The following is a 72,089-nucleotide window of genomic DNA, read 5'->3' on the forward strand; positions in this document are numbered from 1 at the left end:
TCAAGAAGGCAAGCAAGTGTTGTTTACATTTCTGTTCTTGTTTTCTTGTTCCTATTTGTACTTCTATTGCTGTTGCAAAGATTGTGGTGAGGTTTCTCCACCCACAAGGAGTATCTATTAGCCGGGTTTCCGGGGATTCATCCACCGACGGATTGATAGGCTTCGTCCACCTTACGGACACGCCGAGGAGTAGGAGTTCATCTCCGAACCTCGTTATATGGTTTGTCTTTCTTCTCCTGTATTCTTTCTGCATCTATTTTTCCGCTGCGCTAACCCTAGTTTATAGAAAGAATCGAGAACGAATTGGGGTCGGCTATTCACACCCCCCTCTCTAGCCGTACAAAGGATCCTAACAAGTGGTATCAGAGCAAGGTTGCTCTTCGTCGGATCAACACCCGTGGGAGCAAAGCTAGAGATGGATCAATTCGGAGAAGACATCACGATTCCACCCTTCTACAACGACAACTTCACATATTGGAAGGTAAGGATGATGTATTTTCTTAGGACTAATATGTTGAACTGGTTTTGTGTACAAGAAGGGTTTACTCCTCCAATGGATAAAGAAGGAGAGCCTCTAGAGAAGAACAAGTGGACAAAGGAACAAGTCCATCAATCAACGATCAACAATGAGGTAACTAAAACAATTGAATTTTCATTACCTACTAATATTTTGCGTAAGATAGGTGAATACAACAATGCCAAGGAGTTGTGGGATAACTTGGCCAAGTACCATGAGGAGAGTTCCACTTCAAGCCATGAAGAGGAGCCTAGTGAGCCAAGTAGCTCACATCATGGAGGGAGCGAGTTGGGAGTTGAGGGCTACTCAACATCCAAGGAAGAAGAGGAAGTGAGTTCTTCTTCAAGATCGGAGCACGAAGAAGAAGCTTCTACCTCCGGGAGGGATGAAGAAGAGAACATCCATTCATCCTCAATCCTAGGTAACTCAAACACTGTGATTTCAAGCAAATTACACATAATGTGTTTTGAGTGTAGGAAACATGGACATTACAAGAGTAAGTGTCCAAAGAGGGTAAGAAAGACTCCACCGGCGCCAAAGGTCAAGGAAGCCGGAGTCCCGAAACGCAAGGGCAAGGAGCACATCGTGTGCTTCCAATGCAAGCAAAGGGGACACTATAGGAGCCATTGTCCGAGGGGGAGGCAACCTCACAAGGGCAAGAGACCGGGCACATCGATAGGGGGAGCTAAGGCAAACCCTAAGGTAACCTCTAAGGTTCATTTTTGCAACTCTAATAAAATGCATGCTAGGAATTTTATTGCATTTGTCGATAATAACAAGCATGATAACCTTAGGAATCAATACATGTGCTTAGGTGCAAAACATGTGAGCCTAGATAAGGATAACACTAGGAAAGCCAACCCTAGAATTACCTCATCTAAGGTTAAGGAGAACCTAGGTAGGAATCCCAAATCAACTAGACACATGCCTAGGAATGCCTCAAAGAAAAATGACAAATCAAAAATTGAGGTATTAGAGAAGGAGAATCAAGTCTTGAGGTCAAGACTTGATACTTTGGAAAAGGCTCTTAAAAACATGGAGAAGTCATCTCTAGGGTTTAAGAGTCAAAAACCCAAGTCCAAGGACAAGAAAGGTTTGAGTCACAAACCTAAGTCCCAAATGGTCAAGCCCACTTACCACAATGTTCCATTTGATTATGGAACAAAACCTAGGGCTAGGAAGACCATTACCAAGGTCACAAGGAGTCACCCTATAGTTGACCTTGATGAGACCCAAATGACCAAGGCTTTAAAGCCTAAGAGGGTCATTAGGAGGGTTGCTAGGGAAGTTATCCCTAGTGAATATTTAGTGAACCCAATGAGCTCAAATAGGTATTGGGTTCCTAGGAGCATCTTCTCTACCCCATAAATGGGTTAGAGAGTGTCAACTCCAATAAGAAGGGTAGTTAGCCCAACTTTGAGGAAATTGACACTCAAGGAGCATTTTCAAGGTTTTGAGAACTTTTGAAAATGAAATGGAATTATCATTTACTCCCTTGAAGAGCTAAATGTGCCTAATGGTGGAAATATCATTTTTAATCTTAAGTGGCACAATTTGAGGAAAACCTAGAGAAATACCATAATTGGGATTTTGGTTTTCTCTTAGGGATATATGGGCAATCTAGGGTTAGATTTTAAGTTAGCTAAGGCTAAGGATACTTAGATAGGGAATTTAGGTATTTTATTTGTGCTAACTTGCCATGATTGGTTACCATATGCCATGCCATGACATCATATTTATTTTATTATCATTTGAAATGTCATGATAATGCTTAGGCTAGTTGTTATGTCATGTTTATTTAAGTTTCAAACTTTATGCCATGACATCATGACATTGGCACATGTTTTCATTTATGATACCATTTTATGCCATGTCATCATCTCTTGCATTAATAATCAATTGAATTGATTTAAGGATGAAAAATACATTTTGATATTGAGATCAAATTTGTGTTTAGAAAATGCATGAGAACTTAGCCTAAGTTGACCTTAACCCATATCTCACATCAAATTGACTTGAATGTGGTTTGATACACCTTAGATGTGTGTGAGATATTAGGATCATGAATTAGGATCAAGGTGCATAGTTCTTGTACCTAGATGAGCCTAATTCAAGAAATTGAGGATCATAGGGAAAGCTTGTGTACAAGTCATGTACATCTAGCCCTAAGATTATGGTCCTAAATTCAAATGGTTTTAAAAGCATTTTAAAATTGATTTGAAAAACCTTGATGAAGCTTTCCTAGTGATAGCATTCATCATTGAACTTTGTGATACAAAGTTGAGTTAAAACTTGAACTATTTCAAAGTTTTTGAACTTTGTATCAAGATTTGAAAATGGAAACTATTTTCATAGAAAATTATTTTTCCATGATAGTGTATGATATGAGGAATGTATCCTCAAAATTTCACAATTTTTCGAATTTTCTGGAATTTATTAGGGGTTTCTGAATTTCGGGAGAGGAAAAATCAGAAATCCCTGTGATCAGTGTCTGGATCGGTCGCTGGACCGATCCAGGGAGGGCTGGATCGGTCACTGGACCGATCCAGAGTGCTGTGGATCGGTCTGGTGACCGATCCAGTGAGGTCTGATAGCGTGCCAATGTGCTGAAATTCGACTGCATGTCTGAAATTTCGGCTGAAAGTTGGTTTTTAGATTTCTAAAGGCTTGAAACTCTCCAAGACATTGTTGGTGCAATGGTCAAGGGGGAGTTGGCCTTTAGGGGAAGTTTTAACTATTAGTCAAGGGGAGTTGACTTTTAGGGGGAGTTTTTACTCCTTGAGGATTAGTGATATGGGATTATCACTAAGTGGACTGTTGAGCTTAGTATCAAGGGGAAAATAAGAGTTTCAATGAAAGGTATGGGACTTTCATTAGGAAGAAACTCTTGACCTTGATACCCTCCTTATTCTTTTTGATGTGTGTCAAAAAGGGGAGAGTGTTCATTGGAGAATTATTGGAGAACCCAAGTTAGGTTATCGGTTTAACCTAAGCTAGGGGAAGATTGTCAAGGAATGTTCGAGGAAGAACATTGGAATACTTTTTGATGTGTGTCAAAAAGGGGGAGAATTATTAGAGAACCCAAGTTAGGTTATCAGGTTAACCTAAGGGGAGAATGTCTAGAGAATGTTCAAGGAAAGAACATTGGACATTGGAAGATGGTTGGAAAACCTAAGTTAGGTTATCGGGTTAACCTAACTTGATTATGGTTTTGTCAAACATCAAAAAGGGGGAGATTGTTGGTGCAACCTTAGGTCAAGGTTGACCTGGTTGACCCGACTCGAGTTGACGTAACTCGAGTTGTATTTTGATGTTTGACTTGGGAAGATTGTCGGTGCAACCTTAGGTCAAGGTTGACCTAGTTGTGTTGCATGTTGATGTTTGACACTCGTGAGAGAGTTCTATTCTTGATGTGTGACAAGAATAGATGTTTGGGAGATTATTGGTGCAACCGTAGGTCAAGGTTGACCTGGTTGACCTGATTCGGGAAAAGTCCAAGTATGGAGACTTGGCACGGAAAAGTCCAAGCAGGGAGCTTGGCACTGGAAAAGTCCAAGTATGGAGACTTGGCACTGGAAAAGTCCAAGCAGGGAGCTTGGCACGCGAAAAGTCCAAGTATGGAGACTTGGCACTGGAAAAGTCCAAGCAGGGAGCTTGGCACGGGAAAAGTCCAAGTATGGAGACTTGGCACTGGAAAAGTCCAAGCAGGGAGCTTGGCACGGGAAAAGTCCAAGTATGGAGACTTGGCACGGGAAAAGTCCAAGTATGAAGACTTGGCACGGAGAAGTCCTGGTGAGTGAAGCCAGGCAGTGGAAAGTCCTAACTGGGATGTTAGGCAGTTGGAAAGTCCTGGTGAGTGAAGCCAGGCAGTGGAAAGTCCTAACTGGGATGTTAGGCAGTTGGGAAGTCCTGGTGAGTGAAGCCAGGCAAGGGAAAGTCCTGGTGAGTGAAGCCAGGCAGACGGAAAAGTCCTGGTGAGTGAAGCCAGGCAGATTGGAAATCCTGGTGAGTGAAGCCAGGTGAAAATCCTAGTGAGTGAAGCTAGGTGAATGAGAAAGTCCTAACTGGGATGTTAGGCAGTGTGAAATCCTGGTGAGTGAAGCCAGGTGGAAAGTCCTGGTGAGTGAAGCCGGGCAAGGGAAAATCCAGATGGATCAAGGGTGATCGGACATCTGGTGTTGAGAAGTCCAAGTGAGTGAAGCTTGGCATATGGAGTCGGAGAGGGCTCGGTAGCTCGTTCTCCGAACTAGGTTAGAGAGGGCACTCTAAACCGAGGAGTTGGATCGGTCTGGTGACCGATCCAGTGATACTGCGTTTGCCCTGATCGGTCTGGTGACCGATCAGAATTAGATCAGTGGCTCACTGATTGCAATCTGATCGGTCTGGAGACCGATCAGGAGGCAACGCAACCTTGCGAGAAGAAAACCGTGGATCGGTCTGCTGACCGATCCACCCATGGCCTGATCGGTCGGCAGACCGATCAGGAAGAGATCAGTGGCGAGAGGAGCCGAAGACTGATCGGTCTATGGACCGATCAGGAGGTTCCCTGATCGGTCCACAGACCGATCAGGGCTTCGATCGCGACACCTGATCGGTCTGGGGACCGATCAGGTGACAAACAGAAGCTTCACGCGCCTAGGCTGATCGGTCTGCAGACCGATCAGTGTTCTAGCCGTTGCGATGCAACGGCTAGTTTCTTCGCTGTTTCTTCTTCGCAGGTATAAAGGGGCTGAGGGCTTCTACAGGGCTACTTCTTCTTCTTTCTGGAAGTACTCTTCTGCCTGAAGCTTTTGCTTCTTCTTCCTGCTGAGCTTTGTTGAGCTCGTTGGGTGCTAAAGCTTTGCGTGAGCTTCTTCCCGTTGCTGGTTTTCTAGCTAGGCTTGGATCCGAGAAGCTGCTGCTTCACCAGGGTTCCTGCTGACTTCAAGAAGGCAAGCAAGTGTTGTTTACATTTCTGTTCTTGTTTTCTTGTTCCTATTTGTACTTCTATTGCTGTTGCAAAGATTGTGGTGAGGTTTCTCCACCCACAAGGAGTATCTATTAGCCGGGTTTCCGGGGATTCATCCACCGACGGATTGATAGGTTTCGTCCACCTTACGGACACGCCGAGGAGTAGGAGTTCATCTCCGAACCTCGTTATATGGTTTGTCTTTCTTCTCCTGTATTCTTTCTGCATCTATTTTTCCGCTGCGCTAACCCTAGTTTATAGAAAGAATCGAGAACGAATTGGGGTCGGCTATTCACACCCCCCTCTCTAGCCGTACAAAGGATCCTAACACCCAGTACTGACGTGGCGAGGCACATGGCCTTCTTGGATATGGGAGCAACCACCACCGACTAGACAAAACCTTTAATAGAAAGATAATATTTAATTTCCTAAAATAACTTTAGGTTAACCAAAGAGAACAATCAAATCACAAGGAAAAGAAAGAAACAAAAGAACACAACATCGAAAAACATATTCGAAATACTAGAACGTAAGCCTCTTGTATTTGATATTATTTCCATAAATAACTAGCATGATGCGGAAAAGGAAAAACTACTAGTTATACCTTCTAGAAAGACCTCTTGATCTTCTACCGTATTCCTCTTCTAACCTCGGACGTTGTGTGGGCAACGATCTACCAAGATGAGAAACCACCAACCACCTTCTTCTCCTCCAAGCAAGGTTCGGCCACAAAGGAAAAACTTCACCAAGGAGGAAAACCAAAATACTAACCAAACTCCAAGAGATGCTAGCTTTCTCTCCTTCTTCTTCTTCTTCTCCGAGTAGTATCCGGCCACCACAAGAGCTCCAAGGGAGAGGGAGAAGTTCGGCCACCACAAGAGGAAGAGAAGGAGATGATGGCCGACCACACCAAGGAACAAAAGTGGGAGAGAAATAATAGATGTTGTGTCTCTTGAAGGCACCCTCACCCCTTCTTTTATATTCCTTGGCCTAGGCAAATTAGGAAATTTAATTACAATAAAATTTCCTCAATTTCCTTGACATGATTTAATTTAGAAAAATAAAATAAATTTTCCAAATCAAACTTCAATGGCCGACCACATCATTGGAGAACAAATTGGACAAGTTTTAATCAACAATTAAAACTTCCTAATTTGTTTCCGGAAATTTTAAAAAATAAAATTTCTCTTTAAAATCTCTTCATGGTTGATAAAAGGAAATTTCTATAATTTTAATTTTATCAACATGTGAATAATTTTTGAAGAGAAAATAAAACATCTCTCCAATCTACAAATAAGGAAAGAGATCTAATCTCTTTCTTTAATCTTTTGTAGATCTTTTACAAGAGAGATATTTTAATTTTAATTCTCTTTAAATTATATCTTTCACATAATAATAAAAATTAAAATTAAATTTATTTTTTAATTTATTTTGGCCGGCCCTACTAGCTTGGGTTCAAGCTAGGGCCGGCCACCCAATCTCATACCTAGGCCGGCCCTAGCTTGATCCCAAGCTAACTTGGCCAGCCCCTATTGGGTGGGTATAGAAGGTGGGTATAGGTGGGTATAGAACTCTATAAATAAGATGCTACGATAGGGACCGAGAGGAGGAATTGATTTTGGTCTCCCGATAAAATTAAGCATCCCGTGTTCGCCCCGAACACACAACTTAATTTTATCAATGATAATTCATTCCACTAGAGAACTATCATTGAACTACCGCACCAATCCCAAATTACATTTTTGGGCTCCTTCTTATTATGAGTGTGTTAGTCTCCCTGTGTTTAAGATATCGAATGTCCACTAATTAAGTGAGTTACTGACAACTCATTTAATTAATATCTAAGTCCAAGAGTAGTACCACTCAACCTTATTATCATGTCGGACTAAGTCCACCTGCAGGGTTTAACATGACAATCTTTATGAGCTCCTCTTGAGGACATTATCAACCTAGTATCTCTAGGACACGGTTTCCTTCTATAATCAACAACACACACTATAAGTGATACCATTTCCCAACTTATCGAGTTTATTGATTCATCGAACTAAATCTCACCCATTGATAAATTAAAGAAATAAATATCAAACATATGTGCTTGTTATTATATTAGGATTAAGAGCACACACTTCCATAATAACTGAGGTCTTTGTTCCTTTATAAAGTCAGTATAAAAGAAACGACCTCTAATGGTCCTACTCAATACACTCTGAGTGTACTAGTGTAATTGTATAGTCAAGATAAACTAATACCTAATTACACTACGACCTTCTAATGGTTTGTTCCTTTTCATTTTAGTCGTGAGCTACTGTTTATAATTTATAAGGTACTGATAACATCATCTTCTGTATGTGACACCACATACTATGTTATCTACAATATAAATTAAATGAACAACTACAAACAAATGTAGACAATTAGACCAAATGTGATTCTTTATTCATAATGAATGTTTACAAAGCTTAGGCTTTCAGTATACACTCCAACAAAAAGTCCTAGTGAGTGAAGCTAGACATTGAAAAATCTAGGTGGGTCAAAGGTTGACTGGACACCTGGTGTTTAGAAGTCCAAGTGGATTATGGAGGTTCAAACACTTGGCAAGAGAAGAAAATTCCAAGTAGGTCATAAGTTGACCGAACACCTGGCGTTTGGAAGTCCAAGTGAGTTATGGAGGATCAGACACTTAGTATGAGGAGAAAAGTCCAAATGAATCAAAGGATTGACCGAACACTTGGTGAAGAAGTCTCAACAGGTCACGAATGATCTAATGTTGGACAAAGGAACCCTAGACTTGGATTAAGTAAGTTAGGGTTGGACAATCGATTGGGGCAATCTATTGTCCCTAAGTTAATCGATTAAGTAATTTATTAGGAGGTTCTTGCGAGAACACAAAAAGGGTCTGAATTGATTGGTTAATCGATTTAGCCAAGCCTAATCGATTGGAACAATCAATTAGGGCCAGGAGATTCATGAAGAAGAATTCATGAAAACAAGGCTGAATCGATTGGGTGAGATTCATGAAGAAGAATTCATGAAAACAAGGCTGAATCGATTGACCCAATCGATTCAGCCACTTCTAATCGATTGGATCAATCGATTAGGCAGTGTTTTATCGTAAGAAGAGGTAGGGAATCGATTGAGGCAATCAATTACGAAGGCTTAATTAATTGTGCTAATCAATTAAGGTCTTTTTGCGAGTGAACAAAGAGTTGCAGAATCAATTGGGTAATTCATTAAGGCTCTCTAAATCGATTGGGATGACTCACCAATCGATTAGGTTCAAAAAAAGAGCTGTTCTGTAGATGTTGGATGATCGGATGACATGACAATCGATTGGGGAAAAGATGAATATATTGGGAGGCGTCTGAGAATCCTAGAATAGGGTTTTTCGTGGACTTCTTTGGAAGAGCTCTAAACATCAGTTCTTGAGATTTGGGGGAGACAAGTGCTACTGCATTTCCCACCTTTAAGAGGAATTCCAAGGTAAGAAAAGCTCAAGCAAATTAAGGTTCAAAGTGATAAGTCATGTTTCGATTTCTATTTGCATTTGTTTCCTTGTTTTGAGTTGTATTCTTGTTCTTGAGCTTGTACGGGGCTTCTCCGCCTTCATATTGTTTCCGAGATGAGTGTTTTCATAGTGTAGATGTGTGCACTGTGTAAATCCTTGGATTAGTCACCTCAAGGAGGTAGATATCAAGTAAATTCTTATGTTAACATTGGGGGGGGGGGGGTCTTTGCTTCAAGTATTTCGCTATAAATTATCTTCGTCGAAGCGAGAGAATCTATCCGCCCCTAGCTCCCCTTGGACCCAACAGGCTTGATATGGAAATATATCAGACCCACGTTAGGTTTGATATGTATTCATATCAGGCCCAACATAGGCCCATGTTGGGTTTAGAACCGATTTTTCTAATTACATTTAACACCCCTAGAGAAGCCAAAATTAGTAATGGACGACATCGTTGGACTCCTTACAGTCTTAGAAATACACAGGACTTGAAATAGATCCAATTGGACATGTTAAGACCCATCAGTAGATTTTGATCAAAATCCACTGATGGATCTAGATATGTTCAATTGGACCCATTTTAGGCCCTGTGGATTTCTAAGATTGCAAGGATTCCAACGGTGTCATCCATTACTTATTTTGGCTTCTCTAGGGATATTAAAATGTAATTAGAAGAATCGACTCTAAACCCTAATGTGGGCTTGATATAAATCTTATCAGGCCTATGTTGGACCTGATATGAATTATATCAGACTCACTGGGTTTAGTATTGATTCTTTCTTATTATATTTTAACACCTCCGGAGAAGCATAAATAAGCAGTGGATGACGACATTGAACTCCTTGCAGTCTTGAAAATCATTAGGTTTAGTATTGATTCTTTCTTATTACATTTTAATACCTCCGGAGAAGCAGAAATAAATAGTGGATGACGACATTGAACTACTTGCAGTCTTAAAAATCCACAGGACCTTAAATGAGTCCAATTGAATATGTTTAGGTTCATAAGTGGATTTTGATCAAAATCCACGGATGGACCTAGACATATCCGATTGGACTCATTTTAGGTCCTGTGGATTTCTAATATTGCAAGGAGTCTAATGGTGTTGTCCATTACTAATTTCAACTTCTCTGGAGATGTTAAAATATAAAAAGAAAGAATCAGTTCTAAACCCTAGCGTGGACTCATGTATGAAGCCTAACGTGAGCATGATATAATTCATATCAGACCCAATGTGGGCCTGATATCAAACCCACGTTGGGCCTAATATGGATATATATCAAGCCCACGTTGGGTCTGATATAGAATTATATCAAACCCAACGTGAGTCTGATATTTATGCATGCATGCAAAATGAGAGAGAGAGGAGAGGTAAAAGAAGAGATATTGCATGGATAGGAGAGAGGAAAAAGGAAAGAGAAGAGAAAATTAGATTTGGCAAGAAGGGTAAAATAGGAAGAATATAAAATTAAATGCACCCTTTAGTAAATATTAAAGTAGCATACGTCTTTTGATTAATTAAAAATATAGATGTGTCTTTTGGTAAATTACCAAATTAGATATCCAATTAGACATTTGAATAGAAAACTCTTCGATGTTCTATAGAGTTTTTGCCATGATCTCAATTTTAGTTAATTATTTAGATTTTTAGAATTTGATAATTATGAATAACTGAAAAAGAAATGGTCGATGAAAAATTCTATTTGATGATAGGTGTTTATCATTAGTTTTTAACTCAGTTAATAAAACTCTCTTCATTCTTCACTCTATCTCCCTTATACATTGGCAATAAAAAGGGTAAAATCATCACTTTAACGACCCCTCTAGGGTGGCCCCTACTATTTGGAAGAGAAGTAATTGATAGAACATGTATAATCCTAAGTTGCATGAATTCTAGAAACCAAATAAGAACTCTACTAACAGGAACTACAAGAACATGATCTAGTTTCAATGATTAGCATAACATATCAAAATAAATAAAGACAATGAACTTGATTGTAGAGTTATTGTCTTTGTCCTTTAGCATCGTTTAATTGATCATATCCCTGTAGAAAAAGATACAACAAAAACAATAAGGATAAGTCTTCTGAGGGGTTTAGGGTGACAATGCTGTAAAACCTTCATCAATGGGGAACGAAGGAAGATGTTGAGATGCACTAAATCCTTGGGGACCAATCCTTTATATAGAGCATATGATCCATTGTCAGCCCATATATAATAATCGATCAGGCTAAAGGGTTCTACACATTAAACACACATCCAATAATCTAAAATCCAAGAAAGTTAAGTTAGATCACTTTGGATGAGTTCCATTCGTATCTATATGTATAACTTACAAATAATCCTACCTAAAATGGATAATATCTAACAATCTCCTACTTGGACTACGTGTGAGTTGTAAATGAAATACAAGAAGAACTTTAATTGATATCAAACTTTGTGGGTACAGAATACCCTTATAAATAATCTGGTCAATTAACTTTATTGATATAAAAGGTATAGAACTAAAAAGGCCATAACTACTATATATGTCTGTAACAAACATCAATAGTAATCACAATACCAATATCATTAATGAGATAAATCAAGATGTGGATGTGTAGAGTAAAAACTACATGAATGTGATCAGTATATGTCAATTTCTAACTAGTCTTAAAATGACCCAAAAGAGTTTGATCATATTTACAAAAATACTTTATATTAAACTGTATTAGTAAAGCATGATCTAAACCTTATGATTCCAAAAGGAATCTATATAATATATACAAATGCTAAACAACAATAGTAAATCATTATACTTTATTTCAGAGTGTCAAAACAAACAAATAAAATTTTCATTTATGTTTTGAATTTTAAGTACGTACAAAAATTAAAATAAAATATTTATCTTTATTAACATAGAGCAATAAAATAAATATAGACTTCCACTAGATGAATTCTTCTTCCATAAGAAGAACTCTTATATCCACAATATGTGCATGAAACATCTTAGGCACTAAGGCCTTAGTAAGTAGATTTGCCAATATAGAATCTGTGTTGATATGCTCTATCATCACCTGACAACTCTGAACTCTTTGCTTTAACTGTCAGAAATTTAATGTTGATGTGCTTGGACTTTGACGAATTACGGTTGTTCTTAGCATATAGGTTTACGACTTTATTATCACAATTTATCCTTAATGATATATCAATGCCATCAACTATTTGCAACACTGTGATGAAATTTTACAGCCAAATCCTGTGATTGGATGTTTCATAGCATGCTATCAACTCTGCCTCCACAATAGAAGTGACTACTAGCACTTGATGCTCTTCTAAGGTATAGCCCCTCTAACCAGTATGAAAATATAGTCTAAAGTGGACCTCCTGCTATCCAACTATCCAGTAAAATTGAAGTCTAAACATTTAATCACCACTAGGTGATCTGACCTCCGATATGTGAATATGTGTCCTTTAGTTCTTTGCAAATACCGTATCACTCTTTTGCAATGCGATAGTCCTGAGTTACTTGCATATTTGCCAACATCTCCACTATAAATCCTATATCTGGTCATGTATAAACCTGTGCATACATGAGACTTCCCACAACTGATGTATAAGGGAATTGTTTCATCTCCTTTATTTCAAGTTCAAGCTCTGCTACAAACTAAATTTGTCAATTTTGCATAGGTGTGTTACTAGGTGCATAATTTTGCATGTTATATCTTACAAGCACCTTTTAATATAGACATTTTGTGAAAGTCAAAGAATACCTCTTGAACGATCATGATAGATTTGTGCATAAAACAAAGGATGCTCCACTAAGATTTCTTATTTCAAAAATACTGGATAGAAATGATTTGGTTTCATGCAGTAGATCCTTATTATTGCTTATAAACAATATGTTATCCACATACAAGACAAATATGATAAACTTGCTCCCACTGAACTTCACATATATACACTAATCAATAGGATTTTCTTTAAATCCAAATGAGATGACCACTTGATCAAATTTTGGGTACCATTGATAGGACTCTTTTTTCAAACCATAAATGGGCTTATTTAATTTACATACTAAGTGCTTTGAATTCTTAGACTCAAAAGTTTTTTTGTTGTATCATATATATAGATTCCTCAATGTCACTACTGAGGAATACAATTTTTACGCCCATTTGATATAACTCTAAATAAAAATGAGCTACAAGTGTCATAGTTATCCAAAGGGAGTCTTTCGTCGACATCAGTGAGAAAATCTTCTTATAATCAATGTCTTCTTTCTAAGTGAATCCCTTGGCAACAAGATAAGACTTATACTTTTCAACATTGCCCTTTGAATCCCGCTTGGTTTTAAATTTTCATTTACAACCAATGGATTTCGTACCTTCAGGAAATTCAATAATAACTCAAACATCATTGTTAATGATAGATTTCAACTCTTCTTGCATGACATTTTTCCACCTTTCAGGGTTAGAACATTATTTGACCTCTTGGAAAGATGCAGGACCACTTTCCAGCCAAATGTCAAACTTTTTCTCTTGGAGATAAACATAATTGCGAGAAGTCATGGATCTCTGTTCCCTAGTGGATCGCCTTAAAGTCACTTGTGTTTAAGGTGGTTGAGGTATGCGCTCATCAATATAATATCTTATTTTGAATGGTAGGGTCCTCAAATTGCATCGAAGATGACATAGGAATATCTTGACTCACTATTCTCATTTGATGTGCAATATCCATAATGTGAAGTATGGAAATCATACTGTTACTAATTACACTAGTAGTAACTATAGGAGGATCGCTAACACATTCTTCAAAAGATACTTTCCTGACTTTAGTACTCCCACTATCCTCAATGAATTTGATGTTTCTCGTTTTGAAAAATGATCTATTAGAGGGATTATAAAATTTATACTCTTTGACTTCTTAGAGTAACCTACAAAATTACAGCTAACTGTTCTTGAGTCCAGTTTCTTTTTATTAGGTTTATAAGGCCTAGCCTCAACTAGACAACCCAAGAAGTGTAAATGTATAACACTAGGTTTTTTACCCATCCACATCTCGAATAGAGTTTTAGTTAGTATCTTACTAGGAACTCCATTAAGTACGTAAACTGTAGTCTTGAGTGCTTTACCTTATAAAAATTCAGGTAAAGAAGTGAAAGTCATTATACTTTTTACCATATCTTTTAGGGTATGATTACGTCACTCAACTACATCATTCTGACTGGGAGTACCAGATATGGTATACTGAGACACAATCCCACATTCAACTAGATAATTCACAAAAGGTCCTAGACGTTATTTACCTGATCCATCATATAAACCACAATATTTACTTCAATGATCGGATTAGACAACTTTAATTTTCTTATCTAGTTAATTTTCAATTTTAGCTTTGAAAATTTTAAACATATCCAAAGATTATGACTTCTTGTAAATAAGATACAAATAGTTGAATCAAGAGTAATTGTCTATGAAACTAATAAAATATATGTGTTTATTCCAACATGTTTTAGGGGATGGTCCACAAATGTCCATATATATTAACTTTAAGACATCACTACATTGACTTGCTCCATTATTTCTTTTGTTAGTTGTCTAACCTTTCTAGGTATTGTTTGAATATATGTCCTAAATGTCTATGTCACAATATGGATGAATTATCTTCAGTCAATTTGTGTTTCATACATATACTATGTATAATTACGTTATCAACCATGTGAGTTAAGGTGTTAAATTTATAAAGCTTATCAACCAAGGAATCATTGTCAACCAATACTAAATTTAAGAAAATACTAAATATTCTATTTCTAAATGAACAAGAATAACATGATTTATCCAAATAAGAAATTGAAATTAAATTTCATCAAAAAAATGATACAGTAAATATATTTTTTAAATTCAGAAAGACATCAATTTCTAAACAAACCTTAAAAACACTAATAGACTCTACTTTAGCCTTTTTTTTTCCATTTCCTGTATAGATGTATTTTTCACCATCAAGCAGAAGATGACTCCTGAGATAATCTTGCATATAGACATTTATGTGAGTAGTAGCACCGATATTTATCCACCAAGTGTCAGTGGGTATAATAGCCAAATTGACTAAAGGATCGAAAAGAATTTAGATATCTCCACAATAATATGATATTGTCCACTTTGGGTCTAAGGCCTCATGATTTTGGTCTTAGGCTCTACCCAAAAGGTCTCATACCAATGGAGATATCTTTTTTTTTATAAATCTATGATCTTTCCCATGTATTTTTAATGTAGGACTGTGTTTGCAACCTTGCAACCCCGACAATCCCCCTCCCCCTCAAACAAAGGACCACATGATTCCCCCTCAAGCATCGAGTCACTTTTGACCTGCTCAAGGCCTCCCCTCGAGCATCGGGTCACTGACCTGCTCAAGGCCTCCCCTACATCGTTCAAGGTTTTACCCAAATGGTTCGATCTTATATCATGACTCTGGCTCGTGCTTCTTCCAGTGGTTAGTTCGGTGAATAACGACCTCGCTCTGATACCATTTGTAGGACTGTGAATATGATAGAGGGGGTGAATAATGTTTTTAAAAAATCGAGAGCGAATTAAATCGAAGTACACAACGGAAGAATAAAAGAGAGAAGCTAGAAGAAGACAGACAATCACACGCTAACAAAAGTAGTTTTACTTGGTTTGGAGCCTTCAACGACTCCTACTCTACGGCCTGCACTTGTCGAGTGTTTTCGTTGGGTAATCCACTAATAACTCGAATAATTACAAAAGTTAAGTACAAGAACTAAAAACAATGTTACCTACAATAGAGAAAATAAGAAGATCTTGATCACTGATTGCCTGAGGAGCTTCACAACATCACAGGAGCTTTTTATGAGCACTGCGCAAGAGTGAAAGTCGTGGCAGTTGTTGTTCAGAAGCTGTTGGTACAAGGCTCTTATATAGGCCCATTTCGGGCGCCTGGAACCCCTCTGGGCACTTTGACCATGCTAACGTGGCTCAACCAGTCGACGAACTCCAGCTCAACTCTAGGATAAGTTTTCTGGTCCAGGCGTCTGGACCAACTCTGGGCGCCCGGACCACCCGAGTGCTTGCGGCACCCACCCGGGTGAACTAGTCTGGGCACCCGGACCAACCCCGAGCGCCCGGAGTCCGGGTGCCCGGACTCCTCTTTTCTTCAGCAGCTTTTTCCCTGCAGAAAAGGGTTAGTTCGGGCAACAAAAAATATATTTATCCTGCAAAATAGAGTTATCATAACACAATATAATAGTAGTAGTAATTAGATCCTATTTCCCTGAGACTAAGATCTAGTCAAGGTCTCAGCTTAGGTTTTCCAAATGGACATAAGCTGGATCGATGCCTACAGTTCTCTCAACGGAAAACGCGTCCTCACTGGATCTCTCCTCTAGTTTCTTACCTCCACTTACTAACTGTAGTCACTTGACTTGCCTTTGACCCACCAGGTTTTTCCGCCAGTTGTCAAGTCTCATAGACCCAATTGGACTTCGACTGATTGTCAGGTCCTGCAAACCCAACTAGGCTTTCCACTATATATCAGGTCCAACAGACCTATCTGGACTTCGCACCAACTATTGGGTCCCGCGAACCTAATTGGATTTTAACTTGATGTCAGGTCTTTCAGACAAGTCAACTCCTGCACACTTGGTAGAAATATTAAAAACACACCACATCTAACTTTAACATATTTGTCATACATCAAAACTAGATTATTAGTGCAACTTGCATCAACAAAGACTTTACAAACTAACAAAGTTGAAAAGCTTACCTTTCTTTACACACTAGTTGATGTATTTTGGGTAGTCTTTTTTCATATGATATTTCTTCTTACAGAAGATACAGGTAGACTCTTTATCCTATTTCTTGTGTTCCTATGGTCAACCCCAAAATTTGTAGTTTACTTTTCCTTTCCTTTATTATTGCTTCTTGCTCGAACCTTGGGAATCATATGCTAAGTGAGCACTTTTAGATGTCTCACGCCTCAATCTCTTCTCCTCTTGTATGCTCTGAGCTATAAGCTTATTTAATATCCACTTTTTCTTTTGAGTATTATAAGTGATCTTAAAAGTAGTGAATCGTGCAGCCAGATACATCAAGATGAAATATACTAATATAAACTCAGACATTTCAAGTTTAAGTGTTTTCACACTTGTGACAATATTGGACATCTCTATAATGTACTATCTTATATTTCCTTTGTCATTATATCTCATAGTTAGAAAGAAGTATAGTAGTCTCAACCTTTTTGTTCGCCATGAAATGGTCTGCTAATTGGATAAGGAAACTTTTAGCATCCTCTCCCTTAGTTATTGAGTCTTTAATTGGTGTCGGAATGGAAAGTCTCATGATACTTAGACACATGTGGTTCGATCGCTCTCACTTTTCAAATTCAGTCCTTTACTCTATAGTGCTAGCACTAGTCAAGGGTGTAGGGCGATCATGTCTCAATGTAGAGTCTAAGTGCATGCAACCTAAGACTACAATAACATACTCTTTCCATTCAGTAAAATTTGAACCAGTTAATGTGAGGATGTTATTAATACTAGTAGTTACAGATTGAACTAAATTAAAGAGAAAATAATGGAAGCTCACGATTTAATTTATGCTAAGAACAGAGGTATAAGTAAGACATAAGATTATACAAATAAAATAAAATTTAAATGCATATAAATAGGTTCCTTATGAAATACCAAGTACAACATTGTATTTTCACTCTATGGACTAAAATATAATTTGTTAGCGGTACTCTATAATATAGGTCAATCTTTAGTTGGTCACACAATCTGTCTTCCTTCCTTTGGGCTGGCCCATTGTGTGTATAATTCGACATTTTATATGAGTTATAAATTGGTTTATAGCTCACAACAACCTTAATCAGCTACGCAATATGTCTTCCTTTAGGTCAACATATTTTTGTGTATGATATGAACAAAATAAACTTTGTTCCATATTTATAGGCTACCCTTAAACATATATCTGACATAAAAGTAATTTTCTTTTAGGTAAATTACTTTTAGCATAGATATACATCTATCGACACAAAATATACTAAACTTACCTAATGTGTCTTCCTTTAGGCCGACATAGTAGTTTAATTTAGTAGCATGTATGTAGATAGACCCAAGACAATCCTAGGCACTTTAATCGAACAGATAAACACTTGCTCAGCTATAATGATTAAAAAATTAGGCTTATCAATCGATTAATACCATACGATAATCGATTGGTATCACCCAATCAATTACCTCAATCAATTTGAAAGCCTATTGTATGCGACTTCAGGATCATCAATCGATTGATGATGAGTGTCAATTGATTGGTGTAAACAATCGATCCTGCTAATCGATCACAAACCCTTCTGTGTTCGTCGACATATAATTCATCAATTGATTGAGACTTCATGGCAATCGATTGGTTGTTACCAATTGATTGGCTTAATCGATCCAAAAGCCTTTTGTGATCGATTTTTGTATTAACAATCGATTGGTGTAAATCACTAATTGATTGGTCACTTCAATCGATCAGGATGATCAATTAAGCTGATCCTGTTGAGATTTTAAGATTGTAATCGATTGATAGCACCAATCAATTGGGCTAATCGATTTGTCACGATTTAAAATTTTAATCAATTGAAAAAATTCCTAATCGATTGATAGCAAAAGTCTATCGTGACTTAAAGCTATTAATTGATTGACAAAATTGTTAATCGATTGGTAGCTTTAATTGATTGACCTAATCGGTTACAATTGCTTCTGTGTCTGACCCTTTAATTAGTAATCAACTTATCACCAATCGATTACTAGAAGTTGTCGAACCATGTAAAATTGATTGGTGTCAACTGAATTGATTGGGTCAATCGATTCCCATCAATTCTATTCGCCAACTTAGGCTTTGTAATCGATTGCCCGACCAAGACAATCTATTATACCACTATGATTTGACCTAAAATTAGATCGAACGCGATGGTTTTCGACAAAGAAAGTGGTAGTTCACCATTGTTCTTCGTGTTCTTAGGTTTTCAATGCAAGAGTTTCGATGATCACAAATTAGGAAAACCTAATCTAGCAAGAAAACAAAAGATTGACAAAGAACCTAAGCTGTATTGTCATTAAATCGAATAAACAGAACCTTTGGCTCTAATACCAATTGAGAAAACATGTATAATCTTAAGACACATGAATTCTAGGAAACAAATAAAAACTCTACTAATAGGAAATACAAGAACATGATCAATTTTCAATGATTATCATGACATAACAAAATAAATAAACATAAGGAACATGATTATAGAGTCATTGTCTTTATCCTTTAGCTCATCTGATTGATCCCTGTGGAATAAGGTGAAGCGGAAACAAGAAGGAGAAGTCTTCCGGGGGCTTAGGGTGATGGCGCTATAAAACCTTTGTCAATGGGGAATGAAGGAAGATGTCAAGATGCATTAAACCCTTGGGGACCAATCCTTTATATAGAGCATCTGATCCATTATCAGCCATAGATAATAACGGATTAGGATAAAAGGTTACACATTAAACCCACATCTAATAATTTAAAATCCGATAAAATTAAGTTAGATTTCTTTAGATGAGTTCAGTTTGTATTTATATGTACAACATACAAATAAGCCCACTTAAAAGGGATAATATCTCACAAGTAAATTACGAGGGCTTAGCCCAACAATAGTAGTTCATGCAAGGAGGGGTTGAGGCAATCATATGAACCACCTATCTCCCTTTTATATGTGGCAAAAAGTGATTCGCTCGCCTCTAGCACCCCCGCCAACCCGTTCTTAGGTCAACACGGAGGAGGTAAATCACGAGTGACTACTAGTCATTAGTGCATTGGTTACGGCATGGGGGAAAATATACTCAGATATGCCGAGTTTTGACCTCATAACCTAATATGACAACCTCCTATGCCTTAACCACCGCACTATCCTGAGGGGACCTATCTCCCTTGTACATGTAATTTGTTCAAGTAGTCCAATTGATTTGAATTGATAGGGCAAATTGGATAAGCCAAACCAGTGGAGTGAGCCAAGCAGGCCAGTTAGTACAATCAACTTAGGTGAGCCAGGTGGCTGGGCGGTGCGGTGGATCTAGTCATCTAGTGGGTTGGTCAGTTCCATGCGAGTCAAGCAGCTCAAGCAAGTCAAGAGGTCCAAATAGGTCTAGTGCACCATTTAATCTACGAGCACTAGGTGAGCAAGGGGATTCAAGAAATCATCAATTTGAATAAGTCAAGCAAGATGGTGAGTCAAGCAAGTTAATCGATCTACTAAAGTTAGATAGTCTAGATTTGACAAGTCAACATTTCAAAGTGAACATGTTGGTCCTTGGTCCCAGCAAACATGTTGGTCAGGGTGAATCTAGGCAAGATGGCTAGCTCAAGCTAACAAGTCGATCCGAGCAACTAACCAAGTTGAGTGGACATGTTGGATAGAAATCAATATATCTGATTAAGTCTAGATCCATCTAAATCGAAAGGTGGGCTAAGTAGGTCAACTGTCTAAATGGATCAATTGGTTAGATGGGCTAATCAAGCACGATCAGACCACACTAGTCATCTGTGCAACCTACTCATTTTGTTTGTCCAATAACAATACACAATACTACATTAACCATTTGTTGCGACTAAGAATAATATATTTTTGCATAATAAAATAATAAATTAAATATATCTAAATTATGTATCAGATTTATTTAATTGACAAATTAAAAAAATACCTATTTTCAGAATTAGTTGGACGAAAATACTTTGATTATAAAAAAATGATATTATAGAACGGTTCCACCTATTCTTCTTTAAAAAAAAAAATTCATTTCTGGTCCTTTATTATTGGAGGAGGGAGTAAATAAAAAAATAGTTAGTCATCACATCACATGTGATGCAATGATAAGGAAGACTCACTAAGTATGGGTTAAAAGATAGAAAAAAATAATCAATATAGAGGTCAAAATCAATATAGTCAACGCTCAGATGGTCAACGCTAGGATGTCAATGGGCTCACCTATGTTGGTTGAGCAGAGGTTGACTACAATGACTGATCAGTGTGGGCAGTGCCCGATCGACAAGAAACTTGTCTGAGCCAATCCCGTCTAGCTCAGCGTAATAAGACAAGATCGTCAGACACTTAGTGTGGATCGACAGAAAACTAAAGTCACCGAAACACTTGCTCGAGCGGAAGGAGACAAACTACCTACTATACCCAATCACCATAACGAAGAATAGCTGAGGCCGACCGAGTGGAAGAGTACCAGCCAAGCGACTTCCTCGCTTGGTCGATCAGGGGAATCATTGACGTGTCTTCGGATATCCTTTTGGGAGATAGTGTTGTTGACATAGGACATTGTCAACAGGCAGATTGTACGACGGAAGTTTCTACTGTCTTGTCAGGAATATGCATGTCCTGTTAAGGTATAGTGTCAAGAGCGTTTTCCTGATAAATTGGAGAACGTGCTCACGGCCAATTGGAGAACGTGTCCATATTTCAAGAGAAGTGTGCACGTCGCACATCAAGACACTATATAAAGGGGGTTCACGCGCTAGCGGAGAGAAGCATTATTCACTGTTTGCGCTTGTGCTACTGTTGTTACATCTTCTTCTTCTTGTCGGTGACTGATTTGAGCGTTGGAGGGCTAACGTCGAGGATCCCTTCTTCGGCTCGGCACTGACGTTTTTTATGTTGCAGAACGAAACAAGATCCACATCTAGTCAACGCAGAAACCATATCCTCAGTTTGTCATCTCCATAATTTTCGGATAAGATCAACATGGAAGAATAATTTTTCGATCTTTAGTGAGATTCAACTCTTATTTAACTCTGTAAATTTGTCACGTGATAATCAATTCGGTTATAACTTAGGGGCATGGTTCGACCTATTCTTACTCGTTGATCAAAATTCATGCAGAAAAATAAGTCATAGAAACTCAAACAAATGGTAAGGCACCATGACAAAGTCTACTCCATGACAAATGAAAATAAACAAAGTGTTGTTTCACAAGCTCGTTGGACACTAAGAACACCATGACAAGATGAACCTCCAGCTACTCGGATCTTGGGCATCTTGAATAGTTAAAATTTTATATGAGATTTGTTATAATATCTAATATGTCACCTCAATGCTATATAAAAATATAAAAAATTATTACTTTCTTTCCAATAAAAAATCTCCTAACTTTTAAGCAGATCTTATATTATTAACTTTTTTATATCATTAATTATTTACTCTACCAATATTATTAATTTTAAAATAAAAGAGAAAATTTAAAATTTCACTATCACTCTCAAACTACAAACCTCAAATCTTACCTCCATAATTAGTTAGAGCTTTTTTTTCCTTTGCTTTTTTATTTCATAAATCTCTTTTAAGATCTCCTATTTGAGATTGCCCTAAATCACATGAACATTGAAGGTACTATCATGATTTCAGCATTCCTAATACGGAAAACACATCCAACTCGCTGTTTCACAAAATGACTTGTGCCATGTGGTCGTAGCATGGGAGGAAGAAATGCACGAGCAAGTTCGATGGATGGCTTGAAGAGTTATATTAAAGAAATAAATGTATGCAAAGTGGAAGAATTTGATGATCGAGAATGTGATATTTACGAGGCAAAACCAAGCAGGCAGACGGGGCAAAGCTCAAGATGATTGCGAAAAATCCATAAAATGACTGCAGAGTTAGTCCATGTTTTTTCAGTAAAATACCTCTTTTTAAAAGGGATTATAAAAAAAACCATAATCTTTATACTTTGCTCGTTAAAATCATCATTCCACAGTCCTGAATGCATATGATACTGCATGTATGATGAACGTCCTACCTCAAATACTAAACAACTAACTTGCCGGATAGACAGACAAGTACATTAATCTATCAATCATCGCAGAAGACTCAAGCAAGCAATTGTGCTGTGACCAGGCAAATACGTCCTGTTGCTCAACAATCAACCACCTAAAGTCCTCAAAGTTTGCCCAACAATTCATTTCATGACTCAGGATGGTAAGTATTACACATCAGATGTAGTTCAAATAATAATGGTGACCGTACAATTACATATCTGAATGAGGCTAAGCTTTTAACCATCCCTTTCAAAATGCAAGAGCTGCTATGGCACTGTGGTTCTTCCCAGTTGAACAATTGGAAGAGAAGAAGACTTTTTAAGATTGTCATCGCCGACCCAATCCACATTATTATAGATGCTCCTTCCAGATGTCACTGCTGGATTTTTTTTTTTTTTTTTGAAAATGTAACCAATTGAAACGATAGGGATTGCCCTCTGAATCTGGCTACAAAAAAAATTGATGTTGAATGATAGCATAGCACCGGTTGAGGTTGAGATTTTCGAAATCCATCAAAGATGATATAAAGTTACCAAAATGACAACATTAAGTGAAAGAACAATGTATCAACAGCCCAATTAATGACAGTCAGAAACAACATAAGCAAAGCGACTGCAAGCAATATTTTGGTGCTACCAACTAATAAGTATCCCATTTGGAAGGCTTAAATATTTCCGTAGTCCTTTCTTGAATGAGCCATTGGTAGGGTTGTTGTCATTGGATGTCCACCCCTCCGCCCTACAATATCATTCAGCACTATCAGGTGTTTATCCTTCCCATCGTGCCCAATAAAGAAAATTTTGTCAACATGAGTTCAACCAAACTATAAGTATGCTATATGTGATGTGTCAGTCAAAAAATCACTACTTAAAGTGAAATAAAAGAAACTGCAAAAATGATGTTGATTTGATAAGGAAACAATAAAAGAAAGAAAGCTGTATAACTACCCCATGACATGCTATTGCTGAACGTAGCATTGGTGGAAGAATGAGAATCTGTTATGTTGTAAGTTAAATGAGCTGGCTGGCCATGTTGATGGTTTCTTTCACTATGCATAATGGTCGGGTTCATATAATTATACCGATGAATAGATTGCTGTCCAAATCGACTAGGAAGGTTCTGTGAAAATTGTGGACGTCCATTTCCACCACGTGTATCATGAGAGGTAGAAGGGCCCTCAGCCAATGAATATGCCTGACGAAGTCCATCTGTTCTGAAATCAAACAAATAGGAAAACAATGAGCTGTACGGTATAGAACTAAAATTTCCAAAGAGACATTGACAACTTGGATGAACAAGATTCTGAGAAGCACACAGGTATGTGTGACTGAATTGTAAAGCAGTGTTGTAACACTCAGCTTGGGTAGCAGAGTATAAAACAAAAATAAGCATCAACAAAATCCCAGTATAAACACATTTTCCTTCCTAAAGTGTACATTTTGATGGGACTTTTATTTTACAAGGTACATTAATAAAGCTATTGGTCTAGTGAATTAATCTGACTTTAGTCCAAGTTTAGGGTTTTAGTATGTCTATACATACCCCATCTACATTGGTGAGCTCAATATTATGATAAACAAAACAGTCTTCTCTTTCCAAATTCTACAGTTTGTAACATTTGACTTCACGTTATGGATATCATGGAATATTTTCCTAAATTACTTCAGGGCCTTTGAGAGTGCATGCTCAAATCTCTTTTTCCCAATACCCCACCTACATTGACGATCTCATTATTATGATAAACAATACAATATTTTCTCTTTCCAGATTCTACAGCGTATAACATTTAACTTCACTGAGGATATCATGGAATATTTTTCCAAATTAGTTCAGGGTCTTTGGAAACTGCATGCTCAAATCTCTTCTTCCCGTACATTATATTCAAAGTCATTTTCTGATTGCATGTGAGGAAATGTTGTAAAAACTATTTTCCCAAATTAAGTAAAAAAACTTAGCATGAATTATATAAAATAAACATAATAAAATATAAATATAATTTTGATCAAAATAAAAAATCACATTAAGTATTTGTTAAAATAATAAATATAAAATATGGCAATGCCATATTCTATTCAAATAATAATGTTACAATAAATTAATTAGTAGAACAAAATATTAGCAGTTAAATAAAAGTTTCAAACCAACATCTATGATATCAAATATAATTATATTTCCATTTTAAGAGAATGAAGGTTAAGTAATGCACTTAGGTGGTTTATAATTAATCCTGAATTTTAAGAAGTTAGAACTTCCAAAGAACAGGGTGCAGAAACAAAATTGAAAGGCCATGAATACAATAGTTTTTTGGACTTGGGGTTAGACCTGAGACCCTAAAATTACGTGCTAGATGCAACAAACAATATACAATGGACAAAAAATTACCTCCCTAATTGCTTACATCTGTACATTTCCTTTTCTCTTAAAACTTAAAACCCTCTATTCAAAACTAATCGATTTGAGTGAAGGTATCTTCAGCCTAATGTTAACATTAGGGCTAACAAGGCTCCAGTGCAGCGGAATGTAGCACAATTGTTGAAGTCTGGTATGTGTATAACGCTTACAAATATCAGCATTGATAGTTGGATATCAATCGATCCTGGCTGCCAACTTGCTTGTCTAGCAAAACTGTAATTGTCTATCCAACATCAACGAGATCATCCAGATACTATTCTGGCTAAGATTAATCATAGATGTCTAGGATTTTCCTGTGGATTTCAACTCCACCTCTTCTTATGAATTTAAACTACTGCTAACTAAAGAATTGAAGAATGTAATTAGTATATTCTAGGTATCATGTTTATTAGCTTTGTAAAGAAATCTCCTCAGTTAATCAAATAAAATTATATAGATCATAATTAAATATTTAACATATGTTCTATTTAATGAAAAGCGCTTTGTTACAATGTTATGAAATGATTTTTATTTTTTGATAGAAATTGCATATATAGCATCTACTTTGTTGTTTCAAATCTAACTTGAACTTTAAGATTTTATTTGCAAATATACACTTCCAAGTATCCTATTAAAAAAATCATCGTCAACGTTTCTTTGTTGAATAATGTATCCAAGATGCTTAAAGCTTATTGAAAATTCATCTCCATTCATGTTATTATTATACCCTCACCTCTTTTCCTATATTCTATTTAGTAATACAAATTTAGGTTTCTAGAGCTTCTCTCCACAATTCTAGCTTTGATTGACACTCTTATTAATGAATACAATATTGTGAACATATAACTACAAGATTTATCTTGAAAACAGTGGGTAGTCCATCTAGTAATTATATTTGTACAAAAATGATAAAAAAAAAAAAGTGTGCAATATATGGACAAATAAATAACAAAATGCAAAAGGGATCATAGCTTCTAGAAAGTCCTAAGATTTAATGTACATAATTGGCAATTTTCTTTCATGACTTGTCACTTGGATGTAAGGGTGAGCAAAATATTGGTTAAACTGCACTAACCGACGGAAGTGACAGAAGTCAAAAGTTCGGTTTGGTTAATTTGAAAATTCATTTTTTTTAAAAAAAAAATCTTGATTATTTTAATTTATTCGGTTCGGCCTTGATTTTAAAATTTAGAATTCAATTAAACCGAACCAGTATCAATCAACTGTTATATGGTGTCTGTTGTACCTGAATCGGAGACTCAATTCAGTTAATTCAGTAACCGACCGAATTAACTCATTTTATATCGGTTTAGAGTTCACATTGTTAGTTTTAGTGGCCAAGTTCAATTGGTTTAGGGTTTATATCGGTTTGTCAAAAAAAAAAATCATTTTGGTTTGTTCACTTTGGTTGGTTGAGTTTTGAACCCATTGATCAACCCAATTTACTCATTTTATATCGGTTTAGAGTTCACTTTGTTAGTTTTAGTGGCCAAGTTCAATTGGTTTAGGGTTTATATCGGTTTGTCAAAAAAAAAATCATTTTGGTTTGTTCACTTTGGCTGGTTGAGTTTTGAACCCATTGATCAACCCTACTTGGGTGGATGAATACAAGGAAAGAAAGAGAGGGGAAGAAAAGGAATAAATTTTAAGCACGAAAAATGATTACCCACAGTGAACTTTTATATTACTTTCCCTGCTCTTCTTATTCATCCATAGATTAATCATATTGAGTTTCTTATAATCATGATTACGTTTATACTACAAGATAAACAAGAATTTGGATCTCCTCCTTGCTTATGATACTTCATTAGTTCTGATGCTTTAGTAGCTAAGTCTACATCAAACCCAATCCAAGTGATACCCTTTTTTTTCTCAACTATTTATATATATTTCTCTGAATACTATATCATTTTCAGCAAGTTGATCTCTTCCTTCTTGCTATCTTGATTTGTTACATTAAATTAGACATAACATTTGTGAATATGTTTAATTTTTTCTAAAGATGGCAAAAAGTCAAGTTGAACTAGTAAATTAAATTTGTGTGGCTGGATATGTTAAACTCACAAATACGTTATTGCATTTGGAGGCAACAGGATGCAATGAAGTGCATGACTCAACACAATCTTTATACCAGTTGTCATGTGGTAAGCTAGCTAAATGAGTTAAGATGCTCACACATTAGAATAGAAACTTCAAACGTCTCATTCATGGAATTGTTTTCATTTGCAGCACATAATTGAGCAAAGAAAATAATGAGCACGGATGCTATAGCCATATGGTCGAATGAAATATTAGCAAAGGGATATCATGAGAGAGGTTATAGTTGTTCAAAAAGTAATGAAAAAGGACAAAAGAGGAAACCTAGAGCACAAGTAAATAGACCAAAGGGCCAGGAGGCATACTAAAAATAACCATGAATAAGTACCATTCACAACTTGTGGGATACAATATGCAAGGACTTCCCACCAATTTCAATGACTAATAGAAGTTTGATAGGAAGATATGATCAACCAAAACCCAAGCAAGGATAGCGTCAGATAATATGAGATAAAAAAAAAATCATATTAACAAAACAAAGCAGTGTCATGCACACATTGTATGACATTCAGCATCACATCTGCTGATCTGCTATCAGCACTAAACTGCAGAAATCAACTATCTATCACTGATAACAAAGCGGAATAGATGATTGTGATACCTTTGGTTTGATGGTACGAAGTTTGAACTTACACGAGCTTGATTATGACCAAGGCTATATCTGTTATTCTCGCATGCAAGACTGGCAACATCTGATCGGTCATCAAGGCGCGTGCAATTCGCAAATTCAGTTCTAAGTGAGCTGCTGTCTATGTTATCCTCTTCTAAAAGGGATTCATCACTGGGAAAGGGGAAAAAAGAAATATAAAGCATTTAGATGATTAAGCTGTAATCTAAATAACTGCAAAAAAGCCAAGAAATTCAAAAATAAACCATAATAAGGAATCCTAACATTACCAAACATCCATAAATTTTTGCTTTTCCAGTAATAGGAGTATATCTGTAATAGATTTAGAGTGGGGAACAATAAGAACTCAATGTAAAATCTATCTGAATTTTACACAGTGATTATATGAACTCAAGACATCCTTAATTTATGATAACCTTTCATATGTAGTATATATGTAATAGATTTAAACACACTGCCAGGTGTAGTATACAAAGGATTGTAAACATAACAAACGAAATCCATCAGTTGTCATGTGTGCACTACACATCGGTGGTAAAAACAGAAGTGCATAAGACAAACTAAAATGAATGTCTTAGCCAATTAGCCAAATATCATTAAAATTAAGAGAGAGAAAACCATAACATTGGTTGAATCTTGTTAGTAAAAGCAATCATCTGCTAGCATTTGAACTATTTGAAAAAAAAAGTAAATAATAATCATAATCATAATAAACATTTAATGTTTTTGAATAAAAAATAACACTTTCTAGACAAGATTAGATGGAAGCTTTGTGATTTCCATAGATAAAATATAAAATAAACTGGGCTAGACCTCTTTACTGTATCCGCTAATAACCATCATGTCATAATAGTTAATCCTACAGCCTTACTAAAATATTACTAAGCCTAGGTACATTGAATGCATCAAAAGCCAATTAAGGTAGAAAAGAAATGACTAAGTTCTAGAATAAACAATAGGTTTGCAGGATCCAGGATTCAGTTTTTACCTGTATCCAGGGTCCCATTCTCCAGGATGAGGCACTGATGAACTACTTACTTCTATTTTATCAAATGAAACTTCTGATCTGTGAGAAGAAGGCGTGGAGGAGTTATGCATGTAAGATGCGGGATAACCTTTCAGATTGGCAGAAGTAAGACTACAAGAGCCATTTGCTCTTCCCATCTGTTGCCTCCAGTTAGAATGACTGCCAACTAAAATTGCAATATGAGAACCAACATGCCCTGGAGACTGAGCCTCTGAATAGTTAGAGGTCATGCCATCACTACAAAATCCTTGCCCATGCTCTGATGCGCTTCCATAAGACTGCATACACATAGTGGGGTAGCCCACACTTCTTTTATTATACTGACCAACAACAGCTGCTTTGCCCAATGAGACACCCCGAGTACCACCTCTAACTGGTGATGTTGGACCATATTTTCCAGGTGAAGCTGATGAAATCTGCATCTGAGAACTTGGAGGAGTAAACTGAGAGGGACTTACTCCAAGAGACATTGGTCCCAGACCTCCATAAGGGCTAACACTGTACCCATTTCCATGAGATAGCTGAGATCTCTGTCTGGCATCTGGACTGGCTCCAAGAAATGGTCCTCCAACTTGTACATGCATGTTGAACCCAGATGGACCAAGTGGTGAATTGTAGGCGTGAACAGTGTTAATGTCACCATAGCTTCCATAATTGCTTTCTAGACCTGTATTATCATTATAGCTACCATGGCTCCCAAAGCTTCCATAACTGCTTCCATAAGACATAGGCACCTTGTGAAAGTGAGGGCTTTGTGATAAATATTTGTTAACACTTGAAACCTGAAAAATGAATAGATTTCTTCATAAGGACATCAAATTAACAATAAACTTATAACTAAAAGTTATGATGAAATGATCATCAAATCAGACGGTTTACAGGTCAAAAATGACAATGGGGTTTCACAATGACCTGAGGCGAAAGACCAGCAGCTAGCCAATGACCACCTCCTGGATTGTGATCCACAGTTACAGTAGTAGGCATGACTGGCTAAAATTTCCAATAAATAAAAAAAAAAATGCTTAGTTTAATATCTAACAACAATCCAGAGTAAGAACCCTCATAGCAACAGTACCCTTCAGAATCTAAAAGCAAGCAGAGGATAACTTAATTGACATAAATTCGTTGTCATGAAGCCATGCAGATATATCAGTGAAGAAAGAAATGGAAGCTACCAAATATCCGAAACAATTAACATATAACTATTAAATATAAAGACATAAAGCATAAGATAAGTTACAAACTGAGAGATCTCAACCAAATGCCAAGCATCAAATCAGATGATGCTGGTGTTAGTTAATATGCAGAGATCACAACTATAGTAGATATCATAAGGTTTGGTTTTAATAGAACTTACAATTCTTGGAGACTCAGGGGGTGGTTTATAAGGAAGTTCGAATGGGTCTCCAGTGACAAATGGATGACCTGAAGCCTGAAAATGAGACACCATATGTAATTGCTTAATAGGAATAGCAACTCCATAAACTATTGACAATACAAGACTACAAGTAACAAACCAAATTAGAATGATAACCTGCAAAGGAGACCACCGTTTTCCAGGGTCAAATTCAACAAGACCCCTCAAGAAATCAACCAAAGCTAAGCGGGTTAAGCTTTCTGCAAAATGTTTACAATCTTAAAAAGTTAATAAACAAATGCTATCAGCATCTGTGAAATACAACCTTGTAATCCACTTCATGATATACAACCTTGTCATCTAACCTTTTGACTTCTCCTTCTCTGACAAATTTTTTCTGTATGGATAGTTGGCAACAATATCATCCAACTTTACATAATTAAAGTAGTGCTTTCCAATGGCTGGTTTTTTTGACTCTCTCTTTGGAAATATCAGAAGAAAAATACATGTCTTAAAATGTGGAAGATATGAAACAATTATCTCTTACAACATTGTCAAAACTTACTGATTCATATTCATCCTCAGTCAGAATACGATAAGCACTAATGATTCCCTTGGAGGTCCCATCATGCTCTGAACGATGAATACTACCAACATGCTTAAAAAATTTGCTAGTATTTTTTGCATCCCTAAGCAAACTATCAGGTGGTTGTCCGCTGCATAAAATATCAGACCAAAATCACCATTAGCAATCTGGCGCAGCTTTAGTAATCAACCAACAGAATTAAGTAATAAAACCACTAAATCAATAGAATCAAACCCCTATTGTTCTCTGTTAGATTCTTAAAACACAGTCCATTTCCAGTCTTTACTATGGCAATGCAGTTTAAAGAAATATAGTTACCCCTTCCCATTTTAAATTTTAGAAACAAGAAAAAATTCCTTTAGATCCAAATCAATAGGAGTATGAAGATGAAGCAAAATTGAGAGTGATGGGAATGTGTAAGTGTTGCATGGTTCTACAAGTTTATCCCAGAATGGATCTAAAATTGCAAGTCAAACTTATCACTAGACTAATAACCGCCATGATGAAAGGACGAGGGGAACCAAAATACAAGCAACATATTCTGAAAATTAATACATGAAAAGCATGTTTACACTTGCTTGTTGCATCAAAAATATTATTTTAAAAAATGTTAACCTAAAGGAAGATTCAACGGCTGACAAGGCTAAACCATATAACATAATTATGATAAGTGCAAAAAAAAATATATGGAAGCAATAAAATCAGAGATGACAGAACAGCCAAGCAAAGAAGTCATTTTTAAATAATGGGGGAAAAAAAGACAAGTAAATAAGAGAAAGTAGAGGATGCATTAAGTTGGAAAGATAGATGATAAGATGGAATAGTGTTTCCATTATATTATTTACTTGGATAGATAGATAGGCGGATGGATAAGAACCAAAATAACAAAACAAAAGACACTTCTCTCCTTAACCTGCCTGTTTTGATTGATCAAAAATAAGGAACAGAAACTCATTTTGATCCATCCACTTTTCCATATTTTCTAGCCCATTTATCCAAGTAAACAGCATGAGGTATCAAAAAATTAAGGGATTCATCCTGCCATTCATCCACTTATCCAACTAACAGGCCCACAAGCCCCAAAAGTAGTTTTTTGGTCTTGAGAGCTAGATAGCCAGCATGAACTAAGTAGATGATGTTAATCATATACTAAAATGATATCAAAAGGTAATTAGGCAGATGCCTTAGCAGTAATTCAGCCATCATGTCTATAGATGGACATTTTGAATCTGACACAACCTAGACAGTGACCTCAACTATGGTCCAAATTCCGATGAGGGAACACCTTAGCAGTAATTCAACCATCGTGTCTATAGATGGATATTTCAAATGTAACGGAACCTAGACAGTGACCTCAACTATGATCCAAATCCCAACAAGGGAAGGAAACAGCTTGCCAAAGATGCTAGGGAAAGCAAGAGGGTAGGGGGAAAATAGGAAAAGGATAGGAAATTAATTTTTCTAGTTTAGGTTTCCTTGGAGAGAAGAAAAGAAGTTGAGTTTCCATTTTGGCTATTTCCATGGAGGGAAGGAAAGAGTGAGGGGAACCTAAATTTTTTTTTAAAAAAAAAAACATTAAATCAAAAGTAGATTTGGAAAAAAAATGAATTTTTTTTTGTCAAATTTGAGCACCATTGCACGTGAACAATGTTTTTTCTGACTAAATTAAATGGAAGCATATTTGGGCCCAAAACCACATAAAAATTTCCCTAGCCCTTTTTGTCCCTTCTTTGCTTTCTGCCAAAGGAAACAGAGATGTCTGGACAGCTTGGCAAATATTTCCACCAGTTTGTTTTGTCTGTATTTCCTTCCCTCATAGGAAAAATAACCCAAGGAACTAGGAGCTAGTTTTCTTCTATTAAAATGTCATAAACAAAAGGAAAAAAATAAATAGAAACACAAAATAGAGAGAGATAAACAATGAGACTGAAACTCAAATGAAAAGACAGAAGTCTAGAGTAGGACAATGAAATTGTATAGTTATTTTAAAATCAATCGAAGTGAAGAAAATTTAGAAAAAAAATGGATATTGCTAGATATATGAGCACAATTGACAAGCCTGCACACTCAATTTACTAATACGCAAGCAATCCTATATGCTCAGATGATCAGCTATCAACTAGCTTTCTTATGTTACCCTGTATGATGTTAGTGTCAACAAATTGTATATGCAAGAAATTAGTTTAACTGCATGAAAATTTTAACTGCATATATCTTCTTGCTTGGAGCTAACCACCTCAACCAACAAAGGAAAATAGCATCCCATAAGACACTAGCAGATTCACAAGTAATTATTAATGGGATGCCACAAGCTGTGTAGAATAGAGTAGCACATGTAGAAGAACAAAGTTGACACAATAGTAATTTGTCATCTCCGTCTAAAGGTACTCTTGCTTCTTAGTCAAGCTCTGGTGCATATCCCAAACAAGTCTAGGATTAAATAATTTGCATGAATACTAAACAAAATTCTTGAAAAGGATTTATCAAATACGAGTCCACTAAGAATGATGAAAATCCCAGAAAGCAGAGATTAAATTATTAAATCAAAATTCATCCACTAATCAACTTAACTTTGAAGATTTATAAATTATATGTAGAAGTAAATGGGATACACAAATAGAACCTACAATATGTAATGGCATACTTCAAGAATAGTTGCAGTTAATTTGTTTTGAATTGCCATGCCTAGTAAAAGAAAGATGATCTGCACACAAATCTGCAATCTAATCTATATTCTATAACTAATTAATATTTAATACTACTCAGAACCTTCTCAGATCTTATCTTCGAGTTATTTTGGTGTTAGACTGGTGGTTGGCATCAATAACAAAGAAAACATCACGAGTAATGGAGGAGAAAAAAATATGACACAATTCTTACTACCAATTAAATTCCTGGTTATTTGAGCAACAACTTCCAACAGTTTTTACTTTATAATAAGATAATATGAATAAATCTAATTAGCATAGTAATATGGATGTAGGTTGAAACTTAGATTAACTTAGATTAATCTCAGTGTAATACTATAAGGATAGCAATATTATTCATGGTTTAAAATTTCGACCCGTGCCGAGGTTTCGGTCTCAAACCGGAACGATACGGTTTCGGTATCGTATCGTGTCGTGCCGATACAGTTTCGGTATTTTTTATTTATCTATATTAATTATAAGATAAATATGTTTATGGTGTATATAAAAATAAGTTGTATATTGATTTATTATAAGTTCTCAATTATTGATTAATTTAATATTGTTAGAAAAAATAATTAAAAATAGTTTTATTTAAATAGAATTGATATATCAATAATTCAAAATAAAATGGTAGTATCTATGATGATGATGATGATGATGATGATGATGATGATAATAATAATAATAATTAATACAAGATATTACTTTATATTAATAATAATTATATAAATTAACTATTTATTCATTTAATTAATTATTAATTAAATAATATATATTTTAAATAGTAAAAAATATCAAGTTAAAAATTTTAAAAAATAAAAAAATACATCAGAATATAAATATTATTTATTAGAATTTTAAAAAAAAATTAGAATTTTTAAATTTTTTTAGAATTTTTTAAAAATTTAAATGAATTTAAAATAATAAAAAAATATATTAGAATATAAATAAGAATTATTGGATTCATTCTGAAATATTGTTGTTGTTGTTGTTGTTGTTGTTGTATAAATAAGAATTATTATATTTTTTTTAATTTTTAAATGAAATTTAAAACATTATTTTTTTCAGAATATTAATTAATAAAATTTATTAAATTTATTTTAATTTTAAATATATTTTTTATATATTTTATTAGGATAATTAAATTAGGGTTTATAAAAGTCTCTTGAATATCACACATCTCCTTAGGAATTGTTTAAATTAATTAAATAAAATAAATAATTATTAAAAAAGAAAAGAAAACTGGGTTCGCGAGATCGCCCGCGATCTCATTGTGGATGATCCCGCGGGCAGCGGGCAGCGTACAGCGTCACCGGACGCCTCCGGCGGCGCCGAAAAGGTCGCCGGAAGCGTCCGGCTGGGTTGCCGAACGCTTTCGGCGACACCTTCGGCGCCACAGAACGCATCGCGCACGACGTCGGCGGCGTTGCGGGACGCCGCCGGCAGCGTCCCGCGTCTCCTCCGGCGCCGACGGAGGCACCCCGCGTCTCCTCCGGCGCCGCCGAGACGGGGACGCCTCCTGTGCCGGTTTCGGCCGCCCGGCGGAACAGTAAAAACCGTTCGTGCCGGGTGGCACAGAACGGCACTTCATACCATGATATTATTTAAGCTCCTTTATCATCGCAAACAATAAATGTTCACTCAAAGCAAACACAAAAAGAAACAGCTCTAAGATTAATAAAATCTACAATTTCACAAACTACTCAACTCATTAGCTGTAGCACACTGGAACAAAAAATGTGCAAACTTAAAAAGGAGCAGGGAAACAAATACCTACCCAAGTATCTCTGTCATCCGGTTAAGGAGATCGTATTCAGAGGCTCCAGGAAACAAAGGCAAGCCAAGAAATAACTCAGCAACAATGCATCCAAATGACCACATATCAATTGAAGTCGTATATCTTGCAGAAATATTAAGCACAAAACACTTCTATCTGGTGATTACAAATATGAATTATTTACAAAGAAATAATAAATGCTCTCAATTTGATATCAGCACTCTAATGAGAAAAAGATAAATCTCGATGCTGCTGATTGTAAAAGATAGACATGTAAGGATACGGATAACCAAGAAGAACTTCAGGAGACCTATAGTAGCGGCTCTGCAACACATAGTAACAAGTATAGCAAGATTTTAAATGTATACTAAACATTCAACAACCATTATTCTTAACATAGTATTCTTGTGTGTAAGATTAATAATGAGATAGGCAAGGACCTGTATGTAAGAGTAGACTGTGCGACCTTCCACACAGGCTGATCCAAAATCAATAACTTTTATTTGCGGTGGCTTCAGTCTATAGATTCAGAGAAGATTTGTATCCATATTCAGTGAACAAGTAGATATGAAAAAAGATCTTTCCTGCTCTTACAATTAGCACCTCACCTTGTAGAAATGAGTATGTTTTCTGGCTTCATATCACAATGAATTATACCAGCATCTTTCATGACAACCAATGCATGCAAGATCTAAGAAAATTGGCATAAAATGTATGAAGAAATCATATAAAACAAGCTTCTATTCAACCTAAGTTGATAATCTGTCTAAAATCAAAACTTGAATATTGAATGACACCTCTCACCTGCTTTGAGAACGCCTGCACAATGTTCAAAGGCAAACCTTTGAAGTGGTTCATTTTGATTAGTTCATACCTACAACACTCAGCACATCAGTGCCAACAACCATATAAATAGAGAATTCATTTTTTACAACACCAAAACTATGTTAGATGTTCAAATATATATCAAAAGACGGCTTACAGATTTGAGCCAAGCATTTCAAAGGATATGCACAAGTGTCGATGAAATACAAAATAATCAAGGATCCGGACTATGTGATGTTTATCATCAGGATCATACTTCTTATTTAACTGAAAAGATTAGAAAAACACTGAAAATAGTTGTCATGTATCCAAACAGTTGGATATAAACATGCACAAATCTTCGTTTGCATCATTTACCATGTCCAGAATAGAGAACTCAACCACTGCCTGCTGATAGTAAGCAGGTTGGTTCTTAATTATCTTCACAGCAACATATTTGTTAGATTCCAGATCCCAGCATTTGGCAACCTGTCCAAAGGTCCCTTGGCCAAGGGCATCTTTGACGATGTACCTAAAATCCAAAAGGGGCATAAGTACGAAAGCTGTTACGGGTAAATTAATGATACAAATATTTAGCATCAAATATCTTAAGTTCCCATAGTCAACAACTCAAACATTGTCCATTCTGTCTTTCAATTATGTAGTCAAAATTTAAGACCTCAATCATGGTTTCAGATCTCTAAGGATAATCGCCTCCGGGTACGTCAGTCTGATCAGCACTATAACAATGTATATCAGTCATATTGACTTGTGATATTTCTAGCATTTGTCCAACCGTGACTCAAAACCAAATGTCATTTACAAAGATTAACAGAGAATTGACGACAATTGGGGAAAAAAAACACAGCCTTAAAGTTAATTACATCATGTAATACAAATCAATTGATCAAAAAAACAAAGAACGTTAGAAACAGGGAAGTACAATAAACTCAGACCTTTACTGTCAGAAAAGACTGTTAATGTTGTATCTTAATACAACAAAGGTTAAATTTAAATAAATAGAAAATGAGGTGTACAAAATTAATTAATTGTAATTAATGTGAGAAACCTAACCTTCCTTTTGTTTCTGAGTTGACCAGCTCAAAGTTCACATACAAGATGAGATCTGAATTGGCATTGTCAAAACCATCATTCAGTACTCCAGTGGATGGATTGGTTAGGAATCGTTTTGGATTCAGTGACTCTGAATATCTAAAGGCTGGATTGCATGCTTGGAAAGTTTCAACTATACCCTTGGTCACTTTTGGTACAAGCTGGATGAACAAATTTCATCAGTAACTAATATGTGGCTTTGTACTGTCAAATATTGCAATTGAAATGGTATATACCAACATGTCTATGAAACTCTGCATGGCAACTAGATCAATAGCACAAGTTCTGGATGGGAATTTACAGTTAAGTGTGAGACAATACTTCATTTTCTCATGAAGCAGCTTAATCTATTGGCTGGCTTCGTGTTACAAAAAAAAATCCTAAAGGAAAATGTTGTACAAACATTCAGAAAGGTAAGAAAGTAAATGGTTAAATCTGTAAAGCAAAGAATTCAAAACATCCAAGCTCACTTGGTATAATTAAAGAAGGATACCACCTACCCTGGTTAATATGGGTTTCATTCAGGTACTGAACAAGCATGGAGTAAATACTAAACAGCACATTGCAGTCACACTATGAAGTCAATCACATCCAAATTTGTGGCACAATGCGGGGTGGCATGCATAGTGTAAGCCTTGACATGCAACAAGGTTTTAAACACCTGTTCTACTAATACAGGTCACTCAACATAGGATGCCATCAACGAACTAAGTAGCAGTTATCAGTGTTTGGTTATATCAATCATTTCCTTCAAATAAGGTCCATGCAAGACCAGAGGAAAGAATAACAATGCAATGGTATACAATCACTGCCAAGCTATAGGTTCAAACATTGGTCCTACTGAATCAGTATAAACAGCTTGGTGCATAAACGTCCATTCTAACAGTAATGAACAAAATGTAAATAAGTATCATATGCAGTATGCACTTCATTCATTTGATAGTGAATGTTGGGATTTAGTTTAAAATAATAGTGCAATCTCATCCAATTATAAACAGGCTAATGTTTATCGATTCCAAGAGAGGAATAAAACATTGCACGAGAAAGAGATAAAGTGCCTAATCTCTTTGAAGTCATAAAGTAAAAGAATATTGAAAAAAAAATAATTGGTTAGGCAATGAGAGGCCTTGTTCAAAATCATCTTGAGGAAGAGAGACTAAGAAGAGGAAGACACATTGGTAATTCAAAATCTTTTTTATACGACTTTTCTCAATATTTGCTATTTTGAATGTTGTCATTTGTTAGAATCTACTTTTTACAAAAAAAAAAAAAAGGTGTTTTAGAGAATGACAATGTACAGTATGTTTTTAGAGCACTTGGTATGATGCTCTAGGCCCCATATAGGCTCCAGATTTGAAGTGGGTTTGGAAAAAACCTTCATTGTGTGCAGGTCAGAAGATGCTGGTTTGACGAGCATTTGTGTTGGTTGCTGAGGCGTATGATAGAATTGCAAAGAGGCAAGGCGGTTATATTTGATAAGGGAAGTGACAAAGCCAACAACTATATTGGGGGCATATGAAGTAATCCCACAAGAGAACTCCATATATCTGCTGCATCAAGATCAACAAAGAGACCAAGAGATCGCATCTAAGCAATGACAACCAAGAGTAAGTTTCCTTCTTAAAGTTCGATTCTCAGTAAAAATTCCAAGAAACTAGAGTTAAGAGAGTAGTATGTTCCAGTGAATGAGAAGAGAGTAAAGCATAAAGGAGCAAAAGATGACGGCTCGCTATGTTATCATAGGCTTATCCGGCTTATCCCTTTAATAGAGATTCATAAATTAAAAACTTTAACCCAAGCAAAGAACCTGGCTCTAAATCTAAAAAGTTGAAATAATAAGTAGTCTTATTCAGAGGATATTAGATCAATACCAATTAATATTATACCCAATGGCTAATCTAACAAAGCAAGACTAAATGCTAAACCTAACAACTAACAAGTTTTCATCAATGTTATGTGTCATGTTAAGTTTATGACTAACGTACCAAAAAAGTCACTGTCTCTGTCATACGACTATATCAAATCCACAATAATCACCTAAAGAGATTGAAGAAGAAACTCTAAGCCTAGAGAAAAATCTGCTTAGGTACCATTTGGGAAGGATGAAATTGTTTTATTCAAGTAAAAAGAGAATAATCACAAGCAGATTTTTGAACTCCAATGTCATTCATAATGACTAAATATAGTTTGTGAGACTAAAACTACATATTCTAACAATTCTAATTGTTGACTCCAACATAAAGCACACGACTTTCCATCTATTTTTGTAAAAAAAAATTATTATATAATCATAGCCATTTTATAAGTACAAAAATACAACTTTGCAGAAAAAGTTTAAGAAAATAAATATGCTAACAAGGGAAAAAATGTTTGAACACATTTTTAATATTACTAGTAAATCAGAAATACAAACTGCAGACATGTTATTGTCATTTGAGGAGTCTTACAAAATAAAATTTCCCATATCTGGATAAAAAGAATAGCTACAAAACCCCCCACATATACAGTAGCTTGATTGTAAAAAATTAACGTGCACTAAGGTACACTCTAATAGACTCAACATGCCACCTAAATTGGACCTTCAGCTCATATGCATCTAGTCAATCTAAATTGGACTATGGTATTGCATGAACTCATTAAAGACACAGCATGAGATTGAATCATTTCTTTTTCTAGTATTAATTCACAGGATGGAATTTGCATAAAGTCAAAGCAGGTGTGACTCGGAATTTGTTATATGCATATACATATATAGTTGAAAATCTTGATCCCTGAAACTGTAATTACCAATCTTTGAGATGGAGCGCCTTGTGACTACGAAATCAAAAAAAGTAAAAACAGATAAACTACACTAGTTTCAGTGGTTGCAGGAAAGCTAAAAACGAGCTATGAGCGGAAGGAAAAGAAGTACGGATTTTTTGACGATCTTCCGAAGGTTGTTGGTGTCACTTCCGCGGGATTCTGGCGAGTACTCCCCGGATGACTGGGCAGGAGAAACATACGGGCGGAAAGCGCTCCAAAGAGGATTCCAAGTCAGAGAAGCCCCGGACGGAGTGCAGCGAGATCCATCCGCCCCCACGTTACTGGAATCAGCCTCCGCCATAGAAGCCCTACCGATCAGCCCCACCGGGCCACCGTCATCCGCGCGCCAACGACCTGAACCTAGAACCCGGTGCAGCGCCGAGATCACGGACCACGTCAGCAGTTCTCGAATTCGTCAAGCCGACAGCGCGGCGACCAGCCCCGGATGAATCCGGTACCATCACCTCAGTTCCGACGCCGCATCGAGGCGGCAAAGGGAAGCGGCGACGAACAGATCGGGAGCTCAAAGACGGAAGAGGAACTGGCGAGGGCTAGGGTCGCGATCAGTCGACGACGATGCAAAGATGGCGATCGAAGGGATGGAAGATGGGAGGGCGGACGCGAGGGGAAGAAGCGGAAGAGGAGGGATAGAAATTGAGGCCGTCTTCCTCCGCTAGGAAATGAAACTGGATTTCCGCAATTTTCCTTCCTTTTTTTTTTTTTTTTTTTCGTTACTTTCCTACTGAATAAAAAAAATAAAACGCTATAAAACGAAATAACTTCTTTTTCCGCCGTCTCTTCCGCTCCCTGTTAAATTAACGTTTGTTTATTTATTCTGTTAACTATGTACAAAGCGTCGCGGCGGACTTATTTAGCAATAGTTTAGACTTAATTACTTTGATTTTCTCAAATATTTCGTGATCTTTAATTGCCTTTAAGATACTTCAACATTAAAATAAAATTGGTAGACAAAATCGTGTTAACTTAGTCAATAGCAAGTAAACAGGATCTTATTATCAATTAATCTTTATAAGGATAAAATTAAAATCTGAGGATTTCTTCAAAAATAAGGATAGCATTTAAAAAATATATATTTTAAATTTTTTTATTTAATACTATAACTTAACTTCTAAATTTTAAAATAAAATTTAATTTACATATACAGTGATTTAAAAATAATATTACGTTGGGCTTACAGCATACTGGCACAATTAGACGTCAGCACGCGCCGAGCATAATTTTTTTTTTATTTTTTAGGATATAATATTTAGATAAAAAAGAAGTGAAAATTTAAAAAATATATATTAACACTAAGTGGTCATTAGGTCTAAATATTCAATTAAAATTAAATTGAATCGAATTAATCAAAATCGAATAAATAAATTTTTTTTCAAAATAATCAAACCAACTGAATTTTTTAATAAAAGCTAAAAAAAACTAAACTAATAAAATATTAATTAATTCGGTTGAAACCGAATTAATCTAATTTTTTTAATAATGATAAAATTATGAGAGATTTAATTAAAATCAAAATCAATTTTTTTATAAGGTAGGAGATTTACCCGTTCTGTTTTTTTAATTATTCGGTTTAATCGAATAAAGTTTTTTAAAATCAAACTAATAAATTGATTTTTGAAAAAAATATATAATTATGAAATAATTGAATTAAAATTTTAAATTCGATAAATCAAGTCGATTTAACTAGACTTTTGTTTATCCCGTACTCATAAGTACGCACCATGTTTTTGAATATAATTAAATTTATTTTAATGGTTTTAATGTCTTAACAAATATATTTAGTGATCATTATATATTTATAATTTTGTAATAACTTTATAATAAAAAAATCATTATGGAACGGGATATTCGGTTTAATTAGATTTGATGTTTGGCAAATCATTATAAATGCGAAGGAATTAATTTTTTAACAGTAAATCCTAAACCCCAAAATTATCAAATCATTTTATCATAAGCATTAGTCGGAATGATATTTGTTACACATAACCTTTTATCCCTGGGTCCAATTTGGACGCAGTGTGCATCTCTCGCGGGAGGTGTTCATGGTGATATTTTTTTTAAGTTTTCTCTTATATCAATAATTTTTTATTTTTAAGATTTAAGGATTGAATTATAGCATTAGATATAAAAAAATAAAATTTAAAAATATTTTTGGATATATATATATATGGGGGGTGATCTTAATTGTATTCTTATTTTCTATATACTAGTGATCGTGCACACGTCGCGTGTGTAGACGCGTGTGTAATATAATACATTGAAATCACATTGACTGAATTATTTGGGTCTTTAAAAATCCGAATTATTTGGAATTAAGAATTAATTATTTAGGTAAGATTCGTCAGACACATGCAATAGTGCAATAATGCACTATGAAAAAAATTACTATAACGGGCTTCCCTATGAAAAAAATTAATTTAATTTAATATTATATTTATCTTAGTAAAAAAAATTAAGAAAAGTATATTTTTTAATATTGTCGGTCTAAAATATTTATAGAATCTTATTTGATCATAGTATTGTCAATTTTAAGATGTGGGATTAAAGAAAACTATATTTTTTTATATAAAACAACCAGAGAAAAATTCATAATAATACGTCGCTGCTGAGTCTCGAACTCTATATCACTAATTATTTCACTTGTGGAATTACTAATAAACCTTGGAATTATTTTTAGTGTGAATAGAAAAAATGATAATAACGTAAATTCATTTTAGACTTCACCAAAGTTAGTTAGTAAAGGGGGGGAGATTTTTAATAAAATAGTAAGATATAAAAAAATAATTTCAGTTAATTTCATTGATTATTCTTAGGTGATCGATCCAACTCCACAGAAGTTTTCCACCAGCCGCCAGGGTAAATCGAGAAGCACACGCGGCGGCCAACCTATAAGCCCAACATCCTTTGGTTATGTCCTCCATTCGGAGAAAAAATTCCTACAAATACGTCGTAGCTGGGATTCAAATTACGGGTATCTAGGTGACAACCTGGATGTTTTACCGTGACACCATCATCCCGGGGACCTCATTTTCTATACATAGCTCAATAATTAAATAGATTTATCATAGCTGATAAGGGGTAATCAAGGATGTCACATGGTTAGAGAAAGGTCAATAGCCTCGTGAAGGTGGCAGTCAAAGTCAACATAAGGTTACCTCGTCTCTATGCAACTCCGACTCCAACGCAGTGTCGATCTCAATTTCGGAGCACCCCAACTAACTAGAGTGACGTCTTCAATAATTGACAATCAAGATGATAAGCTATTACTCGCTAAAGAAATGAGTAACATTACTATTATTCCCTGGAGAACGTGGAAAACATCATCGTTTAGTGTGGAAGAGATGAGTAATGTTGCAATTTATTCCAAGAAACATGGATAACATCAGTGTGAATCTCGTAGCACTTGGAGCATGATCGCAACTCTATAAAAGATAGCCAAATCCTACGAGCGCAAGTATGTGTGCACGCATATCCACAAAACCTAGACTATTGGTCTTCTTTATTTCTCCTTTACCGGAGACTTACTTGAGCATCAAAGTGGTTGTGCTAGGCAACCCCCGATCGTCATTCTAGCCCTCTTCTTCTCATTTTCTCTTGTTTAGGCTCTACGGGTCTCTTCAAAAGTCCTTATTATTGCTAGGTGATCCTTTCTGGAATCGGAAAAGATAGCGAGCTGGCAAGATGACATCAAGGTTGACCGTGAGAAGACTTCGAGCAGGAAGACCTAGTGTCGTGATCGAGCATGTGTGTCAAAGAGAAGATTTAGAAGAAGAAAACGTCAGTAACCAAAATAGGGAGGGGTCTTGGTGTAGGCACTCTGAGGCTCGAGTTAGACAAAGTGCAGAGGAAAAAAAATAAAGAATAGTGAATGATAATAGTGTAGTTTAATGTAGAGTTTCCACGCATACTTGTGCTATATATCTAGGAGGAGACCCCTTATACAATGTTGTTTTCCCCCTCTATACGAATATAAATGCATTGTTAAAATAGACTCAACCATTCTGACACTTTACAGTCTTTCCTAAATTTGGCCCACCACCTTTGCGTTTGTAGGGTGGAAATTTCCACCGTATAGATTGCACATAGAATATTCCTTGATTCTCTGACAACGATTACACAAGACACCAAAGAGAGATATTGGATTTTTGGATTAACGGGTCATACTTTAACAATGAGCAGGCCAAGTCCCCTCTATTATCCGGTCAGACATTACTCTTGGACAGGTTAAGTCAGTTGCGCAAGGTTGAGCATCTCGGGGACTCGACATCCGATCGAACAAGAGTTTAGTCGGGCTGTATGTTTAAAAGCTCTGATCAAACCGAGAGGACTCAATTCTCCATTGAGCCAGGAGAACTCGGACTTTAATCGAGCTAGGAGCACTCGGTATCCAATCAGACAAGAGTTCGATTGGATCTTATGTCTAGAAGCTTTGATCAAGCTGAGAGGACTTGGTTCTCCATTGAGACAAGAGAACTCGATTTTCCATCAAACCAGGAGGACTCGGTTCTCCACCAAACCAAGAGGACTCGAGCTTCAATCAAGTCGAGAGGAATTAGAATCTGATCAGACAAAAGATCTAATCGACTGGAGTGCTCGAGCAACCATGCGGTCATGCTAGCCTCGAGTGTTAACCCCTTCTTGACTTTGACTGCCACCTCAAATAGCCTTCTTAACTCTGGCCCCAATTTCGAGGGCCCTACCTTATTCATTGTATCAAAGTCTCTCCTTCAAATCTAGTCGAAAGAGGTTGCAAGCTCAACTGACGAGATCCATGTGTTGCTTTATATCTCCCCAATCGAACACTCGGCTCAAGTTGACGTTATTTGCCCACCGCTATACTTGTGCCTCAAAAACAAGGTACGTCGTTCACAATTAATGCTTAGTACGATAAACACATCTTTTAACCATAATAACCAATTCTTATCCCTAATAAATGTGAATTGTACTTTTATGTCATATGGTGCATGCCTGTAAAAAGGAATATCTAAAAAGATAAATTACTGTTAGGATCTGATATGACAAGTAATCATTTAAATTCAATGGCCCTGATTCTTCCTCTCTCTCCTACTCCCATGATCAGGCGGTCCCGTAGGGTTTTATTAGGGTTTTTAAAATTTGCAATGCTTATACAAATCCTATCTTTTTCTTATTCTTGCCTTTGTCTTCTTCCTCGACTCTCATTGTCGTCGCTTGCACCTTTTTCGAGTTTTCATCTTCTCTTGTAAGTTTCGCTCTCCTTCACCTCCTTTACTCCCCCTTCTCCTCCATCAGGGCCACTATTCCCCTGTTGCCATTCCCAGCTTGTGATACACTTCGACCACCTTGGATTTTAATGGAGGAAAGGTGGAGCAAATACGCCTCAACTATGAGCTCTCCACCAACTATCATATCATCATACCCTCACTCCATAATCATCTCAATCTTCCTCCAGTCAGCTACATTACCCTTTTTAAGGGCCAATTTCCGGTCGGCCTTCATTTTCCGTTGCACCCCTTCCTCTCTGAAGTTTGTAGATATTTTAACATTTCCCTCCAACAACTAGCTCCCAACTCCATTAGGTTATTATATAGGGTTATTATCCTTTTTTGTTTGTACCGTGCCCCCTTGCTTGCCTGTGTCTTCTATTATTTCTATTATCCTAGGAAATCCGAGTCAGGCATTTTTCTCCTCTAAACCCAGATAGACTCTGTCTTCTTTTGATAAAATGCCCTCTTCCAACAAAGATTGAAAATCTCACTACTTTTATCTATGACATGTTCCTTCTCTAGCTTTTCTGATCGGCTGACAGATGAAATTGCCCCTGTGCTTGTGTTAGGTGAATTCCACTGGGAGCCAATCTACCTCACTGTGTCCAATCTCCTGTCTGGTCTGAAATTCAATATCCACAAACTACTCTTAGAGGGTGTCTTGTATGTTTTTGGGTTTAGTTCCATCTAAGTCGAACTACCCTACAACTATAGTAAGAGATTCAACACCCTTCTAATGTTATATCTAATTGATTTCCCATTCTTGTCTTGCAACCAAAACCATATGGATAGCTTGTGTGACCAAGTCCACCAAATTAGACAATGAAGAAATGAACCAATGTGTTGAAACTGAGCTAGCCAGCCATGGGCTTTTGTCAGTCGGCTCAAATGAGGATAGACTGGTGATGAGGATGTTAGTAGGGTTATAGCCAGTGATGCAGCAGCTGACACTAAGGAGTTGGCACCTCCCTGACCCTCCATGGTGCCTATCTCAGTTCTTTCCCATTCTGTCACCTCCAACGAATCTCTAATCATTTGTCGCAAACGACGCCGCTGGACTACACCTATACTTCCAGCCTCTGTCGATGTCCTTCTACATCGTCCACTGTCTAAGTGGGGGGAGAGTTCAATGTGTTAGTGCAATTTACATTAATGGTCTAACTCATATTTTGATGAATAACAAGTGAGTTAAGTTAGGTGTTATTGTGATCTAATGCATTTACTGAGTGTGCAAGGTTAACTAACCTAATGGGTCAAGAGCACCTAACACCGGGTAGGAAGTTCAGTCGGGATGTGCGATTCTCGATTGGCAAGCTCTGGATCATGGGATTCTGGTAGGAGGAAGTCTGGATGTGCGATTTCAGTAGGGAGATTGGGATGTTCGATTCTCGGTTGGTGAAGTTCGGATGTACGATTCTGACAGGAAGCCCTAGTGGGTCAGATTGACATCAAGGAAGTAACTTAACACATGGTAAGTGAAGGTAAGTTACTGGAGGAGAGTGACTCTGTGAAGACGCGTCCCGGTTGAGGGGACAATAGGTGTCGGTCCAATTTAGGTTCATTTCTGAAATCTAAATTGAAATTCTGACTAGATCCTGGTCTGAGAGATAGGGTTTAAGTCATAAATTAATCATATTATTATTGTGCTAACTTTGTTTTATTATATTAGATATTGTCATGTTGGACTAACCTAACTTGTAGGGCAAAAGGAGCAAAAAGACCTCGGGTGAATAATACCTGAGGTGCCTTCAAGCAATTGGAAGGCGCCTTCAATACTATAGAAGACGCCTTCCATTGGATAAAATTTTACTTCGTCAGGTGATAAGGAGTAGCAAATTCGAGATAAGGTTTTACCTATAGAAGGCGCCTTCAAGGCCATGGAAGGTACCTTCCACACTCTTTAAAAGGGTCTCTCAACCAAACATTCAAAAGCAACTCTCATCCAAGTTTCTACACATCCAATTGGTACTCCGATTGCTCCAGTTTCCTGCTGCTGCCCTGCTATGACTCTACTACTCTCCACTGTCGTCGAGAAGCCGTCCATACATCAAGCTCGAATCGATTGCCTACAAAAAGTATTTGGTAACAAAGCATTAGTTCTATACTTAATTTCTGCAAATGGAAAGTATACCGTGTTACACTCTTCCAATTCTTCTTGTACTTGATCCCCTCTTTCGACGGTTCTGGAAGAGATTATTAGTGGATTACCTATCGATAGATCTACGAGATCTGGATCTTAGAGTAGGAGTCACCAAAGGCTTCGAACCAAGTAAAACCGAACCTGTCTTTTTACTTGCTTTTTATTTCCATGTTTTTTTTTTCCGTTGCATACTCATTCTAAAAATCGAAAAGAAAAAAAAATTAAAACCACGTGATTCATCCCCCCTATCACGTGTGTCTCGATTCAACACAATGTCTGCTCCCCCCGAACATGAGGTCACTCCTCAAGACCTCGCTCTTCCCAACCAGCCATTGACAAAGCCTCTGAAGTCGATCGACCCCATCGCGGCGTTGCCAAACTCTTCTCTACCTCCTCCGCCAATGGAGCCGATCAAGCCTCGTGAGAAGGGCCCCTACTCTAAAATCAGATCTACCCCTAAATCAAAATCCAAGTCAAGCTCACAAGGGTCCAAGCCTATTAAGGTCAGTGCTATACTCAAGTTGCCTTCTGACAAATGGCTTAGCACTGATCCTTCTAAACCCCTCGCACCTCAACACACGATAAGGATGAAATACCCCCTGGCCCAAACCTAGGCCAACTATGTGGCACACACGGCGAGAACTCTCCAGAAGAACTGGTCAATCACTTCTCCCAGAATGTCACTGGGTGAGCTTTTCCTATTAGTAGATTTTCCCGTTCTTTTTTGTCACTTTGTCTTAACCTTCCCTTTCTTAAGTTTTAGGTGGCAGGGTTGGTTATATTGTGAAAGAAGGAGGAGATGAGCCACACCTATTAGACCAATGGGTCCACTCGGTAGAGGCGGGAACTTCCTCTACCTCCCCCGATGAACTTTACGTAGAGATGACCCATCTGACGAAGGATCTAGAGGTCCAAAGTAGACTACTACTAAGGACCGAGAAGGTCCTCACTGAGGAGAAGAAGAGAGGACTCACGCAGGTAACCAAAGTGGAGAAGCTCCAGAGATAAGTCTAGATCATCGAGTCCACTTTAATTCCAAGACTGCTCGTAAAATAAGGATCATATTCGATCTGGACCAGAAGAATGTCGAGGCTCATGCACTTTCGTAGAAGCTAAAAGAAATAGAGACCACCCATGCTTCTAAACTGGCTGGCAAGGTAGCTGAATTGACTATAAAGGAGCTACAGATCGAGGAGAAACAACAAGCTATGGATAGCAAGGACGCAAAGCTAGAGACGTTGAAGGCCGAGTTGGCCAACTATATGACAAGAGAAGTTGATCAGCTTGAAGCCCATAGAGTGGACAATATTCGTTCTCGTGAATTTAATCTCCTCCTCGACCGGCAAACTTCAAAGATGTTTACCTTTGGCCCAAAAGGTGTGATTAAGCAGCTCAGAGAGGTTAGCCACCTTATAGTGGATTCTCGGTTAAATTCATCAGCCGACAAAAGATCATAGAAGATGTTCCGAATGATGCTTTTCTCAAACTTTAATTAAGGCCTGTAAAAAAATTTACCTTTAAGGTTTTATCCCCTTGGTGTTGTAAAAACTTGTGCTGCTTTGTTGTGAATATTGTTTATTTCCCTTTGGATCTTGTATTCTTCTGTTTATGTTATGTCGAGCTATATGTATGAATTTATGTAAGTAGCGCTTAAACAAATATCACACGACTAAGAATCACCCCAACCGATCGGAAAACTTATGCTTTAGCTAGCACATGCAACCCTTGGTTAGGCGACCTTTTGAGTGGCATAGATTTTATGAGGGCTTATCAGGGAAACACTGAATAAGTGAACGAAAAAGTAGCTAACACTCGGCCACCTCTAGTTTATCATCATGAACACTAGGCGCTTGATCCCTTAGGCATTTTTTCAACGAGCAGGAGATAGTGAAATTATGGGCTAAACCCTTAGCTACAACCTGACTTCTCTCCTCCTGAGTGAGTGGCAATGCAGTGTTAACCATACGATCACGTAATGGAGAAACTATACTAGTAATCTGTCTCTTTAATGGGTGAGCTTTTGGTGTAGTTGAACCTTCGACCAGTTGACTGAAGGCACAAGGAGACTTATTTATAACTTGGCGCTAAGGCAGGAAAGTCTAAATTGAAACTCCGATCATATGGTCAAAGGGTACAGGAAACTAGCTTATAACTCAATGCTAAGGCACGAGAGTCTGGAATTAAACCTCCAACTAGATAGTCGAAGGGCACAGGGAAACTCGCTTATAACTCGGCGCTAAGGTACAAGAGTCTAGAATTGAACCTCCAACTGGATAGTCGAAGGGCGTAGGAAAATCTACTTATAACTCGACACTAATGCATGAAATTCTGGATTTGAACCTCTGACCGAATGGTCAAAGGGTATGGGAAAATCCACTCAGAACTTGGCACGGAGGCATGAGAGTCTAGATTTGAACCTCTGATCGGATGGTCAAAGGGCATGGGGAAACTCGCTTATAACTCAACACTAAGACACGATAGTCTGAAATTGAACCTCCGACCGGATGGTCAAGGCATAGGAAAATCAGCTTATAACTCAGTGCTAAGGCATGAGAGTCTAGAATTGAACCTCCTACTGAATGGTCGAAGGGCACGAAAAAATCCGCTTATAACTTGGTGCAGAGGCACAAAAGTCTAGAATTAAACCTCCGATCGAATGGACAAAAGATACGGAAAAATCAGCTTATAATTCGACACTATGGTATAAGAGTTTGGAATTGAACCTCCGACCAGATGGTTGAAGGGCAGGAAGAAATCCGCTTATAACTCAGAGCAGAGGCATGAGAGTTTGGAATTGAACTTCCGACCGGATGGTTGAAGGGCATAGGGAAACTCGTTTATAACTCGGCACAAAGACACAAAAGTCTAGAATTAAACCTCTGACTGGATGGTTGAAGGGCATGGGGGAACTTGCTTATAACTCGGCGTGAAGGCATGAGAGTCTGGAATTAAACTTCCGATCGGCTAGTTGAAGTGCATGGGAAAACCTGCTTATAACTCGACGCGGAGGCATGAGAGTATGGAATTGAACATCAGACCGGATGGTCGAAGGTCATGGAAAAACTTGCTTATAACTCAGCGTGGAGGTATGAGAGTCTGGAAAGGGTATGGGGAAATCCACTTTTAACTTGGGGCGAAGGCATGAGAGTCTGGAATTGAACCTCCGACTGGATGGTCGAAGGGCATGGGGAAACCCGCTTATAACTCGATGCTAAGGCACGAGAGTCAGGAATTTTTATCTTCTGAGCTAAGTTTGCCAACATTTTCATTAAGCGTGAATACTCAAAAGGATATATAAATATGTTACAAGCATACTCTTAGGCCCGATAGGATTGCAAATAAATTACGCTCCATGGCTGATCTAAATTCTTTTCTTCATCATCTTGGAGATAGTAGTATCCCAAGAGAGTAGTCAAGAACACTTGGTAGTTGACATCGTCCGTGTATTGATGGAGGATTGCTACATTTTCAAACTTGAAAGGTAGTCCTCCGGGTTGGTCATGCCTCCATACTCTCCAATTGTAAGGGGTTGGAAATGGGGCTGCCATTTATCCTCCAATATTTCTAGGGGGAATTAGAACCTTCCCTTTCCATAGATCTGAGTGAGTGCGTCTCTCGAGAATGATCCTTAGGGCCTCTCGGGGCAGCCCATGTCATTGAAAGACGTGCAGAACAACGCCCTATGGTATGCGATCAGAGATGCAGGCACAGGAGGAAAATCGATCGACTGTACAGGTGTAGGATCGTAAAGATGCTAGAGGGGGGTTAATAGCATTCATCGCTTTTTCTAAAATCACAAGAATATACAACAAAAAAAGAACAAAAAAAAACAAACGCTAACACAAGTAGTTTTACTTGGTCCACAGCCTTCGATGACTCCTACTCTAAGGCCGACATTTGATGAATGCTTTTGTTGGGCAATCACTATAATTACGAATGATAGATACAGAAATTAAGTACAGACTGCAGAAAATAAAAGTATACTAACAATACAAAAATGGAAGACTCGAGCATAACTTATCGGAGCAGCTTTTCGGTATCCCAGAGACCTTTTCAGAGTAGCACGTGAGTATGAAAGTCGTAGGAATTGACGTTTTGAAGCTGCTGGTCGAAGCTACTAAGATACGTTGTTCTGGGCGTCTGGAGCTCCTCTCAGGGCGTCTGGAGTGTGTTGACGTGGCTACACCTTGTAAAAAGTTTATCTCGCAAACTTTATCCACCTCTAAGCTCTTGGACCATGACGTGTGCTAGCCAAACAACGATTGCCACCTTAGCTAATCGCCTCCTACCGCACTCACCTTGTATGGGCGCCTAGACAACTTTCTTCCACTTTTTTTCTACATCAAAGTGTTAGTAAAAATACCCTGCAATACAGAGTTATGATAGTATAAAATAAATAGAATGATTGTTAATTAAATTCTATCTTCCCAAGATCAGAATCTAGTCATGGTCTCAGCTTACACTTCCAAAATGGCTCTATGCTGGATCGGTGCTTATAGCCCCTAACTGGGACTTGCCCTCATTGGAACTCTCTCCTCTATTAATGCTTACCTCACTTACCATTACAAACATACTTGACTCTTCGACCCACTAGATCTTCCTGCTAGATGCCTCATCTGGACTTCAGCAATTGTCAAGTCTCGTAGAACCAATTAGACTTCCTACCAAATATTATGTTACTCCTTGACCTATTTGAATTTCGTGCTAGTTATCAAGTCCTTCAGACCAAACTTGACTTTAACTTGGTGTTAGGTCTCTCTATCTTTCAGTCCTGCATACTTGGTAAAAAGGTTAGACAAATAACACATCTAACTTTAATCTATTTGTCATACATGAAAACCTAATTATTAGTATAACCTGCACCAACAATCTTTTCCGTTTTAATATTATGACAACATGTGTTAAAGTTAGAAAAAAATATACAAATAAGTATCAAACATGTAATGCAAATTAAGTTTGCTTTTTTAAATTTGAGTAGTGAGTTGATTTTTCTAACCTAACCCACTATTCTCTTCCTTTGGTATACATCAAAAAAAATATACAACGCATTAAACATAAGTAAATGTAATCATTTGCATAACAGAATAATTAAGATGCTTTAAGAATACAGAATGCAAGCAGTTGTTCTATTTATCAATTGGTGAAAATATATTTTTTCAATAAAAAATGTTCAAGTAAAATTTTTCCAACACAATTTCCAAAGTATCTGTGAATAAGTTTTTAATTTTCAACTGTTCCAAATAAAACTTTCAAGAACAGGTTAAATTTTTGAAGTTGATTTGAAATAAGTGTAAATTTTTTTAATAAAATAGATCGATTTTGTAAACTAAGTTTTTCAAATAAATTTTCAAATAATTTTTTCAAGTACAGTTTGAAATAAATTTTTAAGTAATATTTTGAAACAAGTTTTTAAAAACAAAAAGTTTTTTCTAATAGAAAGTACAATCTTTTAAAAGAAATTTTTTAGATAGATATTTTTCAAGTAAGATATTTTCTATAATATAAATTTATAAATAATTCATCTAAATAAATTTTTTAAAACACCATTTATCAAACACTTTGAAAACACATTTTTCAACCAATTTTCGAAAACATACATATTTTTCAAATGCGTTTTGAATAATTTTCGAAACAAAATTTTTGAAAACAAAATTTGTCAAACAATTTTGGCAATTATATATTTCACTAACTTTTCAAGTAATTGAAAATTTACAAGTATTTTGTAAAATAAGTAATTTTCCAAGTAAATACCAGTTTTCTCCTCCTTAAGTTTATACTCGCCTTTAAGTTGACATTCCCCTTTAAGTTACCATTGCTAGTTAAGCTCTACCTAAGTGCGCGCCTTTAAGTTGACATTCTCCTTTAAATTATCATTGCTAGTTACAAGGAGTTCTAGCTAAGTGTGAAAGAGACTTATTGTTGGGAATACTAATTTTCAATAAATATATTATTTTAAAAAACGAATATTTTATATTCTCCCATTCAAATTGTTAATTAAGTTTGATTAATAAAATTATTTAAATTGATAATTAATCAATTATTCTTGAAAAATTAATATCAAATTAAGTTGATTAAGTTTAATTAGTGTGTATTTATTACAAAAAGTTAATTAAAATTTCATTAAGGTTGAGTTTTTTCCAGTTTTAATTAAAGTCAAATTTTTAATTAGAATTTAATTAAAGTAAAATTAAGATTTTAATTAATGTTAAAGTTGATGTTTTAATTAAGGTTATAGTTAAATTTTGATTAGATTATAAGTTATGTTAATTGATAAAACAATTTGATTGGGTTAAATTAAATTAAGTTAGATTAAAGTTTTAATTACATTTAATTTAATTTAATTTAATTAAGGTTAAATTAAATTCTCAATTAATACTAATCTAAATTCTTAATTAAGATTAGATTATTTATTAAAGTTAAATTTATGTTAAATTTTAATTAAATTAGTTGAATTTAGTTTAATATTTTAATTAAATTGAGTTAATGTTATATTTTTAATTAAATTGAATTTTCAATTAATTTTTAATCCTATTTAATTAGGATATAAGTTTAAATTTTAATTTCTGGTTATTTTTTTTGTTTTTTAAGATTTTAAAATAACTTTTAAAAGGTTAGACAAACAATATATTTAACTTTAACTTATTTGCTATACATCAAAATATAATTATTAGTACAATATGCATCAATAACGTGTACCTGATTGAAATTGTCCGGAGGGACCGATGGAGGTGTGTGGGACCGGGGGAGGAAAATTGATTGGCTGTATAATACTCCATTGGTCGTTCTGCCTTGGTCCTCCGCTCGATGTTAGGTTCTGCCACCGAGAATGCTAGGTCGTTCGACAAAGGGTGTTCGATGACTTGTTGTTATTGCGATATCTTTTGTGCATTGGCGGCCACAGGCAAATCCATATCCTCTTTTAATAATGTAATTGTTGTGAACTGTTCAGCTTCTTCTATCTTCGCATTTGAAAAATAGGAAAAGTTCTCACACACAATGCCAAATTTTTTCTTGTCAGAAATTGTGGAACATGGCAAGTTGGCGAGGTGGCGTTGAGGTTAATCACGAGAAGACTCCGAGCAAGAAGAACCTGGTGTCGCGATCGAGCCTACATGTCAAAGAGAAGAGCTGGAAGTAGAAAATGTTAATAACTAAACCAAGAAAGGTCCCGATACAGACACTCCGATATTCAAGTTAGACAAAGAACGGAGAAAATAAATAAAAAGCACGATGAATCATGATATTTTAGTTTAATATAGAGTTACCTAGCGTACTTGTGTCATTTAGGAGGAGACCCCTTATATAGTGCTATTTTTCATCTCTTACGAATATCAATGCATTGCCAAAATATGCCAACTATTCTGCCAGCCTGACACTTTATAGTCTTTCTTAAATTAAACCCATCACCTTTGTGCTTGCAGGGTGGAAATTTTCACTATACGGACTGCATCGAGAATATTCTCTTGATTCTCTGACAACAATTACACAAGACGCCAAAGAGGGATATTGGGTTGACGGGTTGACGGGTCAACTTTAACGGTGAGTGGGCCAAGTCCCCTTTGTTGTCCGATCAGACATTGCTCTTGGACAGGTTAAGTCAGTTGCGGAAGGTTGACTATATCAGGGACTCAGGATCCGATTGGACAAGAGTCTGGTCGGGCCATATGTCTAGAAGCTCCAATCAAGTTGAGAGGACTTAGTTCTCCATTGAGCCAGGGGGACTCGGGCTTCAATCGAGCCGGAAGGACTTGGCATTCGATCAAACAAGAGTCTAGAAGCTTTGATCAAGCACAAAGGATTCGGTTCTCCATTGAACCAGGAGGACTCAATTCTCCATCGAGCCATGAGAACTTGGGCTTCAATCAAGCTGGGAGGACTTAGAATTCAATCAGACAAAAGATCCGATCAACTGGAGTACTTAGCTGGTTATGCTGCCATGTAATATTGTTACGCTTCCACAAGTGCACGGATACGTCATCAGTAATAAAAGATTATCGATCCCATCAGGACTGGTTATAAGCACTAGCAATTGTTCACGTAGAATTAGCTAAACTATTGATGGTTGTAGGTGAACTATTTCTTAAGAAGAAAAGAACTTGGGAAGTAGATGTGAGAACTAGTGAGAGAGAGAGAGAGAGAGAGAGAGAGAGAGAGTTTTACTCGGCTTGGGAAGAGTTCTAGGAGTTCGGTTTCATTGTGGTAGTAGTTGATATATCATGTTCTATCCTTTCCTCATTGTCAATCAACACGTATTTGTTGAAAGTTCAAGTTACTACCCTTAAGCACTAAACAGAGAAGATTCTTGTGAAATCCTGTTACAGTTAACCCCTGTCACTAGAGCTCCTCGATAGATCACAAGAATGCAAATCTGATCGGTATCATTAAGGATAGAGATAGGGGTTTGGTTTGGTTTGGTTTCCTACTTCCTTGTGTGGAATTACCTCACCTTTAAAGGGAGTATCCTACATGTCCGTAAACGGGTTACCCCTGTCACTAGGACCCTTGGGTATACGATCTAAGATCCTATCTTTACGAAATTAGCAATTCCTACACAATCAATTAATACGACACGGTAATCTGAAGCAAGTTTCATGCATATCAAATAGAAATAAGACAAGTGAAATCATTCAATGAGAAAAAGGCATAAACATGAGTCTTACATCAATACCTATTCACAACTACTCCCTGATCCTAAAACAAAGAATCTACTCCATAGATGCGGGAGAGAAACCCTAAGACATAGTATAATTAGACATATAATCCCAAACAAGAAGAGAGAGGGAAAAGAGATGCTTATTCAATGCCGTCCAGTGATCTTCGGATCCAATCCTTTACTTCTGGAGTTGATGCAGTGATGGAGGTGATCTCGGATCGTCGAACAGAGGTCCCGAGACAACGTGGAACGACACCAAGGTATGTCTCTCTCTAACAGCTTGCCTCCCCTCGGAGAAGGGTTAAAGGCCCTTTTTATAGGCTAGGGCACGGGCGCCACATGGCCCGTGCCACGACCGTGCGAGATCCACACAGCTAGCTCCTCCCTCTCTTCGGGTGAAGTGGCACGACCGTCCGAGATCCGCACAGCCAACTTCCTCTTCCCTTCGGGTTGAGTGGCACAGCCGTGCCATATCTGCACGACCGTGTCTTCCTTCAGCTCGGGTCTGCATTGCACGGCCATGTCAGGTTCACACGGTCGTGTGCTTCTTGGCTACTGGTCGTGAGGCACGACCGTGCGAGGTTGCACGGTCGTGTGCTGCTCTCTCTCGGGAATGGCCACACGGCTGTATAGGGTTGCACGGTCGGTGTCAAGTGACTCCTTGCTTTGCTCCGATGCGTCGACAATCACTATTTTCGCTCCAAAAGTTATCTCTATCAGCACAAAACCAAACAAAGAGCAAATCTTTGACAAAAGAGTAATTAATGCAGAATAAACAATACGAGAGATGATCGTGTAAACAATATATGCAAATTAAGCAAGTGAATGTGCGTTAAAACATGGATAAACGATCATAATATCTACGCACATCACACCCCCAGACTTGAACCTTTGCTTGTCCTCAAGTAAAACACTGCAATCTATGTCCATGAGTTCCTATAGTGTATCATAATCTCTAGTGCATTTGCCTAACTCTATCAATTAGTTTCATTGATAAGCATGATTGTGGAGTAACCCAAGTATGACCTAAGCATAAGTTCTTTGTGCTCAGTGCAATAAGTGACTCAAACTTTTCAAGTTTCAATTTTTTGTCCTACTCAAGTCATCATACAATTGAGTTCCTAATGTTCCCGGTGATAGACACTTACCTGCCACACACTTAGTTCATTTTCCTTAAATTACACAAGGTCTCAAAGGATACTACTCGGAATCAAGAGAAACATAATATTTATTTTCCCAGTAACCTAACTCGGTCTCAAAGGGATAAATTGTTAGTTTCTACTCACGACAACTATTTTTTATCCCTTATTCAACTTTTTTTAAAGCGCCATAGAAGTGTAGCACTAATCACAAATGTACAATGCAAATGTTGGGATTTAGATTTTTCCGAATGAGCTTCCATGATCCGAGGTCATCCAGTAACCAAAATGTAACTAAGGAATCCCCATGGGAACACAAGTACTAAATAAATTAGATGAATCATAACTATTTCAAAATATTTCCACTATTCAAGCTTAAGTGAAGTGAAAGTAAGATCCTTAAGGTTAAGCCAAGACTTATACTAAACTCCGTACAATACTTAGCTTTTTTCATGTTACTAAAGATAGAGAAAGGAGATACACCAAATATACTAACACTATCTCTACATCACATGAACTAAGAAAATACACGTGCTAGTCATTTTGCTATTGGAACAGAAGAAGTAGAAGATTTGATGCTCTCAAATATGCCTCAAAGCTATTTTTTCATTTTTTTCAAAATAAACATGATGAAAAACTGCAAGTAGGAAAAGAAAGTGCAATATGAGATTGAAAGATAAAATGAAATGCAAGTAAATAAAGCAAACTAGATAAATATGCAGAAAGAAAAAGAAAAAGGACTCGACTCAACTCAAGTTGTGCAAACACAACCCCCCCCCCCCCCCCCCTAGACTTAGACTTTTCATCGTCCCGATGAAAATCAAAATGGCCGATGAGGCCGAAGGTCGGGGAAATTGGGAAGCTCAGGATAAGTCTTAACTACCCATCTCAAGTCCCTTACATGTTTATGATACGAGAACAACTCATCAATATCATTCTTAAATCCTAACACTTCCAAGGTTTCTTGGTCCATAAACCTAGTGCCCAAAATAGAACATTTAGATAGAAAATAATAACGATGCAATTGTTCATCACTAGAGAAAGTAATGCCGAAGTTGTTAGATATACCTTTGAAACGTGCATTTCCCTCGTTTGAGACAACCAACAACTCCTTTCCTTTCCTTTGACGAGAGCATCCTTCGATGATATTCAACATCACGGATGATGGGAGAGGTAGATTTAAATGAAATGAATGTGGGTGATGGGTGGTAGCACTTTGGGAATTTGTGGGAGGAAGGAAAGAGAAAGAGGATATGAGGAAGGGGATCAAGTTGGCAGCACGACTGTGTAGGTCTCCTCACACCCGTACCCTAATAGAGGTGGGGTTGGGCCGGGTCGTGTAAGACTCTACATGGCTTCTCCTTCTTGGCTTTGCACGGTCGTGCCTATTGGCACAACCCCTCCTTTCTTTCTCTCGGCTAAGATCACACGTATGGCCGTGTTAATCGACACGGCCCGTGCATTCTTCTCCTCGGGTGGCCTCGCATGACCGAGCCAGTTGGCATGACCGTGTATTGTTCCTTCTCTTCATAGGTCACATGGCCGTGTGGGATCACACGGCCCGTGGAATTTCCTCCTTTGCTAGCTTCACATGGTCGTGTGGAATTACACGGCCAATTCCCTTATGCATGTAGTGTCTCGTCTTTCTTCTTTTTGACCCCTCTGACGCCCCCACGCCCATGAAATGATCACGTCCAGCTCATGGAGGCTAATGCACACCCTGAAAACAAAAACCCAACAATAAAAAACAACTCGATTGAACTAACTAAAAAAATATAGAAGGACAATTGGATAACGAATTAAAATGAAACTCTTGGGTTGCCTCCCAAGAAACGCTTGTTTTAAGTCTTTAGCTAGGACCCGTATAAGTTAATGTGGACTAAAACCATGGAGGCACGACTCTCCTCCAAGGGTTAATGCTCCAGTTTGCTCCTTTAGTTTCGCTCATGCCAGACAAATATACTTCTCATTGCTTGTTCGAGGCAACCTCTCAAGCTTTGCAGAATCATGCATCATGTCCAGCGGCCTCCCATGGAAACTGCATTCCTCAACTTTGTGTATATTCGATTTGTTGGAATTTCCCTGAGAAGAAGAGATACATGTTGGAGCAATCCCAATGGTCCGTGCGACCATGTGTTTTGGTGTTTGGGCAAAGGGTTTAAGTTAGGTTTACCCTTGTTATTTGATATGTGTATGTGAGTGTGCAGGTTTTGCAGGATACACATGTGACTCAGGTTGATGGCTTCGGGTCTGGTGAAGGATGACATTGGGGATGAGCCGCGGACTTGTATGCATCCGAGGGATCGTGGACAAGACAGCAAGGGCAAGGGCAAGGGCCGAGGGAAGTGACTTCGAGGCATACGTGAATGATGACATTGGGGACGAGCCGCGGGCTTGGATGCATCCGAGGGACGAGAGCCAAAGGAAGTAGGCTTGAAGGCAAGAGGTCAAAGCTGCGACGAAGAGTCAAGTGAGTTGTGAGGGTCCGAGTGCAAGAGAAATGTACTCGGGATGGGAAACCCTAGGTTTAGGGTTGTACCAGTCGACTGGTGGTGAGCACAGAGAGCTTCTGTGCCCAAACGGCTAGGCACCAGTCGACTGGTGCAAGGACCAGTTGACTGGTAACGGGCAAATCAGCTTGCTGATTTCTTCCAAACTCTATAAGAAGGAGCTTGGGATGGCCAGCCAATGTGACAAAATTAGACTTAGTTAAAGCCTAATTAGTAGTCATCTAGTGCTCTAGCAATCCAAGTATTCTTGATCGAGTTGTGGCGAGGTTTCTCCACCGACAAGAAGGATTGTGCTAGCCGGAGTTTTCGGGTACTAATCCACCGACGGATTGAGGGATCGTCCACCTTACGGTTAGCCGTGGAGTAGGAGCAAGTTATCTCCGAACCACGTAAATGAACGTGTTAGTGGTTTGCGTTTCCTTTCTTAGTTTTAGTCTTTCTACTTGTTTGTTTGTATTTCCACTTGCGCACTAACATTGTAGAAAGAAGTGAATATTTGGGGGTGTCGTCTATCCACCCCCTTCAAGCTGGCCACCGATCCTCCTACAAGTGGTATCAGAGCAAGGTTTGCACTTCACCGGACTAACCGCTGAGAAGAGCAACTACAAAAAGATGACCGGCTTGATTGAATCCAAAGTTTGAAGGAGGAAGCCTTGGGGACATCACATATTGGATGATGACGATGGAGGTCTTCTTCGACACGGATTGAGACACCATGATAGTGGTCAAAAGGTCGTTTGAAGTCCCGAAAGACAAGAAAGGGAAGAGACTCCGACCACATCATTGGACGGAGGAGCAAATCTCACGATCAAAGGTAAATGATAAGGTAATATCTATTTTGATTGATATTTTGCCTAGTATATGACGTGATGAGCCGTGTAGGTAAATATAAGAACGCCCATGATTTGTGGAGCAAAATGAAGATGGTTCTATGGGAAGAACCTAAACCTAAACAAGAGGAAGAAGAACCCAAGGAGATGGGTTTAATTGCTCAAGTTGAGGAGGAGCAAACGGAAGTTGATCCATGCTCAACATCCGAGGAAGAGAAGGATGAAGAAAGGTCATCCACTAGTGTGGATGAGGATACATCCTCAAAGGTTGAAGAAGAATCCAAGACAAGTGAAGAAGAAGTCTTGGAAATCAACCTAGTGAGCACCTCCACCGAAGCAAAATCAAAAGATCACATTGTGTGCTTCGGGTGCAATGAGAAGGGACACTACAAGAGTAGATGTCCATTGGGTAAGAAAGAGGTATCTCCTAAACTCAATTCAATTCATTTTGAATCTAATTTGAGTTGTAGGAAGAAAAAGGAGAAAAAGCACATAGTGTACTTCACATGTGGTGAGCGGGGTCACTACCACACCAAATGCCCAAGGAAGAAAGAAATCAAAAGGTTGGCACATTTGAAGAAGGAGGAGAAGAAGTGGAGGAAAAATGGAGGCTCATGTCAAGTGGGAGCTCCAAATGTAAAGGGTAAGGTAAACCCTAATTTAAATTTGAAGTCAAATTTAAATTCCTTCATGCATTCTAGGAATAATTGCTATTATTTACCCATGCATAACTTTAGATTTAAATATCATGATAGGAATAGGGTAATTGTAGATCATAACCCTAGGAGGCCAATTCATGATAACTCTAGAAATGGTAAACTCAAGGAGACCCAAGGTATTAATCCCAAGAAGGGAAGACATATGTCTAGAAAAATAGGTAGGTCTAGGAATGTCCAATATGGATATGTTGACTCTAGGTTTAGGAACCTAGAAAGGGAAAATCAAGTTTTGAAGGCAAAACTTGATAGGTTGGAGAAACCCCTAGAAAGATTCAATGTTGGATCTAAGGGTTTAGGTATGATGTTGAGTAGTCAAAGACCCAACAATGATAGATCGGGTCTAGGATACCGATCTAGTGTCTCCAATGCTAAGGAAAAGTCTTATGCTAGGGTTGCATATGACTATAGCAAGGAGAAGCCAATAAATGGCAAGAGAAATCCATTTAAAGGTAAGGTTAAATTAACCAAGGACAAGGTGTTCAAGGTTAAGAAGGTTAGGTTTGTAGGCCAAGTGTCACCGGAGGTGCACCGATGTGGCCTAGCGATTGTGGATGAGTCACCTAGGGAGGTGACTAAGGTTAAGAGCTCTAGAGGGAGCTCAAAAAGTCAATTTGGAACTCATGGCCAATGGATCTCAAGTGGGTACTACTTGGGATTCTAGATGAGTCATGAAATGTGCCAAAAGATTTGGAGACGGATTTGAGTCTCAACCTCAGGGAATTGACACAATTGGGTTGTGTTTCATGCAAGGAAGTATGACATTGGGGTCATAATGCATGACAATTAGTTTTGGATGTATAGATGCCATATAAACCAATGCTAGGGATGCATTGTGGGTTGGTATGGGTAAATACATCAAGAGGAAGCCAAAACTAGGACTCTAGGTCAAAGTTCAATTGAACCATTTAACTAGTTTTGGATTTTGTGTCAATCTTGGGATTGGTGATAGATACTGTTAGACCCTGCGGGTGTTTTGATGTGATCAACCAAGTTGGTTAGGTCCTGCTTTGTGTTTGACCCCTGTGTCTAAGTGTGCAGGAACTTAGGAGCGCAGGAAGTCGAGCGGAAGACGCAGCTAGCGAGAAGGACGACACGGGAAGGGAGCCAATAGGCTCAGTGCGTCCGAAGGACGAGAGAGCTACGGAAAAGTATACCGGTGGGCGAGAAGAACATGCACGACGTTTGAGGGATGTTAAGTCGGGGAGGAAGGCTGCTCGAGGAGAAGACAAAAAATTAGGTTCGGGTGAGCCCTATTTCGGTTGGCCAGAATCACCCAAAAGAACGAGACTTCGGAAGATGAAGCAAAGAAGCAAGCAAAATGGAAAAAGCTGCCAGCTAGCTTGGAGGCGCCTCCATCAGGCTTGGAGGCACCTCCAGATTGAAGGCGCCTTTAATGCCTGTTGGAGGCGCCTCGGACCTGGCAGAAGTGAACGTTGAGATTTCGGATAAAGTTTTATCCACTCTCTCGATGGAGGCGCCTTGGACCTCTATTGGAGGCGCCTCGGACATCCGAGATAGAATATCCAGAGGCTATATAAAGGCCTCTGGAACTAGGAATTAGAAATCAATTGTTTCATCAACTCTATAATCAATTCTTAGCAATAGTTCTGAGCTGTAAGAGTGTAAAAGGCTTCTCCGCCTTCAGAGAAGGAGATTTTTCTAGTACGCGCTTTTCATCGCCCTGGATTAATAATCTTCTTGGTTGTAACCAGGTTAACTCCCGAGTCTCTAGCTTTATTGTTTTAGTTTTATTATTATTGCTATTGTACTTTCGAGTTGAAAGATCCGAGGAGGGTAGTTTTAATTTGTGCAGGCAATTCACCCCCTCTTGTCGAGCTCCGCTGCACCTACAATTGGTATCAGAGCCAGACCGCCTCAGAAGGACTAACCGCCGACTGAAGCACAACGATCAAGATGATGGCCGAAGCGAATATTCATCCCCCGAAGTTCGACGGAGACTTCGCGACGTGGAAACGCCGAATGGAGGTATTTTTCAAGACAGAATTTGACATTTGCTTAATTATGAAATATGGCTATGCAGTTCCAAAAGATAAAGAAGAAAACACGTGGAGAAAGAAGGAGCAAGCCGATTTTGTCGCCAACGGAAAGGCAGAATTCCACCTGCTTAGCGTGCTACCACCACAAGAGGTAAGTCGAATCGGAAGCTACGACTTCGCGAAAGACCTCTGGGAAAAATTCTTGGAGCTTCACAAAGGTACCTTAGAAGCTAAGCTAGCGAGGCGCGACATCCTCCGGACCCAGTTAACGAAGCTTCGGATGAACAATGGTGAGAAGGTTACACAACTCCAAGCAAGGATCAAGGAGTTAATAACTCAACTAACCAACCTTGGAGAAGAAGTAACGAACCGGGACTCAATCCGGTACACGCTCAACGCCTTCCCCAGAACTCCAAAGTGGGTCTCCTTAGAAATGCGTGCTACATCTCTAAGGACTTCGAGGTAAGTACTTTAGAAAATTTGTTTTCTACTTTTGAACTTCACGAATCTCGAGTTGTAGAGCCCAATGGAGTAGAGAAGACTAGTCAGAACATTGCCTTAAAGGCAAAAGCAAACGCTTCTGACTCTAACGCATCGATTGACGAAAACGAAGCTGCGTTAATGGTAAGACATTTTAATAAGTTTTTCAAATCTAACAAACTTAGAACGCAGTTGAGTAAACGTTATCAAAAGACATGGACAGTCCGTTGCTACAATTGCAACGAAGAAGGGCACATCAAGGATGACTGCCCGAAATTGAAGAGCAAACAGAAAGAGAAGGAAAAGGTAAAGTATAAGAAGCCAGAATCCTCCAAATACAAAAACCTAAAAGCGACATGGTCAGACTTATCCTCCGAATCAGACCTCGAAGAATTCTCGGGGTTAGCGCTAATGGCCAACCATCTCTTCGAAGACGACTCAAGCTCAGAGATAAGCATAGATGAAGGGGGAGGAATCTCAGAAGAAGAAAGTAGCGATGAAGGGGGAGCATCACCAAATCAGGTAAGTAAGGTACGTGCTCTAACCCCTACTCAGTCATTTAAATTTATCAAATCTCTTTCTAAAGATTTGTTTAAATTAGAAAAAGAAAATACTGAATTGAAAATGAAATTAGCAAAAGCATGTCCACTTGAGATGTACGATAATCTAAAATCAAAAAATTAAAAATTAAAAATTGAAGTTAAAAAATTAAAAAATAATGCATGTTTAAATAAATTTCCAAAATCAAAAATTAGAATTTATGGAAAATTGAATTGGTACATTAGAAACCATCAGGGTCAACTTAGAAGAGTGCCTAAGAAATATGTACCCCTTAAATTTTTGAATAATCCTGTAGGAAGGAACCTCTATTGGGTTTCGAAATATGTGCTAAATTAATTTATTTAATTAAGGCTTTCAAGAGAGAAAATTAAACAAAGAATTTCTTTATGAAGCTTTGTCTAAAGAAGTAGTTGTTGCTCCAATAACCAAGAAGGCGTAGTGCCTCGCCACGACTTGGAAGCTGAAATATTGAAATAAAATGTTTAATTAACTTTCTGAAAAAGTATTAAACTAGAATTAAATAATATTTTGAAAGTTTTTTTAACATTTTTGAAAAATTCTAAAAATTCAATTTACTTAGAAATTTTTTGAAAATTCTAAAAATTAATTTTGACTTAGAAATTATTTTGAAAAATTTCATTCTGTTTAGAAAATTTTGGAAAATTCATCTTACGCAAAATTCTTCTAACTTAAAAATCTGCTAAATATTTTTAAATATCATACTCTTACCCTACTTTGCTGTGATCAAAGGGGGAGAGATTAGTACAAGTTTAGGGGGAGATAATTTTTTCAAAAAAAAATTTTCTCTTAAACTTTTATTTAGTTGTAATTTTACTTATTGCAAATTTATGCTTAAAATGTTAGTTTAGTAATTCTCTTTAAAATTACTATTTGTCTATTTTCTACCCTAACTTGAACTTGGGTTGATGCACATAAAAAAGGAGGAGATTGTTGGACCCCGCAGGTGTTTTGATGTGATTAACCAAGTTGGTTAGGTCCTGCTTTGTATTTGACCCCTGTGTCTAAGTGTGCAGGAACTTAGGAGCATAGGAAGTTGAGCGGAAGACGCAGCTAGCGAGAAGGACGACACGGGAAGGGAGACGACGAGCTCAGTGCGTCCGAAGGACGAGAGAGCTACGGAAGAGTACACCAGTGGGCGAGAAGAACGTGTGCAGCGTTTGAGGGACGTTAAGCTGGGGAGGAAGGCTGCTCGAGGAGAAGGCCGAAAATTGGGTTCGGGTGAGCCCTATTTCGGTTGGCCGGAATCACCCAAAAGAACGGGACTTCGGAAGACGAAGCAAAGAAGCAAGCAAGTTGGAAAAAGCTGCTAGCCAGCTTGGAGGCTCCTTCAGCTTGAAGGCGCCTTCAATGCCTGTTGGAGGCGCCTCGAACCTGGCAGAAGTGAACGTTGAGCTTTCGGATAAAGTTTTATCCACTCTCTCGATGGAGGCGCCTTGGACCTCTATTGGAGGCACCTCGGACATCCGAGATAGAATTTCCAGAGGCTATATAAAGGCCTCTGGAACTAGGAATTAGAAATCAATTATTTCATCAACTCTGTAATCAATTCCTAGCAATAGTTTTGAGTTGTAAGAGTGTTAAAGGCTTCTCCGCCTTCATAGAAGGAGATTTTTCTAGTGTGCACTTTTCATCGCCCTGGATTGACAACCTTCTTAGTTATAACCAGGTTAACTCCCTAGTCTCTAGCTTTATTGTTTTAGTTTTATTATTATTGCTATTGCACTTTCGAGTTGAAAGATCCGAGGAGGGTAGTTTTAATTTGTGCAGGCAATTCACCCCCTCTTGCTGACCTCCGCTGCACCTACAGATACATTTTATAATGTATTTTTCCCAAGTAGACAAGGGTACAATAGACCTCTCCATAAAATTTAGGAATTTTTGGAGGTCTATAGAATTTCTGGTGCATTTCTGAAGTTAGCCTGAAAATGTTGATTTTTACAGAAATAGGGTATCAGTCGACTGGTAACAGTATTTTTCGACCATAGTATGCTTCTGTAAGGTTGTGTTGAAGGGGGCAGTCGACTGGTACTTGAGGCAGTCGACTGATACCAGCTTGATAGTATTTTTCAGCGTTGTTCTTGACCATGTCAACTCGTTTAGATGTATGGGATCCATAGGGGATAAATACATGAGTTTAGGGTCAGTTTAGATGACAAGTTTTCAACAATTGGGATATTGTTAGAGAACTTTTTGGATGTTAAGCAAAGGGGGAGAAGTAAGGTTTAGTTAGGAAAACCTTAAGTGCCTTTGCGTAGGGGGAGCCTTGTGATTGGTTCTTAAATATCCCTGTGGTAAAATCCTAGCTCATTGGGGAGCTTAGGTGTAGGGGGAGTCTTGTGATAGATTCCAATGCATGTTGCATTTTGTTTCGGCGGAGTAAGTTCAAGTGTGTAGCCTTGGCATCGCAAGTCCATTGTATTAGCATGTTTATTTGCTATTTGTTTTCTCTAACTTAAACGTATTTCCAAACACCAAAAAGGGGGAGATTGTTGGAGCAATCCCAATGGTTCGTGCGACCATGTGTTTTGGTGTTTGGGCAAAGGGTTTAAGTTAGGTTTACCCTTATTATTTATATGTGTATGTGAGTGTGCAGGTTTGCAGGATACACATGTGACTCTGGTTGATGGCTTCGGGTCCGGTGAAGGATGACATTGGGGATGAGCCGCGAGCTTGTATGCATCCGAGGGATCGTGGACAAGGCAGCAAGGACAAGGGCCGAGGGAAGCGACTTCGAGGCATACGCGAAGGATGACATTGGAGACGAGCCACGGGCTTGGATGCATCTGAGGGATGAGAGTCAAAGGAAGTAGGCTTGAAGGCAAGAGGTCAAAGCTATGACGAAGAGTCAAGTGAGTCATGAGGGTCTGAGTGCGAGAGAAATGTCCTCAGGATGGGAAACCCTAGGTTTAGGGTTATACCAGTTGACTGGTACTGGGACCAGTCGACTGGTGGTAAGCACAGAGAGCTTCTGTGCCCAAACGGCTAGGCACCAGTCGACTGGTGCAAGGACCAGTCGACTGGTAACGGGCAAATCAGCTTGCTGATTTCTTCCAAGCTCTATAAGAAGAAGCTTGGGATGGTCGTCCAAGGTGACGAAATTATACTTGGTTAAAGCCTAATTAGTAGTCATCTAGTGCTCTAGCAATCCAAGTGTTCTTGATCGAGTTGTGGCGAGGTTTCTCCACCGATAAGGAGGATTTTGCTAGCCGGAGTTTTCGGGGACTAATCCACAGACGAATTGAGGGATCGTCCACCTTACGGACAGCCGTGGAGTAGGAGTAAGTTATCTCCGAACCACGTAAACGAACGTGTTAGCGGTTTGCATTTCCTTTCTTAGTTTTAGTCTTTCTACTTGTTTGTTTATATTTCCGCTTGTGCACTAACATTGTAGAAAGAAGCGAGTATTTGGGGGCACCGTCTATCCAACTCTCCTTCAAGCCGGCCACCGATCCTCCTACAATACAGTCAGGAGAATAAGATAATCAAATTCTAACCTTTCTTTACTGATCACTAGGGAAAATTTGTAACTCTTCACATCGATGAGGGCTCCAGCGGTGGCAAGGAATGGTCTTCCAAAGATGATTGGGATCTTGGGATCCTCCTCCATATCCAGGACAACAAAATCTGGGGGAATGATGCATCCGCCTATCTCTACTGGCATGTCTTCCACTATACCCATTGGGTATCTACATGAATAGTCAGCCAATTGTAGTACCATAGTAGTAAGTTTGATATTCTGGAGTCCTAGTTTCTTGCATAACGAGTATGGAATTAGGCTGACACTCACTCCCAAGTCATAGAAAGCCCTGTGTATGAGCTCAAAGCCTATTTTACATGGTATCGAACAACTTCCTAGGTCCTGGAGCTTCGGGGGAGTGTCTGCAGTGAGCAGAGCGCTGCACTTCTCCTTTAATGCTACAGCCTCGAAATCGTCCTTCTGTCTTCTATTAGATAGAATACCTTTTAAAAATTTGGCGAACTTCGGCATTTGGTGCAGTGCGTCTATTAGAGGTACTTCAATGCAAATTTCTTTAATCTTCTCAAGGAATCGGTGGAACTCTTCATCTTTTTGTGATGTTATTAGCTTTTGGGGGAAAGGAATCGTTTGGTTTTATGGGGGAAGTGGAAGAGTCCCTTCAACTTTCTCGATAATCTCCCCTCTATCCTTGTTCTGGACCAAATTAGGGATGAGAGGAGAGGGCTCTTTTTTTAATTCAATTCCTTTCTGAGCAGTCATCTGGAGATCTCCCAAAGTCCATCCGCTCCTTAGCTCAATGCGGTTGCAATGTTCCACTGGGTTTATGTCGGGCTTTCCCGGAAATGCTCCTGGCGTTCTTGAAAAGGAATGGGTTATCTGGGCGATCTGGCTATCTTACATCTTTTGATGCTTTTCAGAATTCTCCATTCTTTGATTTAATTGCTTAATTTTGTTCTTCATTTCTTTTTGCTCCAAGAGAGCTTCTTCAAGCATCTTTTCAATTCTGGATAGTTGAGAGGATTACTGTTGTTGATGAGTCTATTGTCCAGATTGGTAGCTTTGTTGCCCAGGTTGATAGTTTGGCTTTGCTGGTCCTTGATCTTGATTGCCCCGATAAGAAAAATTTAGATGGTTCCTCCACCCAGGGTTGTATGTGTTGGAGTAAGGATTGTTTTGCCTTTCGTTATATCCGACTATCGCATCACATTGCTCAAGTTGGTTTATTTGTGCTTGTATTGGCCCTAGGGGCAAGTATGTTAAGCATGATCCGAACTTCCACAAGTTTCGCATACACACTATTGCATTGGTTGTGTTGTTCCCAATGGTCTTAAACTTCTTGGTCTGAGCATCCAGCTTTGCAGACATGAGCGTGACTACATCTACGTCAAATTTTCCTAATGCCTTGACTGGATACCTAGGGAAGGAACCTCCACATCTCTCAGTTGCCCACTGATGATAGTTCTGGGCCACATTCTCTATTATCTCTTCAGCTTCATCAAGGCTCTTGTTCACCAATGCCCCTCCTACTACAGAATCGAGGGACACTTTCGTGTGATAGTTGATTCCATTGTAGAATGTGTGTAGCACCAACCACTTCTCGAGGTCATAATGGGGGCACTGTCTCAGCATACTCTTGAATATGTCCCATGCTTCGAATAACGATTCTGAGTCTATCTGTTTGAAGCTTGTAATTAAATTCCTAATGTGCGCAGTTTTACTCGGCGAGTAGAATTTGTCCAGAAATTTCTGCTCACACTGCTCCCAAGATGTAATGTTGTTTATTAGTAAAGAATTAAGCCACTGCTTAACTCTGTCTTTCAAGGAAAATCCAAAAAGAAGTAACCTTACTGTTTCTGGCGGGACCCCATTCACTTTCATCTTGCTACAGTGTTGGTTAGTCCTAGGAAGATCGTACCGGTTCCACTATACAAAAATTTTGTACAAGTGTCGAACCTTTTCCTAAATAACCTATTGTGTTATTTAGAAGTTAAAATAGGAATCGCAAACGGAACTTAACATTATTGATTCCAAATTTAACTTATCTGTTCTTAATGATTTAGATTTGGATCGCAAGCGGAACTTAACACTATTGATCCAAATCCACTGATCCGGCGGATAGAACAGGGGGCCCCCGTTTTGAGGGGTCGACGCCACGTGGAAGTCAAAAGGCTAGGTGGACCAGGCGGCTGACCGGAGAAGGATGGGCCGACCTCCCGGCCGGACGGATAGGAGTCGAGATCCGGCGCTCAATGGAACAGTAACGAGGGGCCGAGTGGAAGTCATGCTTGGCCGAAAATATAAGGTAACATAGTGCTAACAGTCCTTACATAGCACCCTACCAAATTCTCCCCAGCATATCAATGCAAATGGCAGTCCGGACGTGATGGGAGTGTCGTCCGGCAGGCGCGTGAGATGAGGGCCGTCCGGACGGAACTCCCCGTCCAGCCGGACGGATAGACGTCCCGGCCTGTAGTGAGTATAGAAGGACAAGAACATCTTCTGACAGCTGTCAAGTCTTATGGCTAGGCCATGCTTCAAGTCTGACAATGAGGTGTTCTGTTGTCCCATCGAAGACGTGCTTAGACTGTAGCAGTATGGCGTCAGGTAAGCTTTCTGACAGACACATATCGAGGTATGGGCTGCGGACACGTATGCGCCTAGGTGGACGTGCAGGAGCTCTCTCACCACTCTATATAAAGAGCCTCATACTTCGCCGGAGGTACGCGTTCAACACGTTTAGAGCCACTTTTTTCACTGCTTGCTTGCCTGACTTGAGCGTCGGAGGGTCGCCGCCGGGAACCCCTTCCCGGCCCGACTTCTGTGCAGGTTCGCCGGAGATTCGTGCAATCAGGCGAAGATCCACGTCATCGACCCAGGGAGCGCCACGTGTCCAACATCCGTCGGTTCAGCTTTCGGATAGGATCAATTTGGCACCGTCTGTGGGAACGCTCTTGCATCCGAACGGAAACAATGGACGAGGCTGGACGACAACACACGGTGACGCTTTCCTCGGAGGAACTCGACGCTCTGATTGAGTTGAGGGCCGCCAAGCTTGTGGAGCAAAAACAGAAAGTAGCGCCCGAGCGGCTGGAGCAGCAAGCAACATCCGCGTCTGGTGGCCGAGCAGAAGCACCGCAGGCCACCGTTGCATTTCATCGGGACCTATTCCGCACCCCCGAAGCTGCAGCAACCAATAGAGATCGGGGATCTTCTTCGGATGAAATGCCTAGAAAAGACAGAAAAGGAAAAGCCCCTCGAGCGGACTCATCGCCCGAGCGGATTAATCGCCAATTTTCAGAGACTATTCTACGAGACCCTCTGCCCAAGCACTACGTGCCTCCGACGATCGACGAATATAATGGAACCACCGATCCGGATGGTCATTTGGGCAAGTTTGATAACACGACAACCCTGCATCAATACACAGATGGGGTGAAGTGTCGGGTTTTCCTTACCACCCTCTCCGGGTCGGCTCAACGGTGGTTTCGAAGATTGCCAGACGGATCTATCTCAAGCTTCAAAGAATTCCGAACGGCCTTCCTCCACCATTTTGCGAGCAGTCGGCGCTACCAGAAAACGAGCGTGAGCCTGTTCGCCATCAAACAAGAAGCCCGTGAATCGCTCCGAGCTTACATCCAGCGGTTCAACAAAGTGGCCATGGACATTCCAACGGCCACCTCGGAGACCATGATGAATGCCTTCACACAAGGCCTCGTGGATGGGGATTTCTTCCGATCGCTCATTTGGAAGCCGCCCCGAGACTACGATCACATGCTACACCGGGCCAACGAATACATCAACGTGGAAGAAGCGCAAGCGGCCCGGAAAAAAGAAACTCCAGCCGAGCGGGCTCCCCATGCCGAACGGAAGTCGCACGCTGCTCATCAGCCACCCAGAGGACCGCGAGCCGAAACAATTCGTGCTCATCCAAGACCTCATGTTCAAGAAGTAGCAGCCGAGCGGCCCAGGACAAAGAAGAGATGGACTCCGATGTTCTGCTCCTTTCACCGGACGGACACATATAACACCAGGGATTGCCGTAGTCTTCCACTAATCGCCCACCCCGTTCCCAGAGGTGGCGGGCGTCGGTCGCCATCAGCCGACATAGGCCTCGCGAAGCCGAACGGACGGTAGCTGACAGGCGACAACAACAGACTCCCGAGCGGCATCGCTCTCCGAGACGGGAGAATCTCCGGATGTCTAGGGAACGTCCCCGTTCGTCCGCT

General features: G+C 38.3%; 1 protein-coding gene and 1 non-coding gene across 2 annotated transcripts; one reads left to right on the forward strand and one right to left on the reverse strand.

The window, feature by feature from the left end:
- Positions 1–23,286: 23,286 nt before the first annotated feature.
- On the reverse strand, positions 23,287–40,777 carry LOC122014673 (dual specificity protein kinase YAK1 homolog). The gene is made up of 18 exons (XM_042571023.1): positions 40,181–40,777; positions 37,231–37,430; positions 36,535–36,688; positions 36,335–36,444; positions 36,157–36,226; positions 35,961–36,043; positions 35,793–35,871; positions 35,636–35,676; positions 35,353–35,475; positions 30,865–31,015; positions 30,665–30,779; positions 30,477–30,559; positions 30,300–30,374; positions 29,855–29,932; positions 28,904–29,724; positions 27,889–28,068; positions 23,747–24,012; positions 23,287–23,537 (listed from the first exon to the last, which is right to left on the reverse strand). Exons 1-18 carry the CDS (start codon positions 40,370–40,372, stop codon positions 23,464–23,466), a joined length of 2,895 nt encoding a protein of 964 aa, XP_042426957.1. The 5' UTR covers positions 40,373–40,777; the 3' UTR covers positions 23,287–23,463.
- Positions 40,778–69,463: 28,686 nt separating this feature from the next.
- Positions 69,464–69,569, forward strand: LOC122018296. The gene has a single exon (XR_006121715.1). It is a non-coding gene; the product is annotated as a small nucleolar RNA R71 (small nucleolar RNA).
- The last annotated feature ends 2,520 nt before the right edge of the window (positions 69,570–72,089 follow it).

Source organism: Zingiber officinale, chromosome 8B (genome assembly GCF_018446385.1).
Source record: "Zingiber officinale cultivar Zhangliang chromosome 8B, Zo_v1.1, whole genome shotgun sequence".
NCBI classification, from domain to species: Eukaryota; Viridiplantae; Streptophyta; class Magnoliopsida; order Zingiberales; family Zingiberaceae; genus Zingiber; species Zingiber officinale.

Excerpts from the sequence above, each read along its gene's own strand:
- LOC122014673 (XM_042571023.1), bottom strand. The coding sequence starts at position 40,372 with ATGGCGGAGGCTGATTCCAGTAACGTGGGGGCGGATGGATCTCGCTGC. Across the intron at positions 37,431-40,180 it reads GGAAGATCGTCAAAAAATCC|CTTGTACCAAAAGTGACCAA; the intron begins GTACTTCTTTTC and ends TTGTTCATCCAG. Across the intron at positions 36,044-36,156 it reads TGCAGGCGTTCTCAAAGCAG|ATCTTGCATGCATTGGTTGT; the intron begins GTGAGAGGTGTC and ends CAATTTTCTTAG.